The 60,948-nt window shown below is 46.5% G+C and overlaps 1 protein-coding gene across 2 annotated transcripts; it reads right to left on the bottom strand.

The window, feature by feature from the left end:
• Positions 1-10,556: 10,556 nt before the first annotated feature.
• Positions 10,557-53,458, bottom strand: TNFAIP8L3 (TNF alpha induced protein 8 like 3). Of its 2 annotated transcripts, XM_064570479.1 has the most exons (3): positions 53,091-53,192; positions 29,279-29,356; positions 10,557-17,502 (listed from the first exon to the last, which is right to left on the bottom strand). In XM_064570479.1, the coding sequence occupies exons 2-3, from the start codon at positions 29,325-29,327 to the stop codon at positions 16,940-16,942; spliced, it is 612 nt and encodes a 203-aa protein (XP_064426549.1). In that variant the 5' UTR covers positions 29,328-29,356; positions 53,091-53,192; the 3' UTR covers positions 10,557-16,939. The 2 variants fall into 2 exon arrangements, with proteins under 2 accessions (XP_064426549.1, XP_045756035.1); XM_045900079.3 differs by lacking the exon at positions 29,279-29,356 and having other exon boundaries at positions 53,091-53,458.
• Positions 53,459-60,948: the final 7,490 nt, after the last annotated feature.

Here is a 60,948-nt window from a genome sequence, read left to right as displayed (position 1 = left end):
TTTTATGTTCATCCTTGAATGTCCTCTGCCTATTTTCTTATTCCCTTTTTCCTTTTCTTCTTCCCCACCTTGTGGCTTTGGTGAGGAGCAACTGGCCCTTTGGGAGTTCTGCCAGTTGGAGGGTACCATAACTTCTGTGAGCAGACTGACGGGGGGTTTTCTCTTCTGACTGGAGAGAGACCTGTTTTGTTTCTTCTTTTCTTGGTTACTTACAGATTTGAAGGCACTCTGAATGCTGAAAGTCCAGCTGGTCTAAAGAAAACTGAGAAATGACAGCAATTTGTTTTTATTTTAATTTGGCAGTTGGGTCAGGAAATTAAATAATGCTGTGATTATTGTATTTAATTGAAAACTATTTTCAACAAGTTAACATTGATGATTGATGATTCACCATTTTTATTGTTTTGTATTGGAAAACAATCATCACCAAAAATGAGTGATAAGCAGATTAATCCAGCATGCATATACAGATACACAGACACGGAGGTACATACATAGTTATTTAATGAAATAAACATGTTTGACATTATTAACCATTTTATTTGTATATGTGAAAGATCTTTTTTGAATTAATTATTTCAGCCACATCAATTATTTTTTATTTCTTTTAGAGAGAGTGTGCACGTGCACGCCAACAGTAGGGAGGAGTAGAGGGAGAGAGAGAAAATCGTAAGCAGGCTCCACACAATGCGGAGCCCCACTTGGGGCTTGATCTCATGACGCTGAGATCATGACTTGAGCCAAAATCAACAGTCGGACTGAACCACCCAGGTACCCCCCCAGCACTTCAACTTTCAAGGAGGTACCTCTGGGTATATAGTTTCTCCTCCAGTCTTGCACAGTGTAGAATCATCAGACCACCCGTTCCTGACTGGAGTGCTGGGGGCAAGCCCAGGCAGGGCTGTAGGGCCAGAGTTCAGGGGATGTGAGTGTGGGGCCCGGGGATGGGCCAGCTGACTGAGGCCCAGTGTGAGGTGTTACTAACTGGTCCAGAAAAGTGTGGCTGCCAGTCGCAGAAGCCCAGAGAGGAGAGGGGGCAAGCCTGGTCCTCATGCCAGGCTTCCCCCAGTTCTCCCCAGACCCCATGCTAGAACACAGGGGGATAGGAGCCCTAGAGGATTGGGATACAGGAACAGAGCACAGAGTTGACAAAAGGTGATCATCTTTGCTCCTTCCCTTACTTCTTTTCTTTCATCATTTGAGCACCTTTTATAGGTCAGTCATGATGCTAGGTCCTGGGGAATGAGATTGGATCCTGGCCCTTGGGGAGTTCTTGATTTGGGGGCACTATCCGAATGGCAAAGTGCAGTGAGGGTGGGGACACAGATGTCTGCAGGAGCCCCACAAGCTGTTCGGAAGGGACCTTCTCCCCAGTAAGGGTGTGAAGTGTATTTCTTTCTAAGAAGTGTGACCATGTAATTTATAGTGGAAACTAAGATACTTTTGAAAGTGAATTAAGTGCTTTATATATAATTTAAATTATAAAATTTTTGAAATACTCATTGGTCAACAAATTGGCTTATTGGTGGATTAATATAATAGATAATTAAAAAGCTGTTTCTAAAAAATTTTTGGAAAACATAACTATTTACATTAAAGCAAAAGTTAATGTCTTTATATTGATTATATGATCATTTAAAAAAATAATATAAGCAGAATTATTTTTCTTGTAATATATTCACATTTCTTAGCGATTTCTGTCCTCAAAACTTCAGCACCTATTCTGTCCAAAAAACAGAGGTGTTTTTTGGAAGAATGCATTAGAAGATATATCTTATTAATTTTTTTCTTAAAATTGCCTGCAGTCATCTTCAGAGTTACATTTTGTAGTTATTACGTTTGAAATTATTGATATTATTCTGTGAAGACTATAATATATTCCTTCGATTTTGGCAGTTTTTGAGATATAATTCACATAACATAAAACCCATCATTTTAAAGTGTACAATTCAGTGTTTTTTGGTCTATTAACTATGTTGTACAGTCATCATCACTATATAATTTCCATCAACCCAAAAGGAAACCCTGTGTCTATTAGCTCTCCCAATTTCCCCTCTCCCCAGCCTCTGGCAACCACTAATGTTCTTTCTGTGTCTATGGATTTACCACTTCTGGACATCTTATAAAAATGGCATCATACTGTATGTGGCCTTTGTGTCTGGCTTCTTTCACTTAGCATAATGTAATCAAGGTTCGTTCATATTGTAGCATTTAACAATACTTCCTTCCTTTTTATGGTCAGATAATATTCCTTTGTATGGATATACCACATTTTGTTTATCCCCTTCCATTTATGGACATTTGGATTGCTTCCACTTTTTGGCAATTATGTTTTGTTTTATTTTATTTTATTTTTATTTTTTTGAGAGAGAGTGGGCATGAGTAGGGGGTGGGGAGGGGCAGAGGGAGAGGAAGAGAAAGAATCTTAAGCAGGCTCCACGCCCAGCACAGAGCCCGTCTCAGGGCTCAATCTCATGACCCTGAGATCACGACCTGAGCTTAACTGAGCCAATGAGGCACCCCACATTTTGGCTGTTATTAGTGCTACTCAGTACAGATTTTTATGAGAATTATGTTTTCAGTTCTCTTGGGTATATATCTAGGAGTGGAATTGCTGGGTCATATGGTAGCTCCATGTTGAACTTCTTGAGGAACTACCACAGTTTACCACAGTGGCCACACCGTTTTACATTCCCATCAGCAATGTGTAAGAGTCAAGGCAGCCCAAGATGGGACACGCTACAACCTAAGAAATGACTCTTTACCCAGGCAAGTGACAGTGACCGCACCCCCTTATATGCAGCCCTGGCCACCTCCCTCCAGAGTCAGCCTCCTCTTAAACAGCCACCCAGAAATTCCCCAGAGGAAAAAATAATGTCAAACAAAGTGACTACAGTGAAGGACTCTTCCAAAGCTCTAAAAGCTGCCATTACCCAAAACAGGCATCCAACACATTCATTTATACTAGCACAGTAATATTATTTTCATATGAGGGGTTGACTTCACAGCACTTTAGAAAGTTACAACATCATAAATAATCTATGAATATGTTATTTCATCTGCTCTCATAATTTGTCTGCTCCATCAGAGTTCTGGCCAATTTTAGAAGTTTCCATGTAAATATATAAATATAATGGCAAGAAAAACATGAAAATTGAACAAAATGAGGTCAAGTATCACATTTAATCCACAAACGTCATGATAGAATATGAAATTGTTTTATGGGTGGCTAAAGTAAATCTGTTGGGTGGGGGAGGAGATGATGTGTGTTGCCACCAGTCCAAAAAGAAAGGATGCCTAACAGGGAAGCAAGCAGCAGGCCTCTTTAGAATCTCTTTTTTTCTAGTTAGTGATGTACCTCATTAAATGCTTTGGTGCTGCCCTAAAATACTAGACCCAGTACATTTAACTACATATAAATTTATACTGACACTCTAAGAGTAACAGAAAATACTATTTTATAACACCTAATGCCCTATGACACATCTGGAAATGTGCCATAAAAGAAAACTAATTCCGAAATGGAGTTGGTTCCCATCGATTGTCACTAAAAGTCATTCAGGTGAAAATGAACAGTTTGGGCCTGACTCTATGAAGGTGTTGATTAAGGGCACAGTTACGGAAATGGGTTAACAATGATTGCTAACACTCCAGCATTCTTAAAAAATATGCCTAGGGTACGATCTGTGATGCCTCTTTCCTTGAGTCTGGAATCCTCTCCTGCTCTCCTTTTCCAGCTACTTGGGATTCTCTGGGGAACTTTCTTGATGCCTTTGATTCCCAGATGTGCTATGGGTTTGGCGCAAGCAGATTCAGGTTGAGGAGGTTCAAGCGCAGTACTCAGGGCACACACTGGGGAGGGTTCGGCTGCTGTTTGAGTGTCCATGTTGTGTAGGCAAATCGGTGCTAGAGTAAAGAAATCACTGCTTAGTGGTTTGCTGGCAGCTCACTTCCTCCAGACTTCCTCTCTAAGGCTCCAAGTGGACTCAGTATCATTTCCAAGAAGGTATGGAAGTGGCGGCAGTAAGGGTATTGATTTGGAGGATGCATGGGACTAAGAGGAATGCCTAGATCTGGAAAACTTGGTTCTCCCTCCTCCTGAGACTTCTGTTTATAAGGGCAGGAGATTTGGCTTTGGAGGGCAGGTACCTGCTGTGCAAGTAAGCAGCAACAAAGGGGGAATGGGAAAAAAAACCCAAAAACCTGATGTGCAATTTAGCATAAAAGAAACCCGTGACATCTTATATTTCACCCATTCTTTAAATTTATTTATTTTTTGTAATAATGAAAGTTCCAGGACCACTTTGGATAGTGAATACCAGTGACCAAAGCTTTTATTTATTTTTTAAAGATTTATTTATTTATTTCAGAGAGAGAGCATGCACACATGAGTGGGGGAGGGGCTGAGGGAGAGGGAGAATCTTTCTCTTTTTAAGATTTTATTTATTTAGGGACGCCTGGGTGGCTCAGTCGGTTAAGCCTCTGCCTTCGGCTCAGGTCATGATCCCAGGGTCCTGGGATCGAGTCCCGCATCGGGCTCCCTGCTCCGCAGGGAGCCTGCTTCTCCCTCTGCCTCTGTCTCTCTCTCTGTCTCTCATGAATAAATAAAAAATAAAAAAAAAAAGATTTTATTTATTTATTTGTCAGAGAGAGAGAGAGGCAGGCAGAGGGAGATACAGGCTCCCTGACGAACAAGACCTGAGCCGAAGGCAGAAGATGCTTAACCAACTGAGCCACCGAGGCGCCCCAACCAATATCTTTTAAACACCTCCTGCTGGAGAGTTTTTCTCTCGTCCTGGTTTCAGTGAAAATTCAGCAACCTCTGGGCCCTTTTATAAAGCACAACAAGGGGCTTACAAGAAAGAGGACAGAGTTAGGAACAGTCACAAGTAGATACATCCGACAGGTAAGGGGTGAAGGGAAACACACCAAATATTCAGGAAGGTTTGAACACTGAAAGTGAGGCACAGTGAGCTTTTTATAGAACCTGGTGGAACTCAAGGAACCATCTCCGAGATAAACACCCTTATTCAAATGCCACAGACACACTTTCCCTAAACACAGAGACTTGAGGCCTAGCGGTTTTTATGCTGCAGCAAAAGATTTGGGTCAGAACCAAAGTTTTAAAGACTTTTTATTGAAGAAGTTCAAAGATTCATTGGCAAGCAGCCAAGTGTGGTCTGATTTGTTTGCATTTCCTCTGGGAACTCTCAGGCAAGTGAGGAATTGGCCAGCCACGATTGTGAGGGTCACCCACTCCCCTGTGGGTCCTTTCTTCTTGGCATTTACAATGTAGGGGAGGAGAGTCAGGAGGAACCCATTTCCTACAAAGGCCTGGTTTCAGCAGCCCAGTCAAGCTGCAGTTCTCTCCTGGGTGAAGGGGTTACAGTCTTCCCTCACATCCACCTGGCATGAATTAGTCCACAAATGAGATCAGTATTGCTCAGGGTGAGAGGCAGCGAGAGGAGAGGTGGGAAGTGAAATGTCACCACTTCTTCCTTCCACTAGTGGTGGTCGGAGGACCTGCTCCAGGTTTGCAGGCACCACACATGCGTGCTCATGTGCTGGTTTTTCTTGTTCACATTCTTGGAAAGCTTAACATCTACCAAGAATTTTTCAAGCATTCCTCTTGTTTGTAGTTAACTTAAGAGGGTTTTGGGAAATTTGTCAACTGGATTTGACTTTAAAAAATGAAAAAAAAATTTTTTTTCTGTGATTTTGGGCATTTGAAAAGCAGGTGCTTGTGTCCCACACATGGGTATACATATACATACAGCATGAAGACCCCTCTCCTTTTCTTGGGATTTTGATCACATTGGTAGGGAATTGGGCAAAAATGTAAAAAAGATACCTGATTGCAAAAAGGTGAGGAGGAGGGCGCCTGGGTGGCTCAGATGGTTAAGCATCTGCCTTCGGCTCAGGTCATGATCCCAGGTCCTGGGATCGAGTCCCGCATCGGGCTCCCTGCTCCTTGGGAGCCTGCTTCTCCCTCTGCTTCTCTCTCTTTGTCTCTCATGAATAAATAAATAAAATCTTAAAAAAAAAAAAGGTGAGGAGGAGGATTTAAAGAGGTGGGTCTTTGGTTCTCTTAGACTGATGAATCCGAGATTCACTGCTGAGCAGAACTCACAACCTCATCAGTGGTTTTAACATCCATGCAGGTGGTGAAGCCTGGAATCTGGAGATCATACATATAAAGGCATGATAGGGCATTGGGTGAGAGGGCAGGAGACCCAAGAGTGAATGTACCATTGAGGATTCTGAGAAGATTGTGGAGCAGGAAGCACCAGGAATCTGTCTCCCCAGCTAGACAACACTTGCACTGGAAGAATCTGTCTAATTTCACTATTTTAGAACCCTGGAGTCTATTGAATAAGACAGTCTTGCAACTTCCAGAGGAAGGCTCGGATGGTTAATTTTGGTCAATTTCAGCTCTTAGTAGGGTAGCAGCTATCCTAAAGATTCCACACACAAACAAAACAAAACAAACCAAAACAAACCTGTTAGAACCTATATATGAATTCAGCAAAGTAGCAGGATACAAAGTCAACACACAAAAGTCAGTTGCATTTCTATATGCCAACAATAAATATGAAAAGGAAATTATGGAAACAATTATGGAAACAATTTACAGTAGCATCAAAAATAAGAATTAACAAGGAGGTAAAAGCCTGTACAATGAAAACTACAAAGTGCGAATAAAAATTAACTTCGAATGGCTCAAAGACCTAAACGCAAGACCTAAAGCTATAAAATTCTTAGAAGAAACACAGGGCAAAAACTTCATGACATTGGATTGGGCAATGATGACTTGCATATGACACCAAAGGCACAGGCAGCAAAAGAAGAACTGGATTTCACGAAAATTACAAAAAAAAAAAAAAATTTGTGCAAAAAATTTTTTGTACAAAAAAAAAACACCCCACTATCAGCAGGGTAAAAAGGCAACCCACAGAACAGGAGAAAATATTTGCAAATCACATGTCTGGTAAGAGATTAATATCCAGAATATATAGAGAATTCCTGAAACTCAACATCAGTAACATCAACCTAATTCAAAAATGGGCAAGGGACTTGAATAGACATTTCTTCAAAGATATACAAATGGCCAATAAGCACATGAAAGATGCTCAACGTCATTAATCACTAAGGAAATGCAAGTCAAAACCACTGTGAGATACCATCTCACACCCATTCAAATGGCTAGTATCAAACCCTCAGATAATAACAATGTTGGTGAGGATGTGGAGAAATTGGAACCCTTGTGCGCTGTCGGTGGGAATGTAAAATGGGACAGCTGCTGTGGAAACAGAAGAGTGGCTCCTCAGAACATTAAAAACAGAATGACCATATGATCCAACAATTCCACTTTGGGGTGGAATAATTGAAAACAGGTCTCAAAGAAGCATTTGTACACCCATGTTCAAGCAGCAGCATTCACAATAGCTGACATGTGGAAACCACCCAAGTGCACATGGGTGGATGAACAGATAAGTACGATGTGGTACAAACATAATGGAATCTTCTTCAAGCCTTAAAGGGGAAGAACATTCTACTACATGTTACGACAGGGGTGAATCTCGAGGGCACTATGCTAAGTGAAAGAAGCCACAAGTCGACAAATACTGTATGATTCCACTTATAGGAGGTACTCAGAGTAGTCAACATCATAGAGACAGAAAGAATGGTGGTTTGCAAGGGCCAGGGAGAGGGGGGATGGGGAACTATTGTTTAATGGGTACAGAGTTTCAGTTTTACAAGATGAAAAGCGTTCTGGAGAGGGATGGTGGTGATGGTTGTACAACAGTGTGAATGGGCTGAATACCACTGAGATGTGCACTCCAAAATAGTAAAGATGGTAAATTTTATGTTCTGTGTATTTTACTACAGTAAAAAAATTGGGGGAACGAAATGAATATGGCTGCCACGGTGTGGAGAAGCAAGACGGAAACACTCGAAATTCCCTGCCCCTGACAAATAAATGATGAGCGAAGGGGCTCCATCTACGTAGAATGGAGGGAAGCAGCCTGTTGATTTCAGTGAAATCAATTTCATTGATTGAATTTGGGGAATCATCAGAGTATGGCTTCATAATCTGAGCCATCACTTGGTTGGTCTCTCCAGAAATGAGCTGCCATTGTCTGATCAGAGGCAAGAGGTCTGGGGTAAGCCCTCACTTTTTTTTTTTTTTAAGAGTTTATTTTATTTATTTGACAGAGAGAGACACAGCGAGAGAGGGAACACAAGCAGGGGGAGTGGGAGAGGGAGAAGCAGGCTTCCCGCTGAGCAGGGAGCCCAGTGCGGGGCTCGATCCCAGGACCCTGGGACCATGACCTGAGCCGAAGGCAGATGCTTAACGACTGAGCCACCCAGGCGCCCCAGGCCTTCGCTTTTGTAGGGCCTTACTCAACCCTGGCCAGGAGGGGCCTGGTACACCAGCACCTTAGTCCTGTCCTTTGCTAGTGGACCCAGAGTGAGGGGTACTTGGCTCTTTGGGGAGGCCTGTGAGCGCTCACCCCTGCAACATGGCTGGAGCTCCCTCATTCCTTTTTTGCTTCATTGGCTACAAGATCCCTCTCTGAAAGGCAGCCTCCAGCTTTCTTCCTCTGGCAGAAAGCCAGCTTCCCTTTGCTGCAAGAGAGCTTCGATAGGGACCACCGAAGGGGTTGGGTAGCCCTGATCAACTTGCAACCATGTGGGACCAGATGTCGATGTGCCGGGGAGCCTCTCCCTGTGTCTCTGTGTGCCCTGGCTCCCTTCTTCCTTCCTGTCTGGGAGTCCTGTGGATGGCTGGTCTGAGCCCACACTGCACTTTAAGGTCACTTCTCCATGAGCTGGAAGAAAGGCAGGTCTTTCTGCTCCCTTTACCTCCAACTTCCAGAAGAACCCTGCCCCTCACCAGCATTTCCAGAGGGGGCCTTGGAAAAAGGGCCCGAGAGAGGCCTAGCAGAGGATGCCATCTTTAATGTGCCTTCTTCTTGGAGCAACTGGACCAAATATAATTCTGGAAATTACATTTCCAGATCAGCATCCCAGGTCATTTTCCTTAGACAAAAATTTTCAGAGAGCCACCTTAGAAGGTAACTCATTAATTGAGAGATGAGATAGAAAAAATCCATGGCAAATGCAAAACTCACAGCGTGGCCAGGACAGCATGGGTCGCCTCCTGCCACCTCCCCGACAGTTCCCGTGGCTCTCGGCATTGGAGCGAACGGATGGTGTCCACTGCAGTGAAGGCAGTGGTCCTTCTGGCCCTTGCAGCCGGTGAGGACAGGGCTTGTGATAGCCCCGGGTGATGGCGTACAAGAGAACAGCGAGTGTCCTGGGGGGCCGCGTGGACACAAAGGGAGAATGTGAGGGACTCAGTCTCAAAGCTGCAAGCGGTAGGAGGGAAAAACACATCCTCTGAGAAGCAGAGATGCAAAGGATGGCAAGTCGAGCCCTCTATACTGGGGTCAGCGAACTACGTGTCTAAAAACCACCAGGGAGTTTGTTCATAATGCAGAGATTTGGCTCAGGTAGTTTTGGGGGGGTGGACTGTGCATTTTTAAAGGAACCATTCCCTGACCCCGGGAATTCTGATGCAGGTGGTTCAGGGTCCATGTTGAGGCCCTCTGCCCCACATGATACCCGAGCTCCTTCTGTGGCACCCCCAGCACACGGCCATCGACTCGGCATCCAGTGCTGGGGCAGCGAGAGGACGAGGGAGCTGCCAACTGCAGGCGTCTTGACAGCCTGACATCCTCATGCTTAGCCGGATCCAGCTCCCCACAGAGGCCACCCGTCAGGAGGCGGCCGAGGCTTGTTCTCACGGGAACAGCACAGATGACGCTTGAGGCTCAACCTGGTTCTGCACAACGAGTTTCAGTCACGCAGGCTACTAGGATGTGCTTGCTCCAAATCTCTGACCATCGTGCACTTTCGATATTGAGAAACTATCATTGTGATATTGGGCAGGGGAAGAGCAACTTCGTTATTGCTCGTGAGGCCCGAGTGGGGGAGGGAGGTGATAGCTAGAGGACCAGGTTTCCTTCTGTGGGGGTGAAAATATTCTAAAATTGTGCACTTCTGGTTGCACACATCTGTGGATATACCCCAGTCCACTAAATTGTGCACTTTAAATGGGTGAATAATATGTTTTATGAATTATATCTTAATAGAGCTGTTTAAAGAAAAAGTTCATTACACCAGGGGGCATAAAATACACTCTCTACAGATGCTAAAGATGTTTCAAAGAGGGGTGCCTGGGTGGCTCAGGTCACGATCCCAGGGTCCTGGGATCGAGCCCTGCATCAGGCTCCCTGCTTGGCAGGAAGCCTGCTTCTCCCTCTCCCACTCCCCCTGCTTGTGTTCCCTCTCTGGCTGTGTCTCTCTCTGTCAAATCAATAAATAAAATCTTTAAAAAAAAATGTTTCAAAGATGTTTCAAAAATACACTCTCTACAGACACATGTTAAAGATGTTTCACTATTCGTATTTGTATATACGAATATAGTGTTATTTCAGTGACACAGTGTGTTTACCACATAGAGGGAAATAGATTTTTACCAATCGAGGGGGAAAAAGAGATCTAAGAACTCCATAAAATCTCATGTGTTGGGGGAATGGCTTTATTTATATAGTTTAAAATAATTCTGATAATTACCTATGATATTTGACTCAAATCAGTAATGACTTACTTACGACTTTGCTTAGTACCCTGTTATCTCTACAGAGATACATTACTGAGTCTGACACATCTCAGTTTGAAATGTATGTCTCAGTAGATGGTTGGTCCTGACATTGAATCCCAGTGGGCCCCAGCTAAGCTGCTGCCTGACTGGCTTTCTACCTCAGCTCACATTGTTCCATTCTCTGGTCCTTATGGAGTCCTAATTTTTTAAAAAAGATTTATTTGAGAGAGAGAGAGAGAAAGAGAGAATACAAGCAGGAGGAGCAGACAGAGAGAATCTCAAGCAGACTCCATGCTGAGTGTGGAACCCGGCATGGGACTCGATCCCAGGACCCTGAGACCATGACCTGAGCCAAAACCAAGGGTCGGATCCCTAACCGACTGAGCCATGCAGGCGCCCCTGGAGTCCTAATTTTACCTTGCATTTTCTAGCTTAAAGCTTTTCCTTTCTAAAATCATGAACTTCTATCTATGATCAAAAGTCCTGAAGGGGATCATTGAGTCATTTCTCAGTCTGTGTGGAAGCTATTGCTTCATTTCACTAATGACTAGTTTCCCTTCTAAGAACCATACAAGGAAAAAATGCCCAGAGCTTCTCTCCTATGATGCTCAGAACACAGAACTATGGAACAAGAAGGATTCTTAGCGATTTTGGGCAGCTCTATGTTCACGGGCCGAGGGAGGCGAAGTGCAAGGAAGTCACCAGGTAGCAGGTGAGCCGAGACTAAACCTTCTGACTCATGGCTCGTCCCATGTTCTACAGTTTGCACTGCCTAGGAAAGCCACAAAGAAAACAAACCCCCGGATACCTGTCTCCCCCAAACCAAACCCACCATCTAGTTCTAAAATCAAGTCGTAGCTGTTTCTGAACCACCAAGCAGGGGCTGCCCCATCCCACCACTGAAGGAGTAAGACCTTCTCCCCAGGGAAACGCAGCTCTGGGAGGCAGAAGGAACCCAGTCACACAGAGAGAAACAGCCCACAGGCTCCTCCTTCCCAAGTGACAGAGTCTGGAAGAGTGCTTTTCTCCCTCCACAACACAACGGATTGCCGCTCCCCGGCTAGCCTCCAGCATCCGCTCCGTGCCAAGCTCTGGCTTCCATCCAGCCCCTCCTCGGGAGCCAAACCCCAGACTCTCTTGTCCTAGGAACTGGTCCAGAAGGGCTTTGGCAGTCGGCAAGGAGGAGCTTTATACCACAGCCTGGGGGGCCCGGCTGCCCAAGCTCTGGCTACCTGGGTGGGTGGCTGGGACCCCTACTCTGCAGAGCCCTGCCCCAGCACTGCAAACGAAGGGCAAAGAAGGGAAATGACAGGTTAGTAGCAGCACTGGGGGGCTTTTGGGGGCGGGGGAGTGAGCGATAGCTTGCTCTGGCTGGTTCTTCCTTCTTCTGGGTGCGGAGGCGTTCGATGACACCACTACCTGAGTGCCATGTGCTTTCTTCTTCAGTCCAGCCAAGGAGTTAGGTCCTGGGCTCCTGGAGCCGCGCACCCTCTTCGCGCCTGGGATTCTGCACTCCAGCAAAGCTGGCGCTGGGATAGGATTTGAGGGCGTGCGGGCAACTTCTCTGTGCCCTTCCTTGGAGGGAGCAGTGCCTGTGGTCTCTAGTGATGGCCTCTCTTGGGCCTTGGAGTTTCATTATTAGGATTGCTGGGACGGGTTGGCCAATTCTTTTGTTTCTATGTGGTAGATTTTCCTGGCCAGTTTCAAAGGGCAGGCAGGACAGGTGGGAGTCCGCCTCTTCCTGCAGCCCGTCGCTGTGTCCCTCAACCGTTGTAAGGCACCGTCAAGGACAAGGCGGCACTTTCATATGTTAACATTTCTCAAAATTGAAAACCCATGGACCCCGAAGACCTACAGACCCGCTGCAGAAGTACATTCGGTTAAATTCTTGATCATTCGGCATGAATGACACTGTAAGCACCAAGAGAAACATCCTCCAGCTACAAAGTCTCTTCCCCACAAGATTCAGAAGGTACTTACCTTGATGTTATTTGAGAAAAAAAAAGGGGCCAGAATGGACAAAAGTCCCAAACTCCCTTTAGAACTCATGGCCTCTTCCCTCTTCCCTGCTACCACGCCTTCTTTCCCCGCGCCCCTGCCAGAACTCTCGGGGGCTCCTAGATGCCGTTTTGAGGAATGGGTTGTAGAAGAGTCTTCCCCCTAACAATAAAAAAAACCTCCAAGGAAAGAGCAGGAGGTGGGTCTGGTCTGTGGCCCCCACAGCACAGTCAGACTAAATAAGGGAAACTGGCCACGCAATTTGGAGTTGGGAGGGCCATGGGGACCCTCTCCTTCAAGGCCATCTGATTCAGGACTCTGTTGTCAAGCTCCCTGTCCATTACTGGACAGCTCCTGCTAATGCAGTGTTCTCACAGCCAAAGTTAGCTGACCTAGAATTTTCACTGATTGGTTGTGCTCTTGACACCTGAGACCCTACTGAATTAAAAAACAAAACAACCCCCAAAGATGATGGGGCAGGGGGCACACAGGCCTGATTTGAGCTTTTTTTTTTTTTTTTATTTGACACAGAGAGAGAGAGACAGTGAGAAAGGGAACACAAGCAGGGGGAGTAGGAGAGAGAGAAGCAGGCTTCCCGCTGAGCAGGGAGCCCGTTGCAGGGCTCGATCCCAGGACCCTGGGATCATGAGCTGAGCTGAAGGCAGACACTTAACTGACTGAGCCACCCAGGCGCCCTGAGCCCGCTCTCTCTCTCTCTCTCTCTTTTTTTTTAAATATAAATGGATGTAAGAAATTCATTGAGGAGCCAATGAATGTACTGATTTGCTTCTGAAGGATGTACAGATGGGGGAGGTGGGAGTTTGGAGGAGAAGCACAGATGGAGGAGTCTTTTCATTTTGATTTGTCACTGAGCAGAGACCTGATGGTGCCGAGGGTGTCGAGACTCACCAGATGCAAACCCAGGGAGGAAGGGCAACACAGACACACGGCAAGCACAGCCGGCAGGAAATGTGTTTCTGCAGGGCTCAGATGCCTGAGGAAGGACACACAACCAGGGATGGGGGATTTCAAACCCCAGTCCACGGTCCTCCCAGGCGACAGACCTGGGTGCTCACAGATGGCTGAAGACCTAGGGATGTGTCCCGATGATGGAGGCAGACTGCTCCTGCCACCCCCACTCTTAGAGAACGAGTGTCGTCTACGCCCTTGCTTGCTGAGCCAGGCACTGCTCTCTGAAGTGCACGCCGGGCCTGCTCGGTGGAGTGATTTTGTCCCGCTTCTCTTGAAATCTGTGTTCTTTTTGGTGCCATCTGAAGGCAGATATTCTAACTTCCTCATTGAAAATTTTGTAGAGTTCTGGGGCACCTGGGTGGCTCAGTTGGTTAAGCGACTGCCTTCGGCTCAGGTCATGATCCAAGGGTCCTGGGATCGAGCCCCGCGTCGGGCTCCCTGCTGGGCGGGAAGCTTGCTTCTCCCTCTCCTACTCCCTCTGCTTGTGTTCCCTCTCTCGCTGTCTCTCTCTCTGTCAATTAATAAAAAATAAGAAAGAAGAAAGAAAGAAAGAAAGAAAGAAAGAAAGAAAGAAAGAAAGAAAGAAAGAAAGAAAGAAAGAAAGAAAGAAAGAAAGGAAGAAAGAAAATTTTGTAGAGTTCTGAGCACAAATGCACATCTAGAGAGTCCTGTTTTGGAAAGCATCTAGCATCTGCTGGTCTCTGTCATATATATATATATATATATATTTTTTTTTTTTTTTTTTTTCAGCCAAAACAGCCTTTCAGGGACACAGTGATGTGGGTAGAGTCCTTAGGATAAATCAATAATGTGATTCTTTTTTTGGTTCACTAGATTATTATGTAAAGTGTTTGAAATTTGTAAGCTTTTTCGCTGGCTGATGAAACTTGATAATCACTTGAGTTTATATGCCAATGGTTATGTTTAAAATGTACACATGGGATTGACTTGGGCTATTTTTAGAGGCATGTGGGCTACTTGGGCCCGGGTAGCCCACTCTCCCTGGGTACTGTTGATAAGCTTGAGATACACCCAACTGGCCACACACTAGAGAGCCCCTTGGCTGCCTCAGTGGGGGCGGTCTAAGGCAGTAGAACAGATTTTGGTCTACACTCTGCTTTTGCACTCGCTGAGACGTGCTGGTGGAAGTGCTGGTCCTTCTCTGACGAGAACAAGGAGGACCCAGTTTCCTTAGGGACTCAATGGACTGTCAGAAACTGATGTGTGTGGTAGCCTGTGGAGTGGGGAGAACCTGGGGACCCCGCCTTCTTCCCTGCTGTTTCTCAGATGGACAGAAGATAGTCCCACCCAGTCCTGGTGGGTCTGAATTCTCCGGGTAGCTGCTTAGTGAAAAAAGGACCTGCTGCTTCTAGAACCATCTCTCAAACTAGGAAGGAGTCCTTAATCAGACGAGTACACCAAGGCAGGCATTGAGGACACCATGTGAAAAATCAGCTATTGCTGGGCTGCTTGCTGTCTAGTGGGCGACTGGGAAGGGAAGAGCCTGTCAGCTGCAGCTTCCATTGCTGGGACGACCCCCCCAGCCCACATGAGCACAGGGCATCAACGTTCAGTCCTCAGGTCTGCGAGGGGGGGCTGGGGCTGACTGACCTGGTCCCTCTTCCCTCCTGGACATCCTTCCTATGAACTAATTTTTATTTTATTTTTTAAAATTTATCTATTTGAGAGAGAGAGCAGAAGTGAGCATGAGCTGCGGGGAGGAGCAGAGGGAGAAGCTCCCTGCGGAGCCCGACGCAGGGCTGGATCCCAGCACCCTGAGATCACGACCTGAGCTGAAGGCAGACGCTTACCCGACTGAGCCACCCAGGCGCCCCCCTATGAACTACTTTTCAGTGCTGGCAGCTGAAGAACTTAACTGATGGTTTGCACTGATGTTGACATGAGGCGGCATGGCCACCGGAGGCTCACAGGATGTCGCCTCACAGCCTCCCACAAACCGTTTTCTGAAGGGCTGAGCCAGGGGCTGGGCTAATGTGGTATACTGACATCATCAGCAGGTACAAGAAGCAGAGTGGGATGGAAGGTGATGCAGGAAGCAAGTCTCCTAACGTGGCGTCCTGCAGACAACATGAGAAGGCACACAATACCCTGTCCTGATGTTTGTGAAGAGCTGACAAAAATATGTCAGAAGCCACAGCGTGAAAACGGGGCTGGGAGCTGGTCAGAGAAGGCGGCCACATGTCCGTGAGCGAGCTGGCCATGCCCCCCTTCTCGCTCCCCCCGCCCCACCCCGCAGAGTCTGAGTGTCCTGCTCCGCATTGTCTGCCTTTCAATCCCATTGTTCTTAACAGTGTATCTAACTCCAAGGCATCTTATTTTGGAATCACAACTCCAAAACCTCTTGTTTGAAGGGTAGTTTCAATTTATTGATGAACCGAAGAAACTAGCACAATGGGACTGTGAAAGGCCAGGAGAGAGGGATAGGGGTTCGTTCGGCCCGCTCTCCCGCGCTGCCGGGATGCGCCCTCCCGCACCTCAGGGGCGGCGCCCCTTGGAGGGGGAGGCCGGGCCTGCAGGGGGCACAGTTCTCTGCCCCTGTGTCAGGCGTGGGAAACTCTCCACACCCCCGCTGGAAAGACTCCCTCTGTGGGATCATAAACCTGCACCTGGGACCTAAAAAACACAGCTCTTGGAAAAGAGTTTTCCAGTCTGCAGCTATGCTTTTTCATACCTTTGTATTCATTTGTGTCTGAAACAGCACGTCTGGAGACAGACTGTAAACCTGGCCCACTAGATACTGATATTCTTTTCTTCTCTGCTGCGTAGTAGTCTAGATCCAGGTGGGTCCCTCTCACACTCCAAAGAGAAAATAATAAGACCTTACGTTAGAGTTTTCAAAGGCGTGAACATACGTTGCCTCCTTTGAACCTGCGAGTAGCCCTGGGAGGGAGGCAGGCGGGCATCGTGGTCCCAGGGTCCCGAGGATGGCTGGACTGGTGAAGCCGGGAGCCAGATCCACGTCCTCCAACTCCTGGTCCAGGGCTCCTTCCACCCCACAAGATGAAGCGAGCTCACCTTGATGAGCACAGCAGCCTTCTGCTGAGAAGGGATGATGTGTCCTTCGGGCTGGCGGACCAAGGTGACTGGAGGTACAGAGCTCATCAGTGGGCTCAGGGGAGAAACACACCTGAGTGAAATCTGACATCAACAGCAGACGGGTAACTAGGGCAGGACACGGGCATCTTGGACGAGGGTTTCCTCTTTTCTGGATTCTAACCTGGACCACACCGGGTGCTGTAGCTGGAACTCAGCAAAGTCCAGGAGGAGAGAAGGCATTCAGAGGACTTTCTCATCTAGCAATTTATGGATTCCTTCACACATTCTCTTGAGGTTGGGCTGGCAGTCTCCATCCAGACTATACAGGGTGGAGAGGAACTCCACGTCAGCAAAGTGGTTGAAGACGTGGTTGATGCGCCCGTGGGTCCGGGGCGTCAGGTGTCGCTGTACCAGTTCGTGCACCAGGTCCTTGCACTCGTGCAGGAGCTTGGAGAGCACGTTCCTGTCGAAGGTGTACTCCACCTCATAGAAGCTGACGATGGTCATGGCCGTCTGGTTCAGCTTCTTCCTGAGCTTCTCCACGATGACCACCTCGTCCTGGCTGAACTGGTTGTGCCGGTAGAGTATTCCGATTTTGATTGCCACCTTGATCAAGTCTTTCATGATCTTGTGGGCTTCCTTCTTGTTGTGGGTGTGCTCTCTGGTGACTTTGTAGAGCTCATCGAAGATCTCACTGCTGGTGTCATCAATCAACATGTTCGCCATGGTTTTGCTGGCGATTTTGCTCAGGATCTTCTTCTGGGCTTGAAGGGCAAGGCTCTTTGAACTAAAAACGTCGGGACCTATCGTGAGGAAAGAGAGAAAAGTTATAGAAATATGAGAACCATTTATTATGTTTCTACAAGTGAAACACACTAATTTGAACTTACGTTCCTAGAGCAAAAACTCATGCCTTTATATCCCACCGCTCCCTCACCAAACCCCACCAAAGCCTGGGATTGCTCCACTGTCCTCTCCACATACCATGCTTGTTTGCCCTCTTGAATCTTCTCAATCGCCCTCTTTCCTCTCTGGAAGGGGCCTCCTCTTCTCCGGGCCAAATCTCACCTTTCCAGACCTACTTCATGCACAATGCCTTCCTGACCCTATTAGCTCACAGAGAACCCCACCATTCAGTTGTGCAAATTACCACTTAACGACAAGCATGGGGCACCAACACCAGCACCATCCGCAGGGCGGACATACCCAGGCTGATCACGCGGTCTTTTTGACTGAGTCTCAGAATCCATATTTTGAGTTTCAGGGGTCTTCTTTTTCACGTTTCATATCTTGGATATTGATATGTGTCTTACTGTCCCTGTTCCCAGGGGGGACTTGTGCTGTGGTTATCTTTATCTATATGCAAGCAGTTTGCACAACAGGAGCCGGAGATTTGGGAGAAAAGTCAAGGGCACTCGGAGAAATATTGCCTCACCAATGCCCTCAGCTGGCATAGAGAACAGAAGGGCACCGTGTGCGAAACACACAGACAACTCCAAGTCAAAGATGCTTCAGACGAGTAGTGCCCTGAATGTGAAGCAGCTTAGAACAACCAAAGTCAACTAATGTCTCTTCTTTTCCACTTTATGAATGAACAAGAGTAATATATGTTAAAAAACCCCCCACTATGTCTAAGTAAGTCCAAAAGGATCCTTCAATAAGTATAAAATTTCTAAGTAAAAAGAAAGCAGTCACTCACAGTTTAATTGGCATCACATTGTTCTTTCTTAAGAGCACATAAAAGAGCCTCTTACAATTGACGGTGTCTTAGATTTGATGAACTACTCCATGAAGTCACCAATTAGCTAGAGCTGACATCAGAAACCCACTGGCCATCTCTCTACAGTATGTACACGTATTATTACTCTTCCAGAGGAGAGTCAGGTTGCCCGAGGACGGAGACAGTGTCTCCCACAGCACCCAGCTCCGTTCTGGGCACAGGGATGAAATGGTGTCTTCTAGGTAAAATACCAGAGAAACAGTGCAGAAGAAGAAGGTAGTAAAATACAGTGCAAATTTATATTAAAAAGTAGTTTTCCTTTGAGAACTGAAGACCCTTCTAGGATCCATAGAGACTGTATCCAGTGCTCTGTGGCCACAGGGAAGTGACAGATAGGACAGGCAGAGTGGACACGTGGCCATACATGCCAGGTTCCGCAAGCCTCACCTGGCTGCCCCACCTCATGTTCCACGTGCTCTGCCCACCCTGGACTCATTCGCTCGGTGGAAAGTGATTAACACCCAGATGCTCAGGTCTCACGGACAGACTCAATAAACACTCCCACACAACTTAGACAAGGCTCATATGCATTCCCTCCACCCGCCTGCCCCCTCACAACGGGCCCCGCCTTGCTCCCTCAGGCCTGGGCCCTTCCAGGACAGTGTCTTCTGCTCTCAGGCTTCTAGCTGCTTTTCAGGCTGCCAGCTCTCTCTCTCAAGTCTGAAACCATAGAATGTTCAAGCAACTTTGCAGTCAAGTGACCCTGACATGGGCGGGATGTTCCCTTCAGTCAAGGTGCAAAGGAAACCAACAGCATGTCCTGACTCTTCTTCACCATGAGAAAGCGCAGACCTCCTGATTTATGCCCTCCAGAGTTTGTAGCAAAAAATACTTCTGCCCAGTCTGACCATCTGCTACGGTCACCAGACCTTTGTGTGAATGACCTTTGTTCCCCAAACATCAAATTCGTATTCCAGGGCACCTGGGTGGCTCAGTTGGTTAAGCTCTGCCTTCGGCTCAGGTCATGATCCCAGGGTCCTGGGATCGAGCCCCGCATTGGGCTCCCTGCTCCTTGGGGAGCCTGCTTCTCCCTCTGCCTCTGCCTCTCTCTCTCTCATGAATAAATAAAATCTTTAAAAAATTATTAAAAAATTCATACTCCAAAGACAAATATTTACAAGTATTGAGGATGCTCAGAAGACTGTGCTGTATGCTTAGGATTAAAAAAAAAAGTCAATCCCACAGAAGAAGCTTCAAGACTTAAATAGTGGCCCTGCACTAAAATAGGTGTATGCCTACTCAGGTTATTATTCTGATGGGAACAATGGAATCTAGATGGATCTTTTCTAGAATATATATATAAAAAAATGAGTCATTTCTTTGTAGATATAGCTCCTCCTAAAAGCTGCCTGAGAACGAGGTGCATTAAGAGGCTCTCTAGAAATGCAGCAAGCCCAGGCTGACACAGAAGCGACAGATCAAATGCATAGATGGCCACGAGAATGTACGCTCTGTGAGAGCCGGAACCTGTGTCTAAGCCCTACTGTGTGCCTGGTGCTTCACGCACTGGTGGCCCAGGGCAGGTACTGGGGGAGGAAGGGAGTGTGGGCTGGCTCTGCGCCAGGTGTTTCTTGCTTCTCACTCTAACTGGTGGCTGAAGCTGCCATTTTTATCAAGCCTTCCTTCTTAGTCTTTTCCCCTCCCAACACTCTTCTCTCGACCAGTAGCCGTCACACCTTTTGCTCATATATTCCCATAAGAATTTTGAAAAACTACGCACCTCCTTGCACCCGTGATGGCAAGTATTTTTCACCTTAAGGTTAAATAATTTGTTAATAGATATAATTTCTAGATATTATAAAGTATTTAAAAATTAGTCTGTTAAATCATTCTTTTAAATATGTCCAATATAACATAGCACTACGGTGATATAACACAAGCTCTTCTTTAAAAATTAGAAATGTTAGGGCGCCTGGGTGGCTCAGATAGTTAAGCGTCTGCCTTCGGCTCAGGTCATGTTTTCAGGGTCCTGAGATCGAGTTCCGCATCGGGCTCTCTGCTCCTTGGGAGTCTGCTTCTCCCTCTGCCTCTCTCTCTCTCTCTCTGTCTCTCATGAATAAATAAATAAAATCTTAAAAAATAAAAAAAATTTTAAAAAAATAAAAAAGAGATAAAAATTAGAAATGTTAGAGATGCCTGGGTGGCTCAGTGGGTTAAGTGTCTGCCTTCAGCTCAGGTCATGATCCCAGGGTCCTGGGATCGAGTTCCGCATTGGGCTCCCTGCTCAGCGGGGAACCTGCTTCTCCCTTTCCCTTTGCCTGCCACTCCCCCTGCTTGTACTCATTTTCTTTCTCTGTCAAATAAATAAAATCTTTAAAAAAAATTAGAAATGTTACATTGTTCTTTTCCCTCCCTTGAAATTGTATCTCTATTCCATGACACCCAGAGAATTTTAACTTAATATATTTTTATGCTTGAAAATGTTTTATTTGATCAATTCATCATAATTCTCTACAGCCAAAGGATGCATACAAATTGAAATTTAAATTAAAAGACGATTCCAGTGATCATAAATCTCCAAGTCTTAAAACATTTCTTCTAGAGTGAGTTATTTTGGGGTACAATATAAAATGTTAAAATGTTGTTGGGGCGCCTGGGTGGCTCAGTCGGCTAAACGTCTGCCTTCGGCTCGGGTCATGGTCCCAGCATCCTGGGATCCAGCTCCACATCGGGCTCCCTGCTCAGCGGGAAGCCTGCTTCTCCCTCTCCCACTCCCCCTGCTTGTGTTCCCTCTCTCGCTGTGTCTTTCTCTGTCAAATAAATAAATAAAATCTTTAAAAAATATATATTAAAATGTTGATAAACACTAAACATAAATAAATTTTTATTGGAGATGCACCTCCAAATGAGATGTGTAGGGGTGGGTTATGGCGTCTTGATTCAAAGAGGCACCATGAACACCAGAGCTTCACGTCCTCCCTGTGTCTGACCAGGAAGGTTCTGCACCCCAGGGTGATATATTTGTCTCAGTACGAATCTTCATGGGTGAGAACTCTGACTAAAAACAGTGGAAAGGAGAGAGGTCCAACCATGCTTTGACCTCAGGTTGTTTCTCAGGCAGGAAAGTGTAGAAAAGAGTATGTATTAAAGTGAGAGGAATTGGATCTATAATCAATTCCCTCCAAATCGTCCTCGTCTGCACATCACATGGGAGGTCTCTCGACTCTCGGCGGTTCGAACACTACATGGAATTCTCCTCTTCGGTGAGAGCAATAGAGTTCCAAGAGGTGATAAGAAGTCCTCTTTGGGGGTAAAGAGATTCTTGACCAAGTAAGTTTGGGAAATACTGGGTTAAGCAATTAGATTTCTTTTCCTGTGAGACTTTAAAACACTCCTTTAATACATTAAGGTGTTTTATCAACTCTCTGAGAGGGCTGGGTGTGGTAGGCAGAATAACAACCCCCCTCCCCCCACAAGATGTCCGTGTCTTAGTCTCTGGAACCTGTGAGTGTGACCCAGCAAAAGAGACTTTGCAGATGGGACTGAGTGTAAGGATTTGGGGATGGAGAAATTACCCTGGATCATCCAGTGAGCCTGATACAATCACAGGGGTCTTTCAAAGTGAAGGAGGGAGGCAGGAGAGAGTGGGCCAGAGAGGGGTCCATGACGGTGGAAGTAAAGGGTCAGAGTGATGTGATCGCTGGCTTTGGAGATGGAGGAGGGAGCCACCAGCCAAGGAATGTGGCTGGCTTCTAGAAGCTGAAAAAGGGAAGGAAACACAGTCTCCCCTAGGGCCTCCAGGAAGAATGCAGCCCTGAGGATAACACTGATTTTTAGCCCTGTGAAACCCACTTAGGCTTTCTGATCTCTAGAGGTGTAAGAGGATACATCTGTGTTGTTGGAAGCCACTAAGTCTGTGGTAATCTGCTTTGTAATAGCAAAAATAATTCAGGTGGATGGACGTGATGTAGCATTTCCCAAGTTTATCTGGTCAGAAATTCTTTTTGTCTTTTGAGTAGAGTGACCAACTGCCCTGGTTTGCCAGGATTGAGGGGTTTCCCATATAGCTGACTTTCAGTGCTAGAACTAGGTAAGTGGCAGGCACATTGGGACAAGTGGGTCACCCTATTCCGAAGCCACCAGTGGGGCATATATCACTGAGTTAAACACTGAAGAACAGAGAAGTAATAAAGAAAAATTTCAGAGGATGGCAGAAAATCATACATGCTTGCCATTCAAGATGCTATCATCTCAGCAGGTAAGTTGTACACTCGTGTTGCCACATTTACCAATTTACCGCCCCTCTCTACTTGCTTTTTATTCCTGTAATTAAACTTAACCCTTTTTTGCTCATTTTGGGCAAAGTCCCTTTTGTCCTTTGGTTGCTCTGCAGTTATTGAACAGTTCCTATTAGTCTGGCTCTATATGAAGTGCTATGGGGGAAATCCCCCCAAAATATCCATTTGGGTCCCGCTCTGAATATGGTCCTGCAGGAACAGGAGACACAGACAAGAGAAACAAAATTCAGAAACATGCGAAATAGCCCAAAACGGCTTGAGTGAGAAGAGCTGGGGACAGCTAAAGGCAGACTTGAATGTGGATAGATGGGGGTGGCTACCATGTTACAAAGTGGCTTCTAAAGCCAAAGATACAGGCCGGTAATTTTCCCCTAATCACAAAGGCTGGTTTTCCTGCTAAGTTTTCAGCCATCTCTATTGTGTAAGAATGTGTTATTTACCTATAAGGGGATTTAGGATACAGCCCTCCAGGGTGAGGGCTCAGGAGGGTCACAGGTGTAGCATCTCTGAAGCCCAAAATATCAAGAGTCTACAGCAGGGGAACCCAAGTGCTACGGATCACCAAAATTACCAAGAAAGCTTTAAGAAACAACAACAACAAACAAGTAGATTCTCCCACTCTACCCCAGACTGCCAGTATGAAAATCTTCAGGACATGGATCCGACTGAACACTCGTCCTGCTAGGTGCTCTGGGAGAGAAGGGTCTGTGGGTAGTTACGACGAGCTTGTGGATGACCACAGATTATGGTTGGCTCTTGAGGCTTTGCTGTACCGGGTAGCTTATTAAAGTCTTTGAGATGTCCCACCGTAAAGACACCTGTGTAGTTTTGTTTAGTCTACCCACTTCTCAAACTTACTGAGCCTTACAAAATTTGTACACACACACACAATCATCTTGCGGTATATATTATGAGAAATGCTGGGATAGGATTGAGAGAAATAAAATTAAGACACTCTGGTCAACTTTTAAAACTCCCAGGGATCTGCTGGGCAGGAGTGAGGAGAACCAACGTCTCCAACATGTGTGCATGATTAAAGGGAGGGTGTGTAACAATGAGAGAGAGCCAGAGGGGCAGTCCTATTCAGAAGACTTTTGCACAGAGAAATCTTGGGCCTGCTTCCTTCCATCCGTTCTTCTCTCTCAACCTTCTGCAGGGGGACTATGTGCTCACGATCTATCAGGGAGGAACAGTGCTGGCTGAGAGGAAGAATGCGAGTTTTGGGAGCCAAGGTCAGGAGTGTACTTGGATATTTGGGGAAACAGGCCTAACTGGTGGACACATATTTGTTTTGGGAAAACACCAAGAGGTCCAGGTTAGGTCTTGGCAAAAACTGTCCCCTTGTTGCCGTGTACAAGCCTTTGGAAGGCTGTTTTGGCCAGGGATAATTCTCTTAACCGTGTTCGTACAAAAGTTCCCATTCCCCAGCCACGAAAGCTAATGAGTTGTTTACAACACCTCAGAATCTCTGAGAATGGAGATAAGAATGTGATGATGCAGCTACTACATAGCTCCCCTGACCAGTACCAAGAGACAAGACGGAGGGAGCTGTGAAACTGATCGCCGTAGCATAAACAGGGGCTTTCTTACACCAAGACTGATGGAGAAGCTCAAGTGAGAGCAATGTGAGGTCAGTGCTCTGCGAATAAGCCCTCTTGGAATGTTTACAAGGAAAAGAAAAGTACCAGAGCTATGTTGGGAGACTGGCATGACAATGGTAGCCAACTAGTTTGGAGAGAGAAAGCAAAAGATAAGCGGGTCCTTCACTAAACGGAAAAGTGCTGGGGCCAGCCTCAGTTGATGTTTCTATAAATGATGTTCGGCCGTAGTACAAGGGATGTTTCCACATTTCTAGACAACACTAAGCTCTCCCAGGTGGTGAAATGCCAAACTGGTGGTGATACACAGCAGGAAGATCTTACCGAGCTGGCAGAGTGGGCGGAAAAGAGGCAGGTGAGCTCTAGCGTGGTAAGAGCAGGTAGTACACGTTGGGAAAAAGAAAGCAAATGCTGGTCATGAGGGATGAAGCGCTCTGAGCATCTGCCCAGGATGTGCTGAAGTACAGAGGGGCTGGGGACAGACTCCACCCTTCTCTTCCTACTCTCGGGGCTCTGTAACTTCTCTGCTTCCAGTTAAGGAGCGTGCGGAAGGCTTGAACGCGAGTGTGGATGGCTGTGTCAAAATAATAAAATTGGGAATCGGAGGGGTGGACGAACCATGAGAGACGATGGACTCTGAAAAACAAACTGAGGGTTCTAGAGGGGAGGGGGGTGGGAGGATGGGTTAGCCTGGTGGTGGGTATTGAGGAGGGCACATTCTGCATGGAGCACTGGGTGTTATGCACAAACAATGAATCATGGAACACTTCATCTAGAACTAATGATGTAATGTATGGGGATTAACATAAGAATAAAAAAAATAAAAATAAAATTGGAAATTATCTGTCTTAGCCAGTGGTACACACAGGATCACGTCACTTCTGTAAACAGCCTAAGATGATGATGGCAAGGAAGAGAGTCAGCTAAAAGTGGGAAGTAGAAGTTAGGAGTGGAGACGGTACCCAGAGCCAAACACCGTCTGTCAGGGGCGCCTGGGTGGCTCAGTCGTTAAGCGTCTGCCTTCGGCTCAGGTCATGATCCCAGGGTCCTGGGATCGAGCCCCGCATCGGGCTCCCTGCTCCGCGGGAAGCCTGCTTCTCCCTCTCCTCCTCCCCCTACTTGTGTTCCCTCTCTCGCTGTGTCTCTCTCTGTCAAATAAATACATAAAATCTTTAAAAACAACAACGAAAAAAACACCATCTGTCAAAGCAGGAGACCCAGTGTCCAAGGAACGTGGGAGGGGCAAGACCCCGAGCAGAGGGCGATCAGTGGTAGTCCAAATTTCTGGCACGCAATCACTTATACGTGACTGCTGGGGAAAAAGTTCAAGGAAGCCTCCTTCAGATGCAGCAGCCTCACAAACTACTGGAACTTTCATGATGAGCACCTTTCTGTCCACCTGCACACGCACCCAGCAAAGCTGACTGCACTGGTCATGTCCCTCGGGCTCCCCCCTTCACTACTGATAAGGGGCCAGGAGCCGGTGGGGAGACTGATAGTGTCTCCCCTCCCTGCCTGCTTCCTTGTCTGTCCTGTGTGTGAACGGTGAGGAAGGGGTTGGCTCTGGGGGTGAGGTGGTCTGCAGGATGGGACAAAATACCTTCTAGAGAAGACACTGCCTCTGCTTCAGTTCCTGTTTGTCCCCATGTAGCTACAGGGACAAACTATTAAGCAACCTTAAGTAGTGCTTTGAAATGCGAACCTAACAGAGTTATGGTTTCCAGAAAGACTACTAATTGAGTTGTTGCATCTCCAGTGGAGTCTAACTAGAAACCGCTGTCCTGCCCTTGGATAAAGCTGTGGCTTCTCTACTGCTGGAATAGTAAAAACATGGCACTGGAGGAGGTACAGTGAAACAAGATCGTTGAGTGATGGTGGGGTCTTTGGGTTCGGGACAAGCAAAAACCTGGATCCTCCCCTCTCTCCACAGAGAAATGATCAAAGCTTGGGAGCCCATGAAAAAAAGCCTTTGTTGGTCTAGTCCCTTTCATACTTGAATGAGATGGCATTTTTGAGACTTAAAAAAGGTATTTTGGGATGTCTTAAAAGGCATCACAGTAAAACCTGGATGGCATGGGAGGGTTAGGAATGCATTTTGCTGACTGCAGGTCAGTCCAGCATATCCTTGAGCCTTCTTCGGGGCTGGGCCTCCCCCACCCCTCCGAAGAGAGCCACCTGCCTTGAGCGCATACCTCCTGGGCTCACCTCTGCGGCTGAGACCTGAGGTCCCCCCAATTTCCACTACTGCAGTAAGAAGCAAGCAGCTTGTGGGTCCTACAGGTGCAGTCACTGTGATGTGCTGGGCAGCAGCCTCTGCCAGGTAACACTGCATGGTGTGCAAAATGAAAGTACCAGAACCTCTGTTTCTGCCTCCTTGTTTTCTTAGGAGAGAAGTGAAGCTTTCCTAACTCTGAACATGCAGGCTGGCCGGGGGACCCACTGGCGGGTGGCATTCTGAGGGAACTGGGGAAAGTCCCCCACTCAGGGTTTGGTGGGTATTTAGTATCCCTCACTTGTTTATCCCCTTTCAAAAGTTTTGATATATTTCAGCATTTGTTTATGTGTGCTTGGTTAAACAGACTCAGTGATTATATCATTTAGTTTTAACTAAACCCTCAAAAAATGGACCAGTGATTTCAGAACATTCCTGCAAGCAGCCAAGCTGAGGACTGAAGATAATACACTAATCATACCAGCATAAGTGAACAGCAAGGAAATGGCAGAGCTGACGATTATCCTCCTCATCGTAAGAGCTTTTCCACAGCCAAATTATAAGGTAAAAGTAATGATCTAATCAGATTGACAAGAAATAGGCCATAAAAATTTCAAAAATTCTAATAAGATGATTTGAAACATTTTACTTGCCTTGAAATATTCCCCAAGGTATTAGGAAGCCATGGCAATTAGTAAGACAGTGAAATGCACTGTGATTTTGATTTTAGCTTGTCCTATGGGTGATGGGGAGGGGCACTCAGGAACAGCACGGATGACTGTTGGGGGGGGCAGGAATGAATCGAGGATGACATTGAATCCTTCTCCTAGCTTGGGAAACTGGGGGGCGGGGAGAAACGAAGGCACCACCAACTGAACGAGGCATCTAGGAGCTTGTGGGGTGGATGAATTCAGTCCTTAGCACGCCGAGTTCCAGGGGCTCTAGGCTAATCTGGGTGGAGAAGGTCACGGGAGCCTGTCCAGTAGGCACCTCACACCAACCTGTCCCACCCTGAGCTTCCCATTTTCTCACCCAAACTCTACCCCTTTGCATCAAGCAGGAGCCGGTGAAAAGACCCATCTTCCCTAAAGAATTTGTCAGTGGGGGATCCCGAGAGATAAACAGGTTCTTCCTTAAAAATTCAACTATCTAAAATTAGCTGGTTAAAATATAGTCTCTACTCACAGCTTGCTGGTAATCACTTCAGTCAGAGCCATACCGTGTCCCTCCGAGGGATTCTCTCTCCCCTCTTTGGGCCCACCACCAAACTGCCCTTCCTAGTAAATGAAAAATGAGGGTAAATGAAAAGTGAGAGGCAGGCTTGGGTATGGCAGGATTGGGAGGGAGGGTGGAAGGAAGAAGGACCAAGTTGCCAGACAAGCAAATGGGGAGTAAGTGGTGTCGCACTGGCCAATCTTTCTGCCTCCAGCTCAGGCTTGGTTGAAATCTTGCCTTTGGCCCAGGCCTGGGAGCAGGCACAGAGTTTGGGCTTTGCCCTTGGTGGCTGCTCAGTCCTCGAGAGTCATTCATCCAGTGGTTTAGAAATGATTTGATTGTTTTGGGGGGCCAAGCATGATGAATCTTCCCAGCTGTACTGGACATTTCAGGATGCTGTGCAAAGACATAGAAAAGCAATGGTAGTCAAAGTGGGACACTTCTTACAGGAGAGCTGATTCTGATTGTTGCAACACCTTGCACTGAATCATTACTCTTTTTTTTTTTTTTTAAGATTTGTTTGTCAGAGAGAGAGAGCGAGCGTGAGCACAAGCAAGGGAAGCCGCAGGCAGAGGGAGAAGCAGGCTCCCCGCTGAGCAAAGAGCCTGATGTGGAGACTTGATCCCAGGACCCTGGGATCATGACCTTAGCCAAAGGCAGACGCTTAACCTACTGAGCCATCCAGGTGTCTCGAATAATTACTCTTTAAAAACAGCATTTGATCATCTTTAAGGAGAAGACCAAGGTTTTTTTGTTTTTGTTTTTTTCATTTCAAAAAATTCCTGGAAAAAAACCCAAAACCCAAAACCCAAAAAAACCCTAAAAATTCCTGGGCCTTGAAATAACTTACTGTTCCAAGTAAGGTGAAGAGAGATTGGCAGGGTCAGCTATAAGTAAGACCTACTCTCATTATCTCATTTTGTCTTAGACCCCTCCAATCAACCCCTCCATCAGCACTGAGCAACTAGTTAATTAATAATCATGTCACAGATACTATTAACTACTGAGCACAGATTATATACCTGGGGTGGTGGATACCATGTATTTCATCTTCACAAGAGTTCTTCAAGAGAGGGATGGTGAGTCTCGTTTTACAGATGAGGAATCTGAGCCATAGCAGATTTAAGTAATTCACTCAAAGCTAGGGGCTAGTAAGCCGCACAACTGCAGCGGGGCCCAAGTTCAAATCAACTCCAGACAAAGCCCGCCATCTTCGCCTTCTGGCATCTGCTTTCAGAAAATCAGCCTTGGCTCCTGAATATCTGTGATTTCTCACTTATTTGGGACATTAAATAGGCTTCAATTTAAATCCCCATCTAGCGAGGAGATTTACGCTCTTTTTTTTTTTAAATACAAAAAAATCCATTCTTACTATGTGATAGGACAATGCCACGTATTCATCAAAAATTGAAGATAGATGTCGCTTTCATTTTTAGAGGGAATTCTATATATTTCAACAGAGTTACAGATGGATTTTGTTTTTCCTGTTGATTTACAGCTAGCTCTGAAAAGTGAATGAGCGATGATTTTACTTACCAGAGCTAACTGAGGCAGATACGTGTGAAGTCAGTGGGGGCTGAATCATCTCCAACTCCACAGGTTAATTTTGGAGATCTGAGAGAGATTTTTGTCTTACTGCAGTAGAAGAGCAACCATCACCAAACACAATGTCTACTTACATGATTTTGTGAAACAAAGCTTATTCATCCCCTCCCCCCCTCCCTTGCGTCTAATAAGTAACTGGTGTCTCTCTGGATGGTAGATCACATCCAGGCATAATAATAGAGTCCCCTTCTGCACTGCTTTATGCACACGACCTCATCATACCCTTGCGACAACTCTATGAGCACGCACTAACCATCATCAGCAGCAGCAATGGCATTTGACGTCTTCCATCCAAGGGATCCACAGGAGAGAGATTAAATAGCTTGTGTGAAGTCACCATTCAGGAAGCGGCAGAGATGGGTTCACACACAGAAGAGGGCCCCAGAGTCCCGCGCTTCAACCCGCCATACTAAACTGCCATTCGAGGTGACAGCCATCAATTAGTTTTTTGGTTTTTTTTTTTTAAGATTTTATTTATTTATTTGAGAGAGAGAGAATGAGAGACAGCACGAGAGGGAAGAGGGTCAGAGGGAGACGCAGACCCCCCGCTGAGCAGGGAGCCCAATGCGGGACTCGATCCCGGGACTCCAGGATCATGACCTGAGCCGAAGGCAGTCGCTTAACCAACTGAGCCACCCAGGCGCCCCAGAGCAATACTTTTAAAGCTATAAAATAAAAGGCAGAGTATTATAAAGGAAACTATTGCTAAAGCACTTATCAAAATATCAAAAGAATTTATATGTGCTTTAAAGAAAACCTAACGCATTAAAGATCTAGCAGCAGATCTAATAGCTACCATAATTTTGAAGTAGTAATGAGCATAAACAGTATTTCAAGGTATAGGCAACACCTGTGATACAAGAAAACACCTGTGATTTTTTTAAGATTTTTATTTATTTATTTGAGAGAGAGCGAATACGAGAGAGAGAGAGAGCATGCACGAGAGCACAAGCAGGGTGGAGGGGCAGAGGGAGAAGCAGACCCCCCGCTGAGCCGGGAGCCCGATGTGGGACTCGATCCCAGGACTCCAGGATCATGACCTGAGCTGAAGGCAGTTGCTTAACCAACTGAGCCACCCAGGCGCCCAGCCATCAATTAGTTTAAAGGTGTTTTGAATTACTGCCCACTTGAAAATGGAAATGGTTCTCCCCCCCCTCAGAAACATTAATTTTTTAAAATTAATAGACAGAACAGAAGATAATCTAACAAACTCTACTCGTTTGGCCACTGCCCAGATGGGACAAATCTCAGTATTTTGTCCTCGGAGAAAGAGCGAGGTAAAAAGCCCTCTTTGTTTTCAGCTCCCTCTTTCCCCTTCTATCTCCCCAGATCTAAATGCACTTCGGAAGCTGATGTGTCTTCGTCTCCTCCACATTTTTATAGTTTTGCCTCACAAGGAAACATGCATCACCAGTATATGGTTTAGAGTGTTTTTAAACTTCAGATAAGGGTGTCGTACTACACAGATTTTTCTGCAACACTTCATTCAATATCATGCTCTCTAGATTTATCGAATTTAGTCATTTAGTTGCTTATGTGAATATATGATGTCTCTATGTTTTCTGATGATGGACATTTAAGTTCTTTCCCCTTTCTGCAAGCAATAAAGTCCACAGACCTGTCTCTCTGTGCACACACGTGACAGTCTCCTGGGTTCTACATCTAGAACGCGCCTGCCAGCTCCTGGGCCGGAGGCTACTGGTTGCTTTGCAGCAAGACAGCACTAATTTTCACTCTCACCAGCAGCCTATGAGTGCCTGCAGTTCCATTTCCTCATCAACACCTCAAATAGGCTGCCTTTTAATTTTCTGCCAATCTGATAGGTACAAAATAGTATCTTGTTTTAATAGATCTTTCTCTGCTAGTGACATTCAATGTATTTTTGTGTATATTGAACATTCAGGTCTTTCCTCTGTGAATTTCATAGAATTTACTAACTCCTCTCCCCGACCCCTCCCCTGCCATTGGACTGGACGTCTTTTTCTGGCTATTTTGTAGGAACTTTTTTTTTTTTTCTAAGATTTTATTTATTTGAGAGAGAGCAAGCGAGCGAGCACAAGCAGGGGGAGAGGGAGAAGCAGACTCCCCACTGAGCAGGGAGCCCGACGTGGGGCTCGATTCCAGGACCCTGAGATCATGACCTGAGCTGAAGGCAGATGCTCAATTGACTGAGCCACCCAGGCGCCCCTGCAGGAGCCTTTAATATGCTGTGGATTCTAATCCTCTGCTGATCACATGAGTTGCAACTATCTCCTTCCAGTCTGTAGCATTACCTTTTCACTTTATTTGTGGTGTCTTTAGACCTACGGAAGTTAAAATTTTTAACATAGTCAAATTTATCAATGTTTTCCTTTATTGTTAAGTGGGTTTTGTATCTCATTTTAAGAAATCATTTCCTGCCATGAGGTGAGAAGTGAGTCTCATATATTTTCCAGAAGTTTTAAGGTTTTGTTTCCCACATTTAGATCATTAATCCGTTTGGCATTTATTTGTGCATATTGCATGAGGTACTTTTTCTCCTCACAGTTTGTTCAATTTATTGAATAGTCCATCCTTGTCCCACTGACCTGTTAGGTAGGCCACCTTTTTCTAATCAAATTTCCAAATTGCGCAGGTCTGTGTCTCTTACTCTGTTCTACTGAACTATTTCGGTACTGGCACCACACTGTATTAACTACTATAACTCAGAGTAAGTCTTGATAGGCCGTAGGGAAGATCCCTGCCACCATTTTAGTCTTCCTAGAAATGGTCTTGACTGTTCTTGCCTTTGCTCTTCCATATGAATTTTAAGATCTTTTGACCAAATGCCATGAACACCCTGTATTAATCCAGAGCAAACAGGTATCTTTATGATATCAAGCCTCCCATCCATTAGCATGATACATCTCTCCATTTAGTCCGATCTTCTGTGTCCTTCGATAATGCTTTAAGAGTCATTTCCATGAAACTCTTATATATCTTTCATTAGATTTACTTCTAGGTACCATAGTGTTTTGGTTGCTACTGCAAGTATAATTTTTTTCTATTATAGTTCCTAAATGGTTATTCGTGATATATAGGAACCCAACTGATTCATGTATCTCCAACTGAGAAATTTTGTGAGTTCTGTAACTAGTTCTAATTGATTTTATGTAGCATCTCTCAGATTTTTTTACTTGGACAACTACACTGCCTCACAAAATGATCTTTTTCTACCTCCCATTTCTTTTTCTTGCCTTGTATGCTGAATCGTAAGGGTGCTATTTGATATCCTGTCTTGTTCTCGACTAACAGAATGGCCTCTAAAATCCTCCCTGCCCCCCACCCTGGCCACATATGATCTCTGCTGTGGGTTTTTGATGGATACCACTTATCAAAGTAAAGAATCTTCCATCTGCTCCTGTTTTGCTAATAAGGCTTTGTTTGAAGGTAGAAATGTGTATCTAATTTTATCAAATACTTTCTTTGTACCTCTGAAGATCACCATATGGTTTATCCCTTTTAATATGTGAATTTAACCAATTATTAAATGACTTTCTGATTTAAATCATCATTGCTTTCCCACAATAAGCCCCACTTCATCATAATGCATATTACATATGTACATTATATATATTATAGTGTATAAGTATGTATGAATATACACATATATAATATACAGAGAAATTCCATAGTAAGTATTGTATTTAGCATTTTGCAACTATGCTCAAAGGTGAGATTGGCCTATAATTTTTCCTAGTACAGTCCCTGTCTGATTTTGATGTTCGAGTAAACTAGCCTCATGAAATGGATTGTGTAGCCTTCTTTTTTTTTTTTTTAAGATTTTATTTATTTATTTGACAGAGAGAGAGCACAAGTAAGCAGAGTGGCAGGCAGAGGGAGAGGGAGAAGCAGGCTCTCTGATGAGCAGGGAGCCCGATGCGGGGCTCGATCCCAGGACCCTGGGATCATGACCTGAGCCGAAGGCAGACGCTTAATGACTGAGCCACCCAGGCACCCCGCCTTCTTGTTTTTTAAAGGTTTAGTAAAACTCACCCATAAGGCCACTTGTGACAAGTGTTGTATTTTGAGACCGGAGATGAGTGGAGAATCAATTTTTTTAATGTTTATTCATGTGTAGAAGAGCAATAATCCCCCCAAATCAACACATACTTACGATTCTTTTTTAAACAACTATTTTAGGCTCTCTAGATTTTTCTTTTCTTTCCCTAGAGCACCCACAAAGTAGGTAGCTGCTGTGAATGATAGATCACTCTCAGGAATAAAGTGATAAACACCATCCACTGGTGTAATTTTCAATACTATTCTCCTTGTTTTATTTTAAGAAGGGAGACCAAGTATCTATTTCTCAAAATATTTTCTTTAACTATTTCATTACAAAAAATGATTAATAAGGGGCGCCTGGGTGGCTCAGTTGGTTAAGCGACTGCCTTCGGCTCAGGTCATGATCCTGGAGTCCAGGGATCGAGTCCCGCATCGGGCTCCCTGCTCGGCAGGGAGTCTGCTTCTCCCTCTGACCCTCCCCCCTCTCATGCTCTCTCTATCTCATTCTCTCTCAAATGAATAAATAAAATCTTTAAAAAAATGATTAATAAGTATTGAGAAAAGTCAGAAAAGATGCATACACCAAAGGAAGAAAAGGAGTCCCCCACAACCCCACCATGCATCACAGTCACCATGTATATATTCTACCAAACATTCTCCCAGGCATATGCCCTTTCCCATTCACAGATACATGATCAACAAACACTATATTCTAATCTACGGAAAATAACAAATAACCCAGCAGCAGGCTGCGTGATGGGGGAAAGGGTGTCCAAAGGGGTCCACTGGCATATAGCAGGATTCCCTTCTATTGCCCCTTCCTAAGCCAGGAGGTGGCAGGAGACACCAAGGAGGAGCCCCATACACAGACCCCCTGGCTCTGTCCACCTCATCCCAGCCCTCCCATCAGATGCCTGCTTGTTGAATGTTAGAGGACATGCTGAAATCAGACGCCACAGGGCGGCTCATCCCTTCACACGGATGGCTCTGCCCTAGTGCAGCTGGCTGAAGACAGGAAGGTGACAGGAAGGTGACAGCCAAGCATCCCAGAAATCCAGTCGGCTCTCCCTGGGGCTGGTACATTGGCCCCTTGTACCCACAGCTGAATGCAATGATCCCTGCCCAGGTGGCAGAAGCGCAGTGACGGTTTGCCCCGGCTGAAGACCCCTCTCTCCTTGTGCCCTGGGCTAGCACTCACATCCTTCCAGGGAGGGGGGCCCTCGCACCCAAGTCCAGCTTAGTCCTTTTCCAGTGCTGCACTGCGATCGGCACTGAGTTACTCCAGGACTGATGCTCAGAGGACTCGTGGATCCTCACAACGAGGGCAGCGTCTGCCATGTACAAGCTGCTCAATAAATGTCTGTAAATGAATAACCGGATGAATGATGTGCAGTGTGCTTTCTCATTCTTTGAGGCCCAGATTCTATCGGTTCAGGGTACACACTGGCACGACGTGCAGACGCACGGAGTACCTGCTGAACGGAATGCACTCAAGCACCTTCTGAACTCAGCACGAGGCCCACGCCCTGCCTTTCCCAGGCAGTCACCTGCGCGGCCCAGCTGGGTTCTGCCTGTCTGCACCCCTACACGCAGCAGCGTCCCCTGGGTGCCCCCTGTGCCACCCCCACACCCCCCGTGTTCACTCCAGCAGGAGCCCTCCCTCCGTGGCAGCAGCACCCACCTTCCCGCCACCCCCGGAGCCTCCCATTCACGTCCCTTCACGCTCACCCGTTGTTTTAACACCCAGGAGCTGCTGGGGATCAGAATAGCACAGGCCACGTCTGTCTCTCTGGCTGATCCCCTCTGTCTGCTGGTGGTTCCCAAACTGTTCACTGTGGCAGGCGCTGAAACCCCAGGCTCAGGCCAGCAGACTGCTAACAAGGACACCGGTAGGATGCTGCATTCAGAGCCATGGGACGATGCCAGCTTGGTAATATGTGAAATTAGTAAACAGACTGATGTAATAAAAATGTCAGCCTTTGGAATTCTTCAATTTTTGGAGTGTAGATATAAAACCTGAGACATTAAAAAAAATCAGGCAATAAAACGGAACACATTCCAGTCTATACTGGAAAAAAAAAATAAACAAAATATGGCCTGAGATAGTGGGTATGTAAGCCTAAAGGAATGAGGCTCTTGGAAGGTGCTGTGATTAGATTAATACAGCTTAGTGAGTTAAAAAAACAAAAACAAAAACCAGTAGCTGTACTAGAGAGGTTGGAACACACGAGGGAGAAGAAACCAGAAGGTACTTCTGGATGGGAGATGATTTGGCAGACAGCACTGCGCCTTGCTCAATGTTCTACTTAATTTTTTTTTTTAGTGAAATACAAATTTTGTACAATGACATTTTTGGATTTCAGTCAATTTGAAAGTGGAACAACAGGAAAGGGGCACATGTAATATATAGCTAATAATACCCCTTACATATATTCTGTAGTAATTGTTTTTTTTTTTTTTGGTCCATGGATTTGAGATCTAAGTCATAAGTCAGGCCACATTTTGGATATCCACTGGTGCCATAGTAATTTCTGGCCCCGGGGAATGGTGGTGTTGGGGAATGGAGTTTGCAGATGGGAGGTGAGACGGCAGATCTCTCATTCACCTGCGAGGCCCCTGAGGTTGGACTCCCGAGCTCGGCCGGGACCCCTCCTCAGACAGAACCACTGTGAGCCAAGAGGGTCCCACTCATCACTCAGGAACCAAACAAGCTGTGGAGACTCGTGTTCCTGGAAGTCACACATAAACGTGTCTTTCTCTGAGACTTCCTTTCTAAATTAAACGTTCTCCACACTTGTCCTAAGGCAGTAAATGTCTCTAAATTATTTACACATCATGGTAATAGAAGGAAGCACCACCACAAGGTTTTACCATTTCAGATCAAGTCATCTGGTGCGGTCACCTCCAGATGCTGATAATGGCTGTCCTGTGGAGTCGGGATGCAGAGCTATGGCCAAGGAGTCGCTCCCCCACACAGGGGAAACTGTTCCTGCGTCCAGCCTCTGTGTAGGCAGCAGGGTGTGGAGGACAGAGCCCCACCCCCAGGCTGCCCCCAGGCCCCCAGTGGGCTCACTGTGTATCATGGGCCCAAGTCTTCACCTTCCTGGTTTCTCGGTCTGTTAAATAGGGGAGCTGGACTCGATGAATCTGCTAATTTTAAATTAACTTCTTCAGAATCAGAAAGTAAGTTTTTAAGTCCATTAAAGAACAGCACTGAGCATACATGAGATATGAGCTGATACCCGCAGGATGGATTACCAGGCTTCCTTCTCTCACACCGATTCCCTCCAACCACCAAACTCTCTCCCAGCTCTGCAACTGTCCGTTTCAGCCGCGGAATGCCTCCTCTCTTCCCTCCTTGAAAAACCTGGGGCACTGACCTTGGAGCCTCCAGCTTTCTTTTTCTGTGGCCTCCCTCCAAAATGCCCCCTCCACCAATTTCCTGGGGCCCTTGCATCCTCCATCAGACCACAGCCTGTGCTCACCACAGAGCAGGCGGTCAGCAGACTCTCCCCAAGGCCTCTGCCTGTGCTGGCCTCAGCGCCCACAGACCAAGCCATAGACTGCCAGCCCCAGCAGGCCGCCCTGCGCTGACACAGCTGCCGATGGGAGCTGTGCCCAAACCCCCAGGGTCAGCTCTTCCTGCGAGGCCTCACATCTCGGTCATCCCACCTTTCTGCCCAAAGAGAAAGCGGCTCATCCTTGCTCCAGTCCCACAGGCTTTACTCTATGCATCTTCTACCTGGATGCAAACATACCCTGCTGCTCTCCCTTCCACCCCTCCCCTGAACACTCCTATCCAGAACAACCCTCCCCCCAGATAGGGCCTATTTAAGGACCTCCCACCTGGCTTCACTGGTTTGTCCACTGCAAATTCCAGGAGCAGGGACCTGCACTGCTGTGTCCACAGTCGTGTCTCTGGCACATAGTAGGAGCTCAAATGAATTTAAACTTCAAAAAACCAGTACTGACAAGTCAGTCCCGGAAGCGACGTCGCGGGGGAAAGACAAGGACAGACTCTCATGGCATGCCGCCTTGCTGAGCCAAGGATCTATGTTCTGTTAGCCTCTCCAGCTTCATCCTCTACTGCCGGCCACCCCCTGGTCTCCCCTGTACCGGGCGCTATCATTCCTGGGGTCCTCTCTGTGCTTCTGCACATCCTGTTCCCTGGTGCTTGGACATCTGCACCTCCCTCACCCCCTCTCTCCTGATTCCTATCCAGCCTGCAAGGCTCCACGGAAGGACTTCTGACCTCTGAGCACGCGTCCCTGCAACCGCATTTCCCTCTGGTATACTCATCACAGCGCAGAGCCATCATACACCAGCTGGATGAGTGACGTCATGTACTGCCATCTGTAAGCCACTGGGCGGCAGGAATCATTCCTGTATTCATCCCCAAGGCTCCAGCCAGGGATTGAAACGCAGAGAATGTTCATTGCGTGAATAAATGGCTATCAGTCTTGACATTTCACTGAAATGGCTTCGCACTTACGTCAGAAGCAATAACAATAATCAGAACCAGCATGGCCCCAGGGACACTGAAGCCTGCCTCCTCCAGCCAGGGGCCTGAGGTCATCCCCACTGCGCCTCCTTCCCACCTGGGCATGCTTGCCAGGACATCACTCCTCGGGCTCACCAGTCACGTTTCCTTTTTGTTTTGTTATTTTAGAAATCTATTTTCAAAGTGATATGGGTACATTATTTTAAAAGTCAAGTCATTCTAGGGCTTATCCAAAATGCAGCATCCTCTGGCCCACTTTGGATGCTTGCTCTTCATGGCAAAATACTTCAAACTCTTCTAGCTGTTTCAACTAATAATTACCTTATAAAATTTAAATTACATGTTATACTGTTAGTCCTCGACTTTACTTGCTTTTAACTTCCTATTACGGAAGGCAAGAAATTAGCTCTCTTCCCATTCATTTCTCCTTCCACCTTCCCATTTAGTTCTATTATAATATTTGGTTAGATCAAACATCAGTGATTTACACTACCATGACTTGGATACCATTCGTAGCTGACTCATGTATGCTCTATCACTTCCATGACTGCATTTCCTTTCTTATTCATCTCGCTTTCTCAGGAGTTAAACACTGCCTTGTTTCTCTTTCAGTTAGTTTTCTACCTACCTAGCACTAATTCACTCCCAAAGTTCCTAGCAGAATACAACGTTCTCAATGGGTTCAGACACATCAACTCATCTTTTCTTTTAATTTTCTTTCTTGGAGATTCCTCTGGGAGCTCTCTCTGTGCACTGGCTCAAATCCGGGCTCCTCTCCCTCTAAGCCCGTGCTAGGCTGCCACCCTGCTTCTCCCTCCATCCTTCCTCCCTTCTCTCCTGTGTCCATCTCATGGCTTCTTCTTTCTGAACCTACACCCCATTTCAGTGGAACACTTTGAGTAGCACAGACATCAGCAAACTACCTGAAAGAGCCCAAAATAAAGGGCCTAAAGGCAAAATATATGTGGGTACTTATAGAACCATTTAAATGTAACCATTAAATAAAAGAGTAAATGTGCTCGTGGGCCATCCAAAAACAGGCGGCTGGCTGCACCTGGTCTGGGGGCCTCAGCTGGATGACTCCTGATCTAGCAGCCCCTAAGGAAGGGAACAGGGTAGGGTAATTTTCTGGAGACCGAATGTGTCTTACAATGACTTTATTCCACCCACACGCTCGACTGATGATTTGACGGTGTTCAGTACTCTACCTGGGAAATCCTTCCCCTTGAGAATTTAAAGGCATTGTACCACTGTTGTTTAGCTCTTGGTGTTGCTGCTTGGAAAACTAGCCCATTGGTAAAAGGGCCTGGTTATCTTCTCTGGAAGCTTTAAGATCTTTGCTTCCTGACCAGTCATGGCCACAGGTCTCGGAGTTTCCCCTGCCTTCGTCCCTTTAATGCCCAGGAGGGCTTGGTGAGGTGAGTGGGGGGCCCAGGCAGAGGAAATGGAGAGAAGCACCTGGGTAGGAGAGGCTGCAGGGAAGGGGAGCATCAAGGATGAGGCAGAGATTTGGGGCCCAGGAGACAGGACAGAAGGGGAGAGGAGAGGGGGAGGACTTGCTTCTGGGCAGGAGGTAAGAGGTCAGGAGGCCCCTGCTGGGGAGCCAGCTTTTCTCCAAGTGTTGGACTCTTTAAGAGGGACCACCCTCCAGGTGAACAGACCCAAGAAGGCTGGGCAGCCATGACTGACAGGACCGCCGCCAGCCTAGCAACTCAAGAGAATGGCCCTTCTTGTGACCCCTGTCCCTCTGGCCTCCCTGCCACATGACCTGACCTCCTTATGTCCAGACCAGCTGCCCTTTGTCCTTGCCGGCCTCCAGCCTGCCTTAAGACAGTCTTGGCCCCTAATTATCAACCATCTTCAGACTTTGCTCAGACTCCAGTTACTCTCATTGGGTTATGACAATTTGGCAGAGCTCTTTTTATGTGGAGATTTTTTTTTCTTTTTTAACAAAAATGAAACAAACAAAACCCAAGGATGGTTGGAACGAGACATCTTCATCCCACCCATGAGCCTCAGTCCATCACTGACCTCCCTCCTGGGGTGAATGGAAAGCCCGGGGTGGGGTATTTGATGACAGCCTTCTGGAGATAACACCTGGGTGCTTACTACAAGTGCTGGTCTTAGGATGTATCTATCATCCATCATTCTTGGCATAAATGCCTACTTTCTCTAAGAATTCACTCTTATCTTGATTATTCTGCCTTTCCTATTTTCTGATCTCTCTTTTAAAAAATCACAGTGGTTATATTCACTCACAATCAATAAGAAGGAGATACGGCTGCCTAACAAAGAACTGATATTGCTTTCCACTTGAAAATTAAGTAATTTTTTTTTTTTTTAAATGGGAGGATGAACTTTTCTGGAAGCATGAAAATACATAGTCAATATATATTTTTATATCTGAAAAGAGGTAAAAATAATCATTTCGTATATTATAAACCAAGAAAGTAGACAAAATTGTGGCTGATGGGGAATACCATTAGCCCTAGCTAGTTTAAAATTGGGTTAAAAATTCTGATAAACGTGGGCGCCTGGGTGGCTCAGTCTGTTAAGCGGCTGCCTTCAGCTCAGGTCATGATCCTGGAGTCCCGGGATCGAGTCCCGCATCGGGCTCCCTGCTCAGCGGGGGGTCTGCTTCTCCCTCTGACCCTCCCCCCTCTCATGCTCTCTCTCTCTCTCATTCTCTCTCTCTCAAATAAATAAATAAAATCTTTAAAAAAAAAAATTCTGATAAACGTGAATCTAAATGGTTAGCACTTCTGTTTCCTATAAGCTTCCTACCCCTCTTTGGTTGGCTAGAGTAGAATAAGGTGGAGATAGGGAGGCAGTAAAGAATACTGGGGCCACGATGTGTCTTATTTTCAGCCCCAAGATGCACAAGAAATCTTCAATTAAATTTCCAATTCCTTTAGAAATAGATACACATTATATTTAATATCATACAACTCCTCAATAATAATTTTTTTGTTTTTGGAATGGCGGACCAATGGCGGTAGCAGACCAATACCGCCTAAAAACTAATAATCCTGCTATAACAGGATTTTAAATGCCACCCCTCGTTTTTACTAATTCTAAAAGTAATAAAGACACAAAATCAATGTGTAAATGAAAAAGAGGAAAGTGAAAGTCATTCATATTTGGGATAGAGGTCAGGGACAGAGAAAGGGTCATGGAGGGAATGAGGGTCAGGGATGCCAGGTGCATACAATGACAATCAGCTAGCGACAGTGAGGCTATGTTCAAGGGCCAAGATGGCTGAGTCAACAAGCTCATTCCAGCACTGCATTCAGCTTGAGAGGCTCTGGTGCCTTGTGCCAGAGTCTGGGCCCCAAATCTATGAGCTCATTACCCACTCTGACGGTCCACACTTCCTCTTCATGGCACAAGGGCCCACAAGGCCTAGGCCGGGTGGGCCCAGATGGGACAGAGTGATGTGGGGGAGGCACCAAGGAGAGCGGAGAGCCTAAGCCTGGGCAATGGGTGAGCAGGAAGAGGACTGAGGAGAGAAGCCTGGAACATGCCCCCCACCAGGAGGAGGCCTGAGAGGGATTCGGGAAGGACTGGTCTGAGGTGAAAGAAGATCACAGGCAAGTGAGAGAATAACTAGTTTCAAGGAAGAAGATGGAGACAGAAACTGGGACAAAACTACAACAAAGCCCACAGGATGAGCAGTGGACTAGGCCCTTGGATCTCACTTGATTGTTGCTCTGAAAATAACATTTCCTGCTGAAAGTTATACATACTCATTGCAGAAATATCTGGAAGAAAAGTACAAAGAAGGAAATTATAATTACCCATAAACTCATCATATAGAATGGTTAATTCTGTTCCAGCATTATAAAGTTAAAAGTTTATGTGTATGAATGAATGGAAGGGAGTCTCTTGCCCTTTTCTCTATAAAAAGGAATGTATGTGTATGTACGTATGGGTGTGTGTGTATAAATAAATATACGTACATATAATGTGTGTGTATATGCATGTATGTAACACAAGTGGGATCACAGATTATCAAGTTTTCTTTATCCACTATAATGCAAACTCTTCCCTATATTATTAGATGTTCTTCAAATTAATTTCTCTTAACAGCTGAATAATATTCTGCTGTGTGGAAATGTCATTATATATTTAATTGTTCAGTAGCTATCTGACTGAATACTGTTTTTTAGGTTGGATATGTAGGTTTGTTGCTGCCCCCATCTTGGGGGGTACAGTTTTCAATAATGAAAACTCACCACCTGTTTTGTGATTTGGGGTAATCTCTGATTCTGTGTCTTCATCTGTAAACCGAGAATAATAATACCTGCTTTATCCATGTCCTGGTTTTGCCATGGATCAAGGGTACAGGATATTTCATTGTTCTTAGGACTTTACCGTTGTTCGACTTGGTGGCCGAGGAGGCCACAGAAGAGCTGGGAAAAGCTGAGGGAGAGGGAATGGTCTGGGAGTGGAGGTGCTGAGCTGAGGGGCCTCCTGGCCAGTGAGGAGGAGAGGCCCAGAAGCCCTGCAAAGCAGGATTCTTGCTTGGGAGAGAGGACCGGGCGAGACTGCAGCTTTGGGAATTTTTGGCTTTGCGCCAGGAGAACGGATGGTGTCTCCAAATGAAAGTGTATTGTCAGAAAAGACCAGGCTGAGGGCTCAGCCTGAGGAGACATAGGAAGAAAGCATTAATGATGGACACAGGAGAAGCAATGGAGGAAGGGTGCAGGAAAACCAGGATTATATATAGTTGCAGAAGTCAAAAGGAAAAAAAAAGTCAAGAAATTATTGTTGAATTCCCATCGGATACTGCTCTGGGCTCTCTAAAATTTGACTCTGTATTAACTGTTTCACTGAGATTGAGTCACTGAATTATGAAGTTAAATCCTAAGGGTAGAAATGTTAACAAAGATGAACAAATTTCTCTGTTTCCTTACAAAAACAGTCCATCTAACCAAAGATAAAAAAACATAATTGGAGAACTAGACGTCAATAAATCTCTCCCTGAAGCTGGTAGCTATTAAACTCAAAAGTAAATTAACCTTTGCAATTGTCACTGGGCATCTATAAAACCTAGTAAATACGTTTTGGCTATTAAAAAATATAAAAATCCTCTGAGGGCTCTGTGTAGGGCTTTCCTGACTGTGGGGGAGGAGTGCACCAGGCAGAAGGGTGAGGCCTGGTGTGGGCCTGTGGTGACCTGACTTCTGGGCAGATGTGCCTGGTGGGGAGGGGGTAGCAAGAACCCAGGACAAAGTGTTGGAAGGACACAGAGCAGGGGTCCCTTTGATATCCCAACATCCAGAATAACTGATCCTTTTTAAAAAATTATGTATGTCTTCTGGGAAGGACAGAGGAACCAGAGGATCTGGCCTCCAGTTCTAGTTCTGATACCACCTGGCAACACAACCAGTTTTTAGTGTCCCCAAGAAAACACAGAAGGGGGGCTTTTGTTCTCTTAAAAAGCCCACTCCCTCCCCAAATAAAGCTCCCTTGCATCTTTTCAGGATTGCTTTTTGGCTTCGGAAAAGCACATCTATTCTTAGGGCTCAATCTAATTTTCTTCTTTGTACTGTTTTTTTTTTTTTTTTTACATATTCTACCATGAGTTTGCATTCCTTTGGTCAGAAACTAACGTTACTAAAAGGCAGCAAGTAAGAGATTGCCCTGGACATCCAAACCCCAGTCATCTAGCTCTGGATCTCGACTTCTCTTCACTGTGAGGCAGGATCATCCTTGAGTTTTCGCTTATCCTCGAATCCAACGGGTCACCATGCCCTGGGAATTCTATATTGGAGATGATTTAATGCTGGAGTGGGGGGAAAAAGTGACTGAGGACCCAGCTTAAGTACACTCAGATAAAAGGAATGTTTGTCTGTCTTCAGCACCTCTCCTGACTCTGCTTTTCAATCCTTCTCTCGTCTCAGTGTTTGCTACATTCACTACATACAGCTACGTCCCATGGCTCTGGAGATATGCACAACTGCAGAGCCCTTCTATGACCTTCTCTCCCTGGCAGGAGCTTTGTGCCCCTCTTCCCATCTTCCCTCCCAAACCACCCTTCACCAGCTCTAGCCAACCCTTGCCTATGTGCTATTGGGCTAATGCAGGTATTGTCTGCTGCTTAACACAGGGCCTTCTGGAGATGGAATGTCGTAACAGAAGGAGCCTCATGAAGGAACCTGATAGTCAGGGTTCTGGGCCCGGTGGGAGCTGGTTGGGGATACAAAGGAGCCTGGTGGTATCCATCCACTTAACTACCTAATCTACCTCATACAAGAGCAGTTGGAATTAGCCTGACTTCATATCCACTGACAAGCTACACATCCCAGAGCAAGTTACTTAACCTCTCTATGCTTCAGTTTCCCAGTTTATAAAATGAAGTTACTTCTAGTACCCATCCCAGAAGGCTGGTATAAGGGTTAAATAGCATATAAACAATCAATCCAGTCTCGAACACATTGTATGTGCTTAGTTAACATGAAATAAGTAAAATTCAAAACATCACTATTATTTTGCATTCCATAGTAGCCCTCTGGGACTGGACTCTGGCTGGCAAAGACCATCCTCACAGTTTCTCATCTTGTTTGATATTTGCCACAATTTCTTAAACCCCACGTCCTCTCCTCTATCACCCCAACCCCAGTCTTCTCTCCCTGACTGTCTCAGTGTTATCCTCAGGAAACCAAGGAAGCGGACTGGAACGTGGTAGACAGAGCTGCTGCCAAGGCCTGCCCTGCAGACGGCCCCATCATCTCCCTCCCATGTTCTATGCCAAAATTTCTGTTTACCTTCCCAGCATAACCCACAGGCCCCAGATTAGGCTCGCTGGATGTGCATACTCACCAGAACAGCCCTTGACAGAATTTCCTCCCACGCATGAAATTGGATGCCTTTACTATAAAAATATCAACTAGGAATCTCCATAAAACTACGTATCACCAAAATGTTTCCTTTCAGGGTTAGAACAGTTTCACAGAAAGCATATTTTACTTTTTTTTTTTTTTAAAGATTTTATTTATTTATTTGACACAGAGAGACACAGCGAGAGAGGGAACACAAGCAGAGGGAGTGGGAGAGGGAGAAGCAGGCTTCCCGCCGAGCAGGGAGCCCAATATGGGGCTCGATCCCAGGACCCTGATATCATGACCTGAGCCAAAGGCAGACACTTAATGACTGAGCCACCCAGGCGCCCCACATATTTTACTTTTGAGAAGAGACCCTACAAGCTAGCAGCTGCTCCTGCGGTTTTTTGACAGTTTAAACCAGTATTTGGACACGGCCAAAGTGTCTCCTCTTTTTTTCTGGAGAACCGAGTTACAAAATACTGGTTTCTATTAGGGTGTGTCTAGCACTTTCTGTGCCGCCAAGCCTTCCATTTTTATAGTCTGCACACTAGATTTTCCATGAACAGGCTCAAATTTATTCCCAGGCAATGATGTTTAGGAAACCCAGTAGGAACGTGAAGACTGTTTAAGGCAGCATCAGAATTTGGACCATGCAACTGCTTAAAAAACTCCATTTCTGATGTATAAAAAAGTAATCAATTTTTTGGCATGCCTTAATACATGTGGGGGACAAGGGTACTCGCTCTCCTTATATGTTTTCTTAGATTAGGTTGTTAGAGGAAACTTGTTTTTTAAATTCTTCTCTATCCTTTATTTCTATACTTGCACAGAATACAGCCCAAACACCCACCTACACAGGCATTTTACATAGAGTTGGAAGCCAAGTGACTGAAAAAAACAAAACCAAATTATGTATATAGTGTCTTTATAGAGATCTGCATGTGAATTTAAGTGGGAGCCAATGGTAACTCTGGAGGAAAAGGAACCAGTTAGAGGAGAGTGCTAACGGAAAGTGTGACTATAATTTGGTTTTGCTGACAAATAAAAAAACAGGTGCCGTATTTTTTAAGAGAAAAATAGCATAAGAAATAGGGCTTTATATTTACACACTCACACATATTCTCATTCTATCTCTAGAAACTTACACGTTGGCTACAAGCACCACCACGACACCCAATTTTCCTTTTTGAGTATGACAGCTCCCTTGTCCCACCAATCCACTGGGGAGATCCCCACTGGGTCAGGCCAAGCTCCTCACAGGCTCTCGGCCTTGCCAACTTCTCTTTCTTCTCCCCCCATCTAAATCTTTCACTCCTTCAAGGCTACCCTCAAGGCCCATCTCCTCCATGAAGCCTCCCCACCAGAACTCCAAACCACAATGCCCCATGCTCCAAATCCTACAGCATTTACTGCTGATGCCACCCAGTCTGGCAGATTCAGTTTTGGGTGGCTGTTTTCTCTCCCCAACACAGCTGCAAATTTCTAGAGGGCAGGGTCCCATCAAATTCCATTTTTCAATGCCACCAGAGCACCCTGTACCCCTCTGAACACAAAACAGATGATCAGCCAATATCTCTTGGATTGACTGGATTGAACAAGTGGGTGCAGAACTATGAGGTCTAGAATGGCTAATTTCATCTGGCAATCTAAACTGTCCTAGTGAGGTCTAGATAAAATGTACAGCTCAACAACTATCCCCTGAGCTTTGCCGGTAGACAGGGCTGCCATCCCTAATGAACCATTCCTGAAGAATTCTGGGGACCACCTGCGGGGGATGTTGTGATATACTGCCCTGGTTCCTCCTGGAGAATGAACGGCCAAGCATGCTGCAAGCTGCTGGGGGCTGGCAGATAGCCCAAGCTGCACCCAAGCTCACAGCCTGTTCCTTGGGATGGCCTGCATCTATGACTGACTGACCACTGTACAAGGGGACATGAAGGCCTGGCCCCGAACCCCGACTCAGAACAGTTCCGAAGGGCTACTCTAGCTCCAGAGCTGGAGGCTATCGTTGGGTGTGCATTGCAGCTCAACTTTTCACTTTGCCCAGTCCAGCGTCCCTCCCCTCTCCATTCCTTTCCCAAATAAACCCACTGCATGCCGACCTCTATCACAGAGTCTGCTTCCTGGGGAACCAGCCTACAACAGCATCCATCCATCCATCCATAAACACGCATACCTCGTTTGGTTGCACTTCGCAGATTTTTTTTTTTTTTTTCCTGAACTGAAGGTTTGTGGCAACCCTGGTGGAGCAAGTCTAGCAGTGCCATCTTCCCAACAGCATTTGCTCACTTCATGTCTCTGTGTCACATTTTGGTAACTTTTGCAATATTTCAAACTTTTAAATTATTATTAACATTTGTTATGGCGATCTGTGGTCAGCGATTATGGCTCACTAAAGCTCAGATTATGGTATTTTTTAGCAATAAAGTATTATTTTTTAAAATTTTTCTGAGGGGGGGATGGGACAAAGAAAAAATCTTAAGCAGGCTTCACACCCAGCGCAGAGCCCCACGTGGGGCTCCATCTCACCACCCTTAGATCATGACCTGAGCTGAAACCAAGAGTCGGACACTTAACTGACGAGGCACCCAGGCACCCTGGCAATAAAGTATTTTTAAATTAAGGTATGTAAATTGTTTTTTAAAGATATCATGCAATTGCACACTTAAGAGACTATGATACAGTGTAAATGTAATTTTCATATGCATTGGGGAACCTAAAAATTCACTGGACTACCTTTATTACAATATTTGCTTTATTGCAGTGGTCTGGAACTGAACCTGCAATATCTCTGAGCTATGCCTGTATTCACTTATCCATGCAGGCATGCATCCAGCCAGCCAGCCAGCCAGCCAGAAACCTACTAGTGTGTTCAGGATCCATCGTGTTGGTGGGAGGTGATACAGGTGAAAATGACCCAATCCTTGCCCTTAGGGAGCTAACAATCCAGTACAAGAGATGAGATATGTACAAGAATAACCATAAAGCACACAATGGAAAGTGGCTGTTATTAAGACAACACAGATTTGGCCGGGGTATAGTCCCAGGGCCAGGGGGTCAGGAGTCTTCATGCACTGGTGTAAGGCTGTGGCCATTGGTATATGTGTCCTATCTCTCCATCTGATCTTAAGCCCTGGAAGACAGAATGGACAGTGTCCTTACCTCTCTGCCTTCCCCATACTTTTCTAACACAGGGTCCCAGACAGTAAAAGAAATCTTAAAACACTGAAGCAAAACAAAATACTGAAGGAAAGCTTTGGCAGTTCCACCGTATAGGAAAGGTTTCTGGCTGTCTGGTCTTTCAGTGCAGAGTTCCCACGAGGCTCCTCACGATACGCATTCATTTATTATGCCCATAAAATCTCAGGAACATCAAAGCACAAGACAAGGTCCTGACCCCTTAAAGCAGTCACAGGACACTGTGTGGACAAGGCAGAGGCCCCTGAAAACGTCCACAAACAGGAACAAGACACGGGACAGTGACTAACAGGCAAGTGATACCTCATCCCCAGATGGTCTCCGTCCCAGGTTGGCCAGCCCATCAACTGTCAATCTTTCAGTCAACAAAGGTTATTCAACAGTCTCCATGAGGAATCTAACAATGAGAATCAACCAGCTACAGAACCTCACAGTCCCCTGAAGCCAGTGCCCTAACATGGTTTATTTTTACAGGAGAAAACGCCTTTAAGCAAAACATCACCGCTAAGTGCCTGATGGAAAGAAGGGGGGGCTGGGAAGCCTGGGTGGGGGAGTCCACCTCCCGCATTTCCCTGCCCTCACCCCAACTCAACACGCCACTCTCCTTTCACTCTCCCTCTCCTTGCACTGCTTTTATACAGTCTGTCAGCAACTTCTGTTGTCTGCTTCTCTGAAATGGCACTTGCATCCTTCCTCTTCTGCCTCGCCTTAGCGTTACCACTTGCTCCGATACCGTGGCCACCCATGGTCACCGAGGCTCCAAGCTGGGCAGTCCCACACTCCATGTCTGTCAGATGTGGCTCCTGCAAACCCAGCTCTCGGTCAGTCTTGTCTCTGCACAACAGTCAGCTCAACAGGGGCTCCTCTGGCATCTCAGGACCAGTCACTAAGACCCTCTTCTATGTGGCCCTCCCTCCACTCCTGTAACTTTATTTCCCAGTACTCCCTAGTATATGCCCTCCACTCCAGTAACCCCCTTGCTTATTTGTGCCTTTGCTCAAGTGGTGTCTGACTTCTGGAACACCTTTCCTCTTCTTGGCCACCTATTGAATCCTACCCACTTGAATCCTACCTCCCTAATCTACCTTGCCACTTTGTTCCCATGAACCAAGCTTAGGACCTAGGCGATGGGAGAGATGGCAAAGGCAGGGTTAGGGGCCTGCTTTTTTTCCCATTTCTTTTACTGTTTTGAAGCTCCCCTACCACATCTCGACTCCATTGCATGGAAATGCTTTTCTGTAGCACTTGCCCAGCTGTGAAGCCCCACCAGCTTGAATGCCCTGGACCATCTAGCTGTGGGTGGAAGGAGCTTGTTTGCCCTCAGCTGGGTAGACTATCTTTGTCTTAAAAGCCAAAAAGGGAAAAAGCTGACACTGCTAATGTTTACTCACTTGTTGCTTCTTAGGAAAGACTCTTAATCACTGTCAAGTTAATATACCAAGTGCTAGGATTTCTGAGAGATGGATGGTGGGTTTGCCAAACGATAGACTGCCAAGTTGGGTCTCTGGAATGAATCCAGTGTTCCATAAACCCTGCCTCTTTCCTAATCATAGAAAGAACCCCAAATGACAGAAAGGCAGAGTAGAGTTTCAGGCAGCAGAATGACATAGAAGCATCATCCTATGCTTCCGGAAAAACAGAAAATGCAGCTCGAGACAAATTTCATCTCCCCCCTTCACCTTCATATGCAGAGGGCTGCATTGCTTGATGAGTGCACTGCAGGCACTGGGGAGATCTTCGGAAAAGTCTCTTGAAAGGGGTATAGTAAAGAGCAGGTGGTCCTCGGAGACTTTCTCACTCTTCTGCCAATTTGTAACTGGGAAGGTGACTGAGATGGGTAAAAATGGAAGGGGAATGATGAGGACTTCCTGGGCCTACTGCTACCTTGAAGGAAAATGGTTCACTGGTTGGGAAGGGTTACCTTCTCTTCTTTTATTTGAAATGGCATGAAAGTGGTTATCTCCAAGTTAGCCGGTGGGTTGGATAAGGGGTTCTCTGCTTTGTACAACTTTACCTAGAGCTAAAGGAAAAGGGGTGTGAAAATAGTAGTTTTGAATGTCCTCATCTTCATGCCTTGAGCTGGCAGATGAGGAGGATAAGAAGAGGTAAAGATAACCTCCTCCAAACCAACAAACAAACACACATACAAACACACCTGCGTGTACACCCACACACCCACACACATACCCCAGAGAGAATGAGAGAATGAAAAAGAGAAAATTCAAAACAAACCTGCTCAGGCAATTACATTAATATGATAATAATGACAATAATACTAATTGTGTTACACATGCCTACTGATCTACATTTTATAAAGCACTGGGGTATATTATTTAGCAGTATTCTTATAACAAATAATCCAGTCAGGTGATAAACAACATAGCAGCTACCATGTACTGAATGATTACCGGGAACACTTTTCATGTGGTGTTTTATTTAATCCTCACAACCTCCTCGTGGTACTAGTACTATCCCCATTTTACAGAGGGAGAAACAGGTTTGGAGAGGTTAAGTAACTTGCCCAACAGGTAGAGAATGAAACCTAGGTCTTTCTGATTCCAGAGTCCAGGCTCTTGACCTTAATAGGGTACATGTCATGGCAGGGCTTTTTTTTTTTTTTTTGCAAGTTCAAGAAGGGAAGGCCACTCAGGAGGATGCAGCCCTTACATCTCAACTCCCTAAGAGGTAGGTACACACACACACACGATGAATACTCGAAGAGGTCCCACTTCTCTGTTGTCCCCAGTTACAAATGCATCCAGCTTGCACAGATACAGGTCCACAGATGAAGGCCTCATTCCTTAGAGAAAGGTCAACCCCTAAGGATAACATACCTGTCATTTAACCTGTATCTGAAGTTGCAACAAGGGTTTCCATTTGACAGGATGCAGCTACAGCAAGGCAATGAATTAGCATCTAGTTCTGAAGCTTTGCCACGAAAAATAGTTTAAGACTGAGAATAATGAGATGGAATGCCATTTAGAAGAATGGCTCGTGATAGTCAATTAAATGTTCAGCTTGGGAGATTCATGCGCACACAGAAAAGAAGAAATGACTGTAGAAAACAGCAAGGTGCAAACACATGGTGACAGCTCACAGAGTTGGCTGTCCTATTCTTCACAGGACCCATCTGACCTCAGTGGTCAGTGCAGAGGCCTGACACAAATGGACATGCACACATCCGGGATACTCTGGGCTGGGCAGGCTTGGGGGAGAAGAAACAGGACCCTTGAGAACTCCTTCCCTCCCCTTTCACCCAAGCACCAACTCTTCTGGAGTATCTCCTCCCCCTTCTTCTCCTCCCTCCTCTTTCTCTAAGCTTCCTTCTCCTCTCCTTCAAACATCAACCTGCATAAGAGATCTGAGGGTGGGGTGGGGACAGCATGTTAGTTCCTGGGATTTTGAGACAGTAAAGTGTCAAGGTCAGCAGCCCCCCCCCACCACACCCCAGTTTTCCAGATACACTTTTTTAAAAAAAGATTTTATTTTTTGACAGAGAGAGAGACAGTGAGAGAGGGAACACAAGCAGGGGGAGTGGGAAAGAGAGAAGCAGCTCCCCGCCCCCAGCAGGGAGCCTAATGCGGGGCTAGGACCCTGGGATCATGACCTGAGCAGAAGGCGGATGCTTAACGACTGAGCCACCCAGGCGCCCCTCCAGGTATACTTAGATACACACACAAACTGGAACTTTAAAAAGATGTTAGGAGATCCGCAAGACCCCTGTGAAACAAAATCTTGGTGCTTCCTAGCCACAGAAACATACAAGTAGGCAAAGGGCTCAGGTTAGTTATCTCCACACCTACCGCACAAAGGAGGTGGCCCTTGCACACAAACGGGAATCCTCAACACAGGCATCTTGGTAATGCCACCCTTCCTCTTGGCCAGCCTCATTTCTTCCCCCCCACTCAAAAAGGTATTGACCACAGCCGCCCTGCGAGAGGCTGAGGGGTACTGTATAGTAGATAGGGAATCCTATCCTTCAAGTAGACCTTGGCTACTCCCTGCTGTGAGACATGGGTAAGCCACTTAGCCTCTCTGGGCTTCTGTAAAATGGAACTAATGACCACCTGGCTAGATGCTGTGAAGATTAAGGGGAATCATCTATGTAGGGCCTTTGGCACAGTGCCTGGCGCTGTTCTGCCTGGTTCCTGAGCCCACGCCTGGGCTGATAGTGCCTCCTGGCACTTGGTCCCCACTCTCAAGATGCTGGTGTGACATAGGGAAGAGTGGGGACTAGTCTAGGACCTCGGGTCTGTACCAGGAGGGTCCCAGCCCTCAGGTCACATGTCTGCCGGCCGGCCGCGGCTAGCCTTCAGGGCCCCTAGGGTCCCGGGAGCCGGGGACAGGTGGGGAGGGCGATCAGGTCTCCGGTGTGTGGGCCCGTGGGCGGCGGGTGGAGCCGGCCTGTGGAGGTGGGCAGAGCCCAGCCGTTAAGTAGACCCAAGGCTGTGGGTGGCTTCCTCCCGTTGCTCAGTATCAGGAAGAGGCGGGGGAGGACGTTCATTTTTTTCCAAAGTAAGCATCCACCAATTGCTTCGATAACTATCGATTGTGAAAAACCGGCGGCGCCTCTTAAAGGCGAAGCCCGGCTCCCGCGCCCCCTCCCCCCCGCCCCCGCGGCTGTGTTCTCGGACCCCTCCGCCGGGACCTCCTCTGCCTGTACCGGGCAGCGATGGACGAACCCCTCTGCACCGCCTCGGGGACCGCAGCCCCTAGCTGTGGTTTGACCTCTGCCCGTCCACCCGCGGGTCCTTTCCTTCCCGGAGTCCCCTGTCACGCCTTCGACCGGGTCACCTGTTCCGCAGCGTCCCTGGCGCCCGGGTTCGAGGACGGGGTCGGCGCTCGGAAAGTTATTTCAAAGGGCAGATGTGTTGCAACCCTCGCTGCAGCAAACTACAGGACGCGGATTTCCCGAACCCTTCCCCACCCCCACCCAGCCCGGGCGACCCGAGCCCGCTGCAGGACGCAGCTGCGCGGAGAGCCACCCGCAGACGAACCTCTTCTCCCTCCCGCGCGCCGAAGTGCAGTGGAAAGACTCACAGCAAACTCAGAGCGCGGAGCAATCCCGGGTCCTGGCCTGGAAGGGCTCGGCCTCCCGCCCGGCAGCTCCGAGAAATACTCGCGATTTCCTGCCCCGGCCTCCCCTCCTCCCGGCCCCGGCCCTCCCGGCTGGGCTGCCGCGGCCCCTCGGTACCTGCCGCGGTCACGGGTTCGCCCTCACTCTGCTCGCCGGAATCCGAATCCATGCTGCGGGCTGCTGGCCGGACGTCCACAGCCGCCCGCCCGTCTGCGGGGCGCTCGGGGCCGGCGTCCGGGCTCCCGCTGCCGCGGCGTACTCGGAGCGGGCAGCCGGCGGCGACAGCCCTGGCGGCACGGGCTGGGCAATGCGCGGCGGCGGCGGCCGGGGGGCGGCTCCGCAGAGGCGAGCGCCGCCCGCGCCCCGCTCCCCGCGCCCTGCCGGCCGATGCCTGCGCGCCAGGCGAGCGCGGGGCGGACGGTGGGGGCGCGCGGGGAGAGAGCGGGGAGGGGGAGGGGGAGGTGCGAGCTGGGAGGAGCGGGAGCGTCCGGCCCCGCGGGCTCCAGACGGGGCTTAAATACCCCGGGGGCGGTGCCGCTCCTCCTACCCGCGCCCCGCGCCCGGCGCCCTGGAGTTGAGGCGCGCGGCGAGGTCCTGCCGGTCGGCGAGGCCGAGCGCGGTCTCTTGCGGATGGCCAAGTTGGGAGGCTTTTGAGGCGACAAAGCGCCTCTACCCAAAAAGGCAAAAGAGAGGTTCCGTGTGGGAGTCCCGGGGCTGCCCGGGTTGGAGTCCGAGTCCACCGCGCGGGGACCTGGGACGAGAGACTCACTCTCCCTGAGGTGTTTCCTCACTTGGCAGATGGGGAAATGACAGTTGCCTTGTACCGGGAATGTTGTGGGGGAGGAAATAAGAATGCACGTGAGGAGGCGAGCGCAGGGCCTGACACCTGGCGAGGAAGTGAACAGCGCTCGGCAGGTACGCTCGCTCCGGCGGCGCTTCTTCCCCGCGTGGGCGGGGCGGGCGGGGCGGGGCGGGGAGGGCGGGGCGGGGCGGGCGGGCGGGCGGTGCCGAGCAGGGAGCCGTCGCGCGCCGAGGACACGCCTTGCCCGCCGCGGCCGCGCCACTTCGCGCCCACCGACTCGGGCCAAGAAGGGAATTTTCAACCTCGTCTTAACAAGGAGTGTGCAACATGCTCCAAAGCCCCTACCCTTTTACTTTCTAAAAAGAGGTATTTGTGAATTTACTCAGTAATTAAGAGACAAAACGAAGGGGGGAAACGCCTTGAGCAGGAGCAGTAAGGCCTCAGGAGATCAGGAGATTGTGGGTTAATTGTCAAGGATCCATGCATTCTTACTGTCTCCCCGAATTATCAACTCCCAACACTTACGTAACTTCAGGCCAGCTTCTCTGTATATAAAGTGCCACAGAAAAAGCAAACTAACTTTATTGACGTGAGCAAAATGAAGTCAGGAGGAGAAAGTCCACTAAAACGCCATTTAATTGTTTCCTGTGTGCATTTGTTTAATCTGTACAGTGACCCAGTGAAGAGTTTGGGTTGAACTACGTGCAGATGCTTTTTTGGAGTTCAAAAATAGCTGGAAGTTGGCAATTTCATAGAATTCGACCTATATTGCTATCCCCATTTTATACATGTGGAAGCCGGATTTCAGGGAGAACAAATAATTTTCTTGTGGTCACGCGTCCAGTAGGTGGGTGAGCTGGGACTTGAAATCAGGCTTACCTGATGTCCACACCTGCTCCTATCTGTTAGGGTATAGTGTCACAAGTCAGTTTGGCCTCTTGGCTACCTGAGGGCCGCCTCCTTCAGTGAAGGTATGGGTTTCACAGAGTACAAATATAGTTCTACTTTGCGTCCTCAGAAAACATTTTCTAGATGGCCAAACTCATGGGCTCTAGTTGACAAAAGTTGGATGGGTTTCTGTGGAACAGTCAAAAGAGTCCCATACTAGATGTGTGATCTTGGGCAAATGGCTTAACCTCTCTCAGTTTCCTCATGTGTTGGCATCTCCTTCATAGGGTGGGTGTGAGGGAGTAAATGAAATAATGAGTGTGGAAAGCTATTCCTCAATGCCTGACACACAGTTAATGTCTGATAAGTGGGAAGAACATTACTTCTCAGATCTAATGGGTCCCATTTAGAAAAAATATTTTAAAATCACATTTTTAAATGAAAAGAAAAAAAGTAATGGCAACATTTGTATAAAAGTTGATACTCAAAAAATAAATAGCTGGCATCCTTTAAAAAGTTTGCCACCATAGTTTTGCTTTTTTTTTTTGAGATTTAAAAAATTTATTTATTTATTTATTTATTTATTTATTTATTTAGAGTGCTTGCCAGTGGGGGGAGGGGCTGAGGGAGAGAGAATCCCAAGCAGACCCTGTTTTGAGTGCAGAGCTCCAGGCAAGGCTGGATGGTGACCTGAGCTGAAATCAAGTCGGATGCCTAACTGACTGAGCCATCCAGGTGCCCCATAGCTTTGCATTCTTAAGGAAAATCAAGGATGGTGGCATCAGAGAACAGAGTATATTAGATTGAAAAGACATCCAGCTTCCTTTGAAAGCCAAGCCTAGATTCAACAACAGGAAACGTGAAACTTTCCCTGTTCCCTTACACCTCCTTTCCCAGAACTTGGTAGAAGCTTTTTAATGATTGTTTGTTTATTTGTTTGTTTTAATGGACAGGTGGTCTAGGTTGAAGGGTGAGAGAGACAGAATCCCACGGAGGTATCTGTACATCACACCTATAAAGGAAATAGGGAAGCTCACTACTGGAACTTGGTTAACAATAAACAAGGTATGGAGCACACATGATACATATACGCCCATCAAGTCATTGGATCTTTACTGAATAACTAATACATTCAGCCCAGAGATAAAATGCTGGGGGCGGGGGATGCTGGTCAAAGTGCTTCTGAAAAGTGTATAATGTGAGTCCAGAAAAACAACACCTATTCATTTGTTTGTTCCTATATTCAGTCATAGTATATTTCTGCAAAAAAAAAAAAAAAAAAAAAGAGGCAGACCTAGAATGAAAAATTGAATGTGGAATTAAACAATGGAGAAGAGAGATCCAAACCAAATAAGGTCTCCATTCCAGTTTCCTATGATATGCAATCTGTTGTCATGGGATAGCAAGACAAAGGGAAATGACTGCTGGCGTGCATGTGTGTTTAATGAAGAACGTTAGTGGAACATACCTTATCTGTCCTCCCAGTGTGGAAAAATCTGTATAAGAGAAGGAAGTCCTTAAAATAGTATCTCACAACCATCACCCCCACGAAAACAGTGAAATCTGAGGTGGTGAATCTCCTTTACAAACCAATCCTACTATATTTCTTTAAAAAGAAAAAGAAGGAAAGGAAACGCTCTTAGAAAAGAGGAAAGGATTTCCGTAGTTCCTCTGTGTATTTTTAGAAGAATGGCATCACTAGAATTGAATTGAATCTAGAGTCTGAGGGTTATAAACCACTTTCCTCAGTGTTTCCACTACATCTTTTCAGCCTGGCTGCTTTTCAGACACACGAGTTTCTAAGTCTCATTGGTCATTCCTTAGCTTTAGCTAAGGAAGTCGTTGGATTTTAAGGAACTTACTCGTCTGGTAGGAAAAGCCTATCTATATGTAAGGTGTCAAGAAACGGATAATAAAACAGATCCATTTCTGTGAACACAATAATACTCCTTTAATCTAAGCCAGTGCTATGACTCATCTGCCTGTCTCCTCTCATGGGATGGAAAGGGAGCTGTCTGTAAACCTTTGGGCAAGCAGCCTGGAGAGGGGAAGGAGGTTCCTCTCATACGCTAGGGCTGCTACTCTGCTTCAAAACACCACAGGGCTCTGGCACTGCCATTTTTTTCTAGGCTGAAGTAGCCCTTGGTATTTTGAGATGAGAGGTTGGCCAGGACAGCCCCATTTTAAATAACTTGTCTCGAGGTGGATCCTGGCAACAAGGAAGTTCTGCCCAGAGCAAGGCAGCCTTCATGGGGCTCTAGGCAAGCTGGACAGTGGGGTCAGAACTGGCTTCATATCCATCTGGCAGAGCAAGGTGCCTGAAGACAGCCTTGAAAGAGGGGGCGTTTCCTCTCTCTTTCTGGCTAGCAAAAATAAGTTTTCATTGTCCTCCATCCCTTATTTCAAAAGTATCACTGTAGAAAAATTAAAAATCTGTTCATAATTGCACTAGTTACAATAAGTGTAAACACATCTTTTGAAAAACTTTCCTCTTTGTGTGTGTTGCATTCTGCTTTTTTAACTTGCTTCTTCCTTTTAATAGTATGTTATTTCATCTGCTTTTTGACATGATGTTTAGTAGCTGCACAGTATTCTACTGTATGGGTGCACCATAATGTAGTTGAACATTATTGGGCATTGAGGTTGTTTCCAGTTTTCTGGTATAACTGACAGTGTTAGTAAACATCTTCATGTCTAAATCTCTGCATACATCTTTAATCAATGTCTGTGATCCTTCAGCAGCTTCATTTGTTTTTGGCGGGGGGGGAGAGACAGAAGATTGTAGCTACTAAAATAATTGTTGTATATATCTCAAGATTTCAAGATTATCAAGAATTGTCATGGGCATGATCCCCTCTCAGCAGGGGGTGAGTTATCTGCATTCATTTTTGCATTTATTAAGCATTGATTGAGCCCAGAGGGGATTCCTCTAGGTTGAGGAGAGGAATGGAAAATTTCCTTTCACATTTTCTTTGTGGGTATTGTGTCCCCTGCACAGCCCTATCCAAGTCCAGACACCTCGTGGGAAGCAGGGTGTGGGCAACTGGGCAATTTGGGCATCAAGCTGTTCTATGTTCTTAGCTTCTATAGGAGAGCTTCTGGAGCAGCTAATGCAGTTAGAGTGACTCTAAAGCACTGATTCAGGTGGCTCAGTTGGTTAAGCGTCCAATTCTAGATTTCGGCTCAGGTCATGATCTCAGGGTCGTGAGATCGAGCCCCATGTTGGGCTCTGTGCTGAGCATAGAACCTGCTTGGGATTCTCTCTCTTCCTCCTCCACCCTCCAGTATAAATAAATAAATAAATAAATACATACATACATACATACATACATACATACATACATACATAAAGCTGGCACTGATTCAGAGGGAGAAGGAAATTGAGAAAGAGAGAGAAAGAAGAAAGCTCTATGGGCCCAGTCTCTGTTGTGCTCTGACCCAGCTTCCTCTGGGGTTATTTGTGAGCATTTTAAACAGCAGGACCAGGATCATAGGGTTTGGCCCTGCTGGGAGTCTCCCTGATCGTGTATGGTGTCTAGTCCCGCTTCTGGCCTTCACCCTGGGGGTTGTGGGGTGTGACTGTGCCGTACTGGGGCTGTTCTTACTCAGATCCACAGGGCTGCGTTGTGGGCACCCTATGTATTATTTCAAGCTATGCCCAGTGCCTTCCCATCATCCTGGACCCTTATGCAGCTCTGTGGCATGGGAAGGGTCAAAAATTATTCCCACCGAGGGAAAGACAGTTAAGACCCATAATGCATAAGCAGCAACAGAGTCCTTACAGTTTCAGGAAGATAGGAGAGTACTCAAAGACTGGATGGGGCAATATTGCCCCAGTTTTCAAAAGGAATAGTTGCCAGGAATAACAGATTGGTGACATTTTTGGTGCCCTCTAGCAAAAGTCTGGAATAAACTTAAAGAAGAAAATGGTGATCACTGGCAGCCATTCCCATGTCTCATTAAAATGACCATGCTAACTTCCTTTAAACAGGGTCACTAGGTGTCTAGGTGTATAAATCAAGATAATTTTATTCACCTTCAAAGTAGTGAATATTAGTTGAGTACCTTCTGTGCTTCAGGTGCAAAGTGAAGGGAACTGATTGCCCCAGATGCCATAAGTTGTTATTTAAGTAAAGACTTTGATGAAGTCTTGCCTAATTCTCTTGTTGTTAGGTGGATCTGGAGCTGGTTGAACAACCCTACTCAGTGAGCCTTGATTCATTGTTCTGAGTTAATTTGAACAGAAGTCTCTAATGGAGTGACACAGGGCTTTGTCCTTGATCTATTCTACTTTTTTTTAATCAGTGATTTAGAGGATTAATTTAGTTGTGTCTATCAAATATGTAGATTATCCTGCTAGGACAAGTCAGAGAAGACTTGGAATCACATGGGAGAGATATGTGGTCTTGATTGTGCATAAACTCAACGTGAGTCAACAGTGGGATAACAGCTATGTTGCCACGAGAAGGGTGGGAATAGTCCTGTGTATGAGCTGGTATTATGGACACCTGGGGTCTTGTGAACATCTGACACCACATTTTAAGGAGACGGATCAGGGAGTTGCCAGAGGAGAGGAACCAGAATGACGAGAGAGGTTTGGAAACCATTCCATGTGAGGAAGTTGGAACATCATGCTGGGAAAGAAAGAAAACAAGGCATGACAAGAGGGATGTCCTCAAATGTGTGGAAGACCCGGACTCTAGGCTGATGCAGGATCAATAGGTGGACATTGTAAGAAGGTATACTTTGGATTTCGTGCCAGTCCTGGCCTGCTTGTCCTCAGATCCATTCCTCGCCATTTCCCTGCTCTGTGTGGAGGAAGTGCTGACCCCTGCAGTCTGCATTTGCCAGGGATATTCTCTGCCACTGTCTATCCCTTAGATCTTGGCACCTCTGACAGTGGCCACATCTCCTCCGTGGCTCCTCCAGCTCCCACCAGATGGACCCACTGTGGCTTGAGCTTCAGTGGCTCCCTGCTGTTGCTAACGTCTCTTGCTTCGCTGTCCTCTGTCTGGCTTCTCAGCTCTTCAGTCACCTCTGTGCCCAGTTCCCTGCATTACTTCTGAAAATACATAAACTAGCTTCTGCCTTCCTAGTTGCACCTTCTTAGTGTAGACACACAGAGAGCAGAAAGACTATTTTAATGAGTACAGGTGGATGACCACATCGTGGGAGGCTGGTGTCCATGATCTTTAGGTTCCTTTGGAAGTTGGGGCACAGAGGGGAAAGAATGTGTCCAGATCCTGGAAGAGTCAGAGTTGGGACTGGAACTCAAGGCTCCTGACCCCTACACTAGCACTCTATTCATCTGATCTTAGCTCTCTTCTCCTGCTTATATCTTTATTAACCACCCACCCATGGTTTATGTTAATCACTCTTCTGATCTATGGGAGGGAAAATTGAGTCTCCTAAATTCTTTTTTTCCTTTTAATTCTCTTGTAATTATGGGACAACCCAGTTCAATAATGCTTACTTGCTAATTATTTTATAGAACAAATACTGCTTGCCAAGTGTTGAGTGGAACCCTTTTTTCCCCTCCATTGAAAGCATTTTTTACTTAGAAAAGCTAAATACATGTTCCAGTCTGGAAGGTTCCATTTATGTAAGTCTTCTGATTTCACTGAGTCTATGGGCTGTAGAAGAGGGAGGGGATGTTCAAGGTCCCCTAGTCTAAGCCCATCACTTTACATATAAAGAGACAAGCCTAGGAAGATGGAGTGACTTGCCCAAAGTTAGAGGCAGAAGGGGGACTAGAACCCAGGTCTCCGGCCCTAGTTCAGGACACACATCATAGTACCATGCTCCTTTATGGGCTGGCTTATTCTTCTTTACTACATCTGGTTTTCAATCTGCTTCTGACTTTTCCCAAATCTGTCTCCTCAATATTGATCTTTCCCCTTTTATCACCTCCTGCATACCAGTGTTGTTGTAGGCCCATCTCCACCTGGAATGGAATTATCAAAAGCAGGACTTGACCAACCCCTCTTTAATTTCTTCATCTCATCAAAGTCTTCCTTCTCTGCCCTCCCCTTCTTCTCTTCCCCTTGCTCCCTTTCTTTCTCCTCCCCTTCTTTTCCTACTCTCCCCTCTTTCCCTTCCCTCCCCTTCCTCTTTCCCTCTCCTTCCCTCCCCTCCCATTCCTCCCTCCTCTCCTTCCCCCTCCCCTTCCCTCCCCTACTTCTTCCTCTTCCCTCTCCTCCCTTTCTTCCCTTCCCCTCTCTCTTCCCTCCCCTATCCTTACTCTAGTGGATTTTCAGAATTTCCATTTCTCTTTCCTTGGTAGCC

Source organism: Mirounga angustirostris, unplaced genomic scaffold (genome assembly GCF_029215605.1).
Source record: "Mirounga angustirostris isolate CCGP_5_RB_7025 unplaced genomic scaffold, mMirAng1.0.hap1 SCAF_9, whole genome shotgun sequence".
Classification (NCBI taxonomy): Eukaryota; Metazoa; Chordata; class Mammalia; order Carnivora; family Phocidae; genus Mirounga; species Mirounga angustirostris.
Note: the sequence above shows the minus strand (reverse complement) of the source record. Positions and strands in the feature narration are given on the sequence as shown.

What these genes read in the sequence shown, in the direction of transcription:
- TNFAIP8L3 (XM_045900079.3), bottom strand. Translation starts at nt 53,142, where the DNA reads ATGGATTCGGATTCCGGCGAGCAGAGTGAGGGCGAACCCGTGACCGCG. An exon ending in CGAACCCGTGACCGCGGCAG is followed by an intron (nt 17,503 to 53,090) that starts GTACCGAGGGGC and finishes TCCTCACGATAG; the next exon opens with GTCCCGACGTTTTTAGTTCA.